The sequence below is a fragment of the Camelus dromedarius genome, unplaced genomic scaffold (assembly GCF_036321535.1).
Source record: "Camelus dromedarius isolate mCamDro1 unplaced genomic scaffold, mCamDro1.pat HAP1_SCAFFOLD_189, whole genome shotgun sequence".
NCBI lineage: Eukaryota > Metazoa > Chordata > Mammalia > Artiodactyla > Camelidae > Camelus > Camelus dromedarius.
Window position 1 is genome coordinate 139,123 of NW_026989847.1, and position 63,928 is coordinate 203,050.

At 41.7% G+C, this 63,928-nt stretch overlaps 1 long non-coding RNA gene across 3 annotated transcripts; it reads right to left on the reverse strand.

Annotated features, from left to right (window-relative positions):
* Positions 1-627: 627 nt before the first annotated feature.
* Positions 628-35,110, reverse strand: LOC135320932 (uncharacterized). 3 transcript variants are annotated; one of them, XR_010380303.1, is made up of 3 exons: positions 33,503-35,110; positions 32,157-32,271; positions 628-1,028 (listed from the first exon to the last, which is right to left on the reverse strand). It is a non-coding gene; the product is annotated as an uncharacterized LOC135320932 (long non-coding RNA). The 3 variants fall into 3 exon arrangements; XR_010380305.1 differs by having other exon boundaries at positions 34,828-35,103; XR_010380304.1 differs by lacking the exon at positions 628-1,028 and adding an exon at positions 5,344-5,412.
* Positions 35,111-63,928: the final 28,818 nt, after the last annotated feature.

Below are 63,928 nucleotides of genomic sequence, written 5' to 3' on the forward strand. Positions count from 1 at the left end.
TCCAACTGTACACACTGTTGTAAGAGTTTCTCCCACTATGAATGCAATATCACACAAGGCAAAAAAAAAAAAAGTCACCCGTTCCTTAAAATTTATAAGCACAACAGTATCCAATGGGCAAGAACTGTCCTCTGTCAGGTGTAAGTTGAAAGAAAGCTACTTCTAAACATCCTGCTAAATGAAATTCTCTTGTCTCCCTGAACAGCAGGAAGGTAGGACTATTGAAGAAAACAAACAAAACACGGGGCAACTTGCTAGAAGCATTTGGGGAACATAAAACATCCTCCTAGTTCAAAATTTGAATTGGTCTTAGTGTTTTCAGAAGATGACCACTGAGCAGACAACTGGGAGAATGACCCAGCCACATGCAGTGTGTGGGAAGCAGTTAACTTGGGCCGCTAAGCTGCTGGCTGGGATACAAGCCAGAGAGAAGAAACATTTGTTATAGAAGCCACAGCTGATGAGAATGGAGCTACACTAACAGGAACAGCATGGGGGGAGGACACAAAACAGTGTGATTACTTGTCCTCTCCGTAACGCACAAGCAAATTTGCCACTGGAACCACGACCCTCTTCCACCTATTTGCAATAGAGAGACTATTTACTTTCAACAATAGGGTACATGATCTAATGTAATTGAAATTATTATTAAGCACTGACATATTTACACAGAGCTTGGACATTCTAAAGCTTTCTTTATCCCTTTTACTAATGCAAAGCTGCAGCTAATTCACTTCTCATATAGGCTAGAGAAAATACGTTTACACTTGAAGTTTTCTAAAGACTGTAATGTACTGGAATTGAAGTGCCTAAAAGATAAAGTCTCTGTTTTGACCTGGTTCTAAAACTGGTGTAGAAATGACCTCAGCTGCAGAAGGAGCTTAACAGACTCAGTCATCTTGATTGCCACTTTCTCATATATGGCGTTCAGGGTCACGATGATGATAAAACTGATGAGGGAAGCAGTGATGGGCGTGGCCCACCTGCACAGTCAGGTACTTCTGGATTGGGTCTCTTCCATTCAGGTTCTAGGGAAGTTCTGCTGAAAATACAATGAACACTGAAAGTCCGTAGACAATGATCCCAATAACTGAAGCAATGGTCAACAAGACCTGACAACCCAAAAACCTAGCAGCATAAGGCTCACTAATGATCGTATTTTTACACAGAAAACTTTCCCCCTAATCCACGCTTAAACATAAAACATGCACGTGCTGTAAACCTCACATAAACGTGAAAAGTGATGTAAATCGCATGTAAATGCCACAAGAGACGTGAATATCAGGCATGTTAAATTTTAGGGGAGGAGGAATGAAGGATGTCAAAAAGAATGTGTGCATCCTCTAATATAACATGCTGACAGCAGGAGCAGCTGTGTGCAGGGCATAAGGAATATATGGGAACTCCACTTTCTGTGAATTTTCTGTAAACCTAAAAGTACACTAAAGAAGGAAGCCTGTTAAGTATATCATTAAATGGCTGAAAATGGAGTAACTGGTGGCATGTTCTTTTGGAGACAATTCTGTGATAGCAGAACCAATGAAAGTATCCCTTCTACATCTATAGAATTACTTAGGTTATGAACTAGTTGTAACCCATGAAGGGGATATGCTTCCTTTCAAGGGAGAACCTATCACTGATTCAGGGGTCAGCAGTTGCTAGCTGTCATCTTCATTCTTAATAGGACAAGTGAAGCTGTGGACATGCCCTGAGGGAAATAGTGGAAGTGACAGCAGGTCTCTGCTGATGAAAGCTTCACATGCTTTTCATACTCCTTGAGATCTTAAAATGGCAGGTATTCCTACTCCCTGCATTTGCACAAGATTCATGTCCCTGATCCATTGTAGTTCTGACTGTGTGGACCCAAGGACAACGGGAGTGTCTGAAGCATAATTTGCAAGTGGCTGGTAGGGCTTCAGTTCCTCACTAGGCAGGTATTTTTCTGCCCACTGAAGAATGCACATTAAAGGTCCCATTTTTAAACTGTTTTCCTTCCATCTACCTTCTTGGTCATAGTCCAGAAGCATGTACTCAGGGTCCCTGGCTGCTCCTGATGGCTGCCCCAGAGAGAAAGCTACAAAGAATGTGAATTTCAAGACTAAGTGAACCACATCATGTTATTTACAGTAACAGCGGGAGGCTGGCTTGCACCTGCAAGGGAGAGCAGATGGAGTGTTTACAAGCCCCTCCTGGAGCCACACTCCTGCATCTAGATCCCAGCTACGATGCTAGCTGTGGGGCCTTGTGCAAATTTCTTATCTTCTAGGGGCTTCAATCTCCTCACCCATATAATGGGGGAATAATAATAGCAATTTATAGGACTATTGTGATGAGTCAATGATTTACTAATTGTGAAAACAATTAGAACATTAACCACAGGCATGTGAAAAACTCTACCTAAGTATTAGCTATGAATATGGTGACCAAAGTCTTAAAAAGGTGTTTTTCTTAGTTTTTAAGCCATCAGTTTGTAGAGAAAGCATTTTATTTTCTCCTCTACTCTCTTTCATCATCCTTTTCTTCACAGAAAGTCTTCATGATTGTGAAAGGAATAACTTTTTGGTGTGTGTGTGATTAAATGTGAAAATTAGTTAAGGCTGAGAAAAATGTATTATAGAAGGTATATAAAGCCTTTCCCACTTGTACAGCACATATAGGCCATTTAAATGCTATGCATTTTTAAAAAGTCTGCATAATAATTTTTTAATTATTTATTAAGTAATCTTAATAGTTAAGACTCTTTAAATGCTTACTATTGCTTCAGCACACGTCTGTTTTTCTAAATCCTCACAATCACCCTGTTGGGAAGGTAATATTATATCTCTTTTACAGATGAGGAAATAGAGCCACGTGGAAATGATGCAATTTCCCCAAATGAAGCAACTATTAAGTGAAAGAATTGAAATACTCAAAGAGCCAAAAGACACACTAACTGTATAGCACTGTCTCCAACATGGTCTGTGAAATTAATTGTAATTCATTTCAGAACTTTTACAAACTTGACACATTTCCATTTTTCTTCCAAGCACTTAATGGGTTCAATATTTCTTATGAAACAGGAAAGCTTTCCATTCTCCTTCCTCAAGTTTCTTCGTATTTATCATATTTTCTGATCATAACTTTAACATTTGCTCATTAAAGAAAATTTGAAAGTACTCAGTAGTGGACAGAACTGTTGTCCTGGATCTGTCCCCAGTCTTAGAAGGGGACCCAGATTTTGCTTTAGGATAAATAACCTCCCTTTTGTTTTTTGTCCTGTGATTTAAGCTCGATTAACCCACTCTTTCTGAAGCACCAGAGGTAGATCTCAGTTGGTTTAAGACAAATAATACCCGTCATTGTATTGGCCTCGCACATGATTGGAGAATTGACAAATAACCCAGTAAGAGCCACTATTATGTGAGGAGATACGTGCTTGTGCCCATGTGAATGATAAGCTTCCTCTATCAAGAGAGGAAGCTTCCAAAAGAGACCTCTCTTGGTTTGGATGGATGATCTGGGATGCTGAGTGCCTAGAAGCAGCATGCTGAGACATCATTGGACACAGAATGAAGACAGGACAAGACCAGCCCTTGACATCATCTGGGCTACAGTATCTCTCCTTGACTGAAGCCAGACCTCAGATCTGAGGTTTTCATTTACAGGAACCAATAAATCCCATGCATCCCCATTTTTTGGGTGTTGTTTAAACACATTGGAAATTGATTTTGTCACCTACAATGAAAAGACTCCAACTCTGAAAATGAATAAAAAATAAATTAAGAAAAATGCTTCTACCTATAGACATAATTCCTTCAGAAGGGTTCATTGTTTGTATATTACAAATCATTTTATATATTAATTTTATTCTCAAGCCTATCGTAAGCATAACATTTTGACATGTCATAAAAAATTTTCATGGACACACTTTTTCATGGCTGGGTATTGTTCTACTTTGTGAAGGGTTGGAAGAATATTTTGGCTGAGATTTTATATATATATATACACATATAAAAGTATGTCTGTGACTTGCATCCATACTGACTTTTCCCTGCCATTTTGAAATACTTCCTGATTAAAAGTTTTTCAAAGCTGAATTAGTGGATTAAAGCATAGGAATATTTTTGACTCTTGATATCAACTGCCAGACTGCTTTCTAAGAAGGCTTGAGGAGTACACTAGAAATTAACACAGCATTGTAAATCAACCATACTTCACAAAAAATATCCAGTAACCTAGGCATGGGATTGGTGATCACTGGCATTTCATCCTCATAAACAGAGCTGTGTCACTTGAGAGGTGGAAAACTACTTCATTTTGATGTGCACTGAATTACCATTGGAATGTGACATCTATTTTTTCTTTGTGAATGTGTGTTCCTTTTCTCTGCCTTCTATGCTCCTGAGATTTTTTGATGTTACCTTTGAAGTGATCTGAACTCTCTATGTATTGAAGGAATTAGCCCCTTGTTGGATTTGTAAACAAATAACATCCTCTGGTGTTTTGTTTAAAATTAGGATGCTTCTGATGCATGGAAATCTTTGTATACTTTCCTCAGAAACTTACTGCTCATCTAGAGTTTGTGTAAACATCCATATTTATTTCTAGTTTTTTTCTAATTGTGTTACTTTTTAAATGTTTCTGGAATTTATCACAATATATGGTTCACTGTATGATTTCAATCTTTTCTTTTCCCCCCAATTAGCTAACGAGTGTTCCATTCACTGAATAACCTTTATTTATCTCCCTGATTTGTAATGCCTTCCATCTCTTATATTAAATTATTATTGATATCAGAGCCCATATCTGGACTTCCTGTCCTATTTTCTAATCTGGCTATTCTTGAACTACTAAAAGTCTCATTATCTTATTAATTATTATATTACTAATATGATTTTATTCACAATAAACCCCAAATCAATTTTATAACTTCTGATATTTTGGAGATATGATATTTTAATCTAGAATCATGTGATTAAAGCTTCTTTTATATCTTTCAGTAGTTTTTACTTTTATTTTATGATAGTTCCTACTATCCTTTTCTTAGATTATTCTTAGATACTTTACCTTGGTTGTTACTCTTGGAAAATTTTAGAAATCTTAATGCCTCCATCTGGTCTCTTAATCAGACCCTGGAGAATCCTAAACCAATGATCTGATTTGAACAAATGAGGTGAAAAGAATTGGGGGAAGCACTGTGAGCAGAAGAGACTGTGGAACCTCAAGAGTGGCGCCCTGCATTGGCTCAGATGTTCTCTGGAAAAACTTTTCTCTATGAGACTTCATAGTTCCAAGCTTGATTTTCAGTTTTCTCAAGATTTCACATTAGATTTTAAAAAGTCTGTGGCAGGTTCTTACCCATAAAAGAGCACTTGCACAAAGGGTTATATGTATACACTTTCCCCAGGTGGTAAATGGAACACGCTCTTCTTCCTAATTAAAAAAACAAGTTAAGTCAATCAAGGGATTACACCTATGAAATGACTTTTCTCCTAACTGGTCAATAAATCCTAAACATAATTTAAAAAAAATAATTTTCAGACATAGAATCATTATTTGTAATTGCATGGGTTTTTTTCCTGTTTTTTTTTTCTTTTCTTTTCTGTTAACGATTTCAAACAAACAACAAAATACGTACAGTGTTCATTTTAATACTATTTTTTGAAAATGCATATGTGAACAGTAAACTGTTTCCCTGCCATTGTCTGAGCTTGGGGATCTGGGTACCTGACGAGGCCAAGCTGTAAAGCTCTACGCCTGAGCTGGCCTTAGGTTTCAGAAGTGACGCTAGTGACAGCAGAGTCCGTGCAGGACAGAATGTTTCACAGGTGTCGGCAGCTAACTGGTCTCCACTGTGTGTTCCTTTGTTGAGCTTTATGTGTTTATTAGCAACAACTATGAAGTTTTAGAGTTTCCATTTTAGAGTTTATATTTATATTTCATTTTTAGAGATGAAATCAGTAAGACTCAAGTTTTACCTGGATAATGAAAGCAGATAAAGTATAATAATAGCTGTCACTAAGTACATGGCCTTTCCTCTGTGCCAGGAAGTCTTCCAAGTAGATTCTGCACATAAATTCAACCCGTCCTTACCATAGTCATGAGGAAGCAACTCTCTTATTCTGATTTTATAGGAAACTATGGTACAGAGAAGTTAAGTTGTCCAAGATCACTCAGGAAGCAAGCTGCTGTGTTCAAATATGAATTTAGGCAACTTCATTTCCAAGCTCTCACTACCACAACGCTGGCCTCTCTAAACAATGGAGCATACTTTCGCAAGTAAAGTAAAATGCTTCAATTAAAAAACTAAACAAAATATTAGGCAATTTTTTAAATAAGGAAGAACAATAAAGTGAAATGAGTTTTCATCTTCAATTTTTCAACAAGCATGTTCTAATGAAAATTTAAACTTATTAACTGGCAATTTTAAATTTAAAATTGGCAGTTTAAATGACCAAAAAACTTTTATTCAGTATTTTTTTGTATACTGCCAATATGATACGTTTTTGTTTTTCAGGACTCAAAAGCATTATGAACATCTAATTTTGTCTAAGTTTCAGCTTTCAACTCTGAATTTACAGTCTTTTACCAACATATGCTTTGACTCACATCTTCAGTTGTAAACAATGGGAAATATTCATAATGGGGATTATTAGAAGCTTATTACATTGTAAAAGACAAATGTCACTTTCTATTTGTAGCTGAACCTCATTTCTTTCCATTTATAAAAAGAAGAGTTTGACCTGCTCCCTCCAGAACTTTTCAGTGCCAACATTCTGTAGATCTGTGATTCAATTTATTAAATCTATAGTTGGAGACATTTTCAGATGCTCCTAGTAAAAGCATTTTCTTTCCAAGAGTTATTCATGCTCACAACCTACTGTCCTGCTGCTGCTGCTGAATGCAAGTACCATTAGCTCTAAATTATCTCAGCTGATGGAAAGAAGCAATAATACAGATGACTCAAAAAATCATCTTTTCATAGCTCTGGAATGTTGATACAAAGATATATAGTTTTATTTTTTTAATTTTGCAGCAGGAGAGGCAGCAATAAATTTACATTTTAAGTTCTGTAACATGCCTAGCTCAAACACTGCTCAAACACTGATGGCACCTCAACAAATGTTTCCCTGCTTGTTCTACCCTTTCTCTGACTTTAGGATGAGAGCCATGCTGCTTTGTGCACATCCCAACCGGAAGGGGGAGCAGTGACCGCGACTTAGTTAAAGACAAATGGGCACCTAGTCTACGATGAAAAGGAGGCGGCAATAATGAAGGCACATGTTAAAAAATGGGAGTCAACTATAAAAACCAATGTGTCTTTCCTCCTACATCTATGTCATAGCAGCTAATTTATATTTTGCATTTATTTATTGGTGTTATGAAAGGATACAAGTCAATGCCTCTTTTCTCATACACTTATACCAGACCTTTTCTTTTCCCCATTTTTACTGTTAATATGAATGAAGGACCTCAGTTCTCTTCTGTGTCCACCATTCCAGGGAGTGCTCCTTCAACTTGGCTGCACATTATAATAACAAGAGGAACTTTAAAAACTTCCCTATGCCAGAATGTACCCCAGGCCACTAAGTACCATCCGAGTTAGCAGTGATGGAATCCAGGCACCAACATTTTTTAAGGTCCCCTGGTGATTCCAACATGCAGCCAAGGCTGACAAGCCCAGAAGTAAACAGACTAAAGTGAATCTAAACAGCGCCCGCTTTTCCTGGGTAATCTCATCTGTCTCCACGTGGGGACACCGCTCCTCCTATTCTGACCGGACTTGTTCTTCCTGCTCAACCGTGTCCCATTTGTACTCAAGTTATGCCTGGTGCCGCTTCCAGAGCTCCAGAAGTAAGGTGACTAACAGAGAGAGAGAACAGCAGAATGTGGATCTTCAGTGATGACTGATGCTTCAGAAATTTGTACTTAATATTTATTACCCTTAACACTTTCGTAAACGGTTAATAAAATCACATTTTATTTATAGGCGATACTAAAGAGAAACATGAGTTAATGCCTTTTTTTTAGAAAAAAGAAAATGTAGATTATTTATTGAACTTTTGGAAACAGACTAGCTCTCTAGCTCATGGGAAAGGTATTAACGTGATGGTCAGACACAGGTGACTGTGTCTGATGCTAAAGTATCTGCTACCAGCACATTATGCCCGCTAAAAACACAAATATCGGGGGAATGGGTATAGCTCAGTGGTAGAGCACGTGCTAAGCATGTACAAGTTCCTGGGTTCAAGCCCCAGTACCTCCATTAAAAAAGAAAATTAAAAAAAGTAAAAGTAACTGTCACAATTTAAAAGCAGTGCACGGTCCACCCGCCAAAGAGGAGGTCCTTTTCCTCACATACCTCTGTCTCTTCTGTCCAATGGACCTGAGGGTGGGGAAGGGGATTAGAATGCTTTAGTAACCCCTCCATTTCTATTTTCCACCACCCCAGTCACACAAAATTAAAATAATATTCTTAAATATGGAAAACTGCCATTTTCCTCAATCTTCGGTAAAGTAATTTTTAGGAATCGTCATTCTGTTTTAAGACTCGTCAATTCAAATAGACAAAAACAACATGAAATATTTATTGAAAAATGTGGCTTCAGGGTAAATCCCCTAAGCCCTTCTTCCAACCAGACTGTTACTCCTAGGCCATAACTCTAGAGAAATTCCAGAATAACCACTGTTCCCTCCACCATTATACCTGAGTCTCTACCATGCTCTGAGAATAAAGAGAAAAAAGACACAGTCCCTGCTTCCGGGAGCTCCTAGGTGCACAGGACTCATCATGAAATGATGGCTGAGGAGGCGTGTTAAGACGGCTTGGATAACAGTCAGCAGTGGGTGCTCGGGGCAGAGAGCCGGAACTGTAGCCAACGCTCTCCCAGAGGAGGGAACCACTGTGGTGAGTTCTGAGATGCCCTAGAAGTGATCAGGTGAAGTTATAATGTTAAGGCCATTTCTCCCTGGGGAGCTGCACATGCAAAGGAGGGAGGCCAAAGAGAGCCAGGTCACTTCTAGGAACTGCAAATAGTCTAGAAGTGAGAACAGGGTGTGGGAGGCAGGTGAGGCAACCAGGTGGAGAGATCACAGGTGCACATCACACAGGACTCTGTGTGCCTCCAAGGTAAAGGAGACATGCAAAGTGATCTGGAAAGAAAAAAGATAGAGGCAGGGAGACCTATTGGCAGGTTCATGTGAAGGCCTGCTGAGGCCCCGCTAGGAGGAGAGAGAAGAAAACATTTCAGCAGGTGGACGGATTGGCCACAGATGTGATGGAAGGGCAGGAAGAGGTCAAAGATGCCGGCCAGCTTTCTGGCTTTGGCAGTGTGCCAAATTATAGTGCCATTTCCTAAAACAAGAAGGGCAGGAAGAGGAGCAAGTCGTGAGAGGAGACAACTGATTCAGTTCTGGCTGGGTGCCTGTGGGCTCCAGGAGAGATGTCCAATAGGCAAATAAAAGTCTAGAAATCGGGAGAAAGTTCTAGGCTGAGCCAAGTAGTTTTCCTGCTTCAAGAGGCTAATGGTTGTGAGTGGACAAGCTCACGAGAAGAGATGTAGAGGGGTAGCTCTCACCGTCCTGCACATGGGAAGCATCTGGGAGACTTTAAAACATAGTGCGCCCCAGCCTGGTGTGGGGCCTTTGTACTGTTTATTGTTTTTTAAATACTTTCCTTTTTTTGGGGGGGTAGTTAGATTTATTTATTTTAATGGAGGTACTTGGAATTGAACCCAGGACCTCTTGCATGCTAAGCAAGTGCTCAGCCACTGAGCCATACCCTCCCCACCATTTTTTTGTTTTTAGACATTAGCTCTACTGAGCAGTCAGGGTTGAGAATCAACCTGTAGAGAGCAGAGAGCCTTGGGGTAGAGATCAAGGAGAAGCTTCCCAGAGCCCTGCAGACCCCAGCAAGGGCAGCCGGAGATGCAGGGAGCCTCGGATGGGCTGTGAGGAACGTGAACTCAACACTCCCCAATGACAAACATGTTTCAAGCACCCACTTCCCAGCAGTGTTTCTTCTGAGTTTACTACTTTTCCAGTAATACTGGGTGAGAATAGAAATAATCTGGACAAAGGGATCAAATTCAAATGCTCGTTCTGACCATTCTTAGCTGCGTGATTACTGATTAAAAGGTTACCGGTCTGCCACGTGTAAACTGGGGGACCTAGAACCGTGCTCGTGGGCTGCTGTGAGCGTAATGAAATGACAACTATAAAGGCACTCCTGACTCTCAGAGGTAATTGCTACTATTGTCCCCATTTGGGACACCAAGAAACAGAGTCACAGAAAGCTTCAAACATTTGCCCAAGATGAAGGTTAGTGTCTGGAATCAAGCCAATGACTTCGTGGATCCAGAGCCCAGGATCTTCTTACGAATAACACGGCACTGCCCAGGCTCCCTGCTCCAAAACCCGCCTCCCTTTGGCTCAGTTCCATGGGCCCTGCGCTGCACAGATGTCGTCACTGCCTGCCTGCCCGCCCGGTGTCTGACCCCGGCACTGCTCCCTCCATCTCACACACCGCTTCCTTGGGCACACCAACCCTCACGAGGCCATTGCTGTGGGTACTCGGATGTTTACACGGAAACGCAGGTGGCAGCCCAGCTTTTTGCTATAGATGCTGCTGTCAGTGGAGGCAAAGAGCTCACAGTTGGTGGCGGAGGCCACTTCTGGTATCCTCCTTGGCTGGAGAGCTGGATGGAATCCAGTTTCCCTCTGCAACTTAGACATCCAGCATGAGAGTTATGTAAGGCCATCTGGCCTCTCAACATAGAAATGATGCCCCCGCAGTCGTACTTAATATTGTAATCTCCTGGCTCCACCAGGGAGCAGAGGCCATGGCCTGTTGTCCAACAAGTTTTGTTTCCTTACACGACAGCTACAATGGGGTGAGTAAACACCGGACCAGAAAATCTACAAAGCCCTCGTGTACTATTTCCTGACACTTGCAGGTCACCCAAATACCCCAGATCCTCCAAGTAAACAACTAGTAAGAGGAACTGAGCTGGCTTGTCTGTCAGATCCCTGATGGCAGGACGGATTTGTCCTCTCCTGCTCTCGGGATCATCCGTTCTCCTTCTGTGTGCCCTTCCCCGATTGAAGGAGACTGTTCTTTGTTTATGGGCTATGGAGTATTTGTGGCTGTCTGACGAGAACCTTCGAAACTAGAGCTCTTGGTGAGAATGGAAGCATGGCACCCACGTCTCATGAGCTCAGCTACCGAACAGCCTCATCTAGCCAAGACTGTGGCCAACACCAGGGGTCCACGCTGTTGAGTGTTGGGTCTGGAGAGCAATGCCTCCACCACTGAGAAGCTGCCCCACCACTTGTGCCCTTGTCCCCATCCAGGGGGAGGTGACGCATCCATGGGGTGAAAGCCTTGAGGGCACTAGGTGACTGTGGACCAAGCTGTGACTGGCTGATCCTGCCCCCCAAGTGACCCATGTTACCCTCACATGCAGAAAATCCCCAAAGAGACCCCTGCTTGAGGGAATGGGTCACCTATAAGCCAACTGTCCTTGGGCCACCTAAGAAGCAACACAGTATACACAGTGAGCCACCCACTCACTACAGTATCCAAGGCTCACAGTTCCCTCATGTGACACCATGTACCCCCAGCAAAAAGAAGACCGTTACTTTGTAATTGACTTGAGAATTCTACTGAAAACACTGCCTTCCACCTTCCACTTATGAAGTTCTTTCCACTGTGTCCCCTGCTCTGCAATTGTGCAATCAGTCCAGAGCTCCCTCATGAGAACGGAAGGAAGGGGCCGGGCAAATCCAATAAAGGAATGGCACAGCCTTTAGCACCAAGATGGTGGAAAATTCAACTCCCAGTAGACCTTGAGCTTCAATACACACTCACCGAAATACAGCAGGATGCTAAATGGCACTCCCACAGGTCCCAGGACAGGTTCAAGGCTGACCATAAAATGTCAAAGGTGAGTGGTGGCCCAATTTCTGGGAATCCCAACACCTTTCCCAAAGCAGTTGGAATATTCCTCCCACTTATTAGCATATGAAGATACTGAGTGCATAAAATCTAACAATCCCACAGCTCGTGGTTGCTCTCTCTGCTGAAATAGACAGCACACACACTGTCTGTGGAGTGTGTATCTACTTTTACTTTAAACTGGAGCACCCAACCCCCATGCCTCATGACCTTTCTGTTGCCTTCTGAAACAGCCCACTCTGTCTATGGTGTATATATCTCTCTGAATAAATCTACTTTTACTGAACTGTGGCTCTCGAATTCGTTGCTGGGCAAACCAAGGACCCACACTTGGTGAGGTGCATCCAAGGGACCCAAATACGACCTGGGATATGGCCATCCTCTCCCCCACATTTTCCTGTATCATACATTCCTTCCCAAAGGATCTCACCTTGTGCACGCCAAAATAGACAGCACTCATGTTTCCTGACCAGGATCTGCTCCTGTGTGTATCATTTCTTATTTCCACTAGAACATCAACTTCAGGAGGACAAGGATTTGGTTCTGTTCACAAAGGAAGCACCAGCACATCACAGGTGCTTGAGAAGTATTAGCTGAATGAATGAGCTGTGGGAAGTCCTGGGATTTCCACCTGGAACTCCTAGCCTCTTGGGTCCCAGCTGACTACAGTTGCTCCCTGCTACTCATGGCTGACCTCTTGCCACCACTATCTGCTCTGCCATCACCTGAGCTGGGATGAGCTGAGATGGGCACACACCCAGGAGAGCATGGCGCATGGTTCATGCCGTTACAACACACTCGCCCCTTGACTGTTAGAGGTTACTTAGGGTGGACAAACTGAAGGCAGCACCATGTGCACTGCCCTACCCCACAACTCACTTGAAGCACCAGGACTGCACACAGGGGAAACGCTGGCCCTTTGCAACCTAAGGAGAGGGACTATGGGTGAGAAGAGGGTCTCCGTCAACTAACAGTCTCTTTACAAGCCCAGTCTTAGGAAAGCTCTTTAAAGATACGTTTTGTATCTTCCTTGTGTTTCTGTAATCCCTCTAGATTTTGTCATTTTAATCTACACATCAGAAATACAGATATTCTTGAAATCTCTATTGATTTTCAATGAAGAAAATCCTCAATTTCCTACACTGCTAAGAAAATTACTGCACTTTATTTAAAAAAAAGCAGCTTCTTTCATGACTTCCTATCTTCAAACACCTAATTTCACAAGAATCAGTGAAGCAGGACATGAAAATCATGCTGTGCTTTATCACCTACAGGTGGGCAGGGATGAAATGAATGAGTACTGATCTCATGAGATGGGAAGGCTGGGTCTGTATTATTCCAGCTACAGATGGAAGGGTCCGTATCTGTGAGGGTGAGGAAGGACCAAGGATGAGAAACCAACATTTTCTAACCCATTTCTCTTTTTCAGAGTCCCAGACAAAACAGTGTGATTGTATCAACTAAAACAAGAACATCTGCACCCTTCTAAATGCACGCTACAACTTTACTACTACACACGGCACTCTGTCACTGACCTAAAGGCTGATGACAGCCAAGAAATTTGCAGGGATCTTATTCTGTGCTCATCCCTTTTTGTCTTTGGAACCTCAGGATATTTGCCTCCTCTCCCTGATTGTCATTTTCCTCATCCTTCAAATGGGAGTGTAACAGTCATTCATTTGCTCAGGGTCTATTCGACAACTGGAGACGGCTTATGAAAACAACAACAACAAAAAAAGCAAAACAGCAATTCTGATCTGTGCTGTCTTCCTCCTCCTCCCTGAACATGAATGGCATCTTTCACTGAATCCCGAACTTAAGGAGAAGTTCTGATGAGGAAGTCACAGGACTGCTGTGTAACAGAGAAATGACCTGGTGAAAAAGAATGAGTTGCCAGCAAATCCTCAAAACCCATAAGGGTGCAAACCCTGGGAGCTACAGGCATGGGTGGGAGTTCCTTGGTTCCCCATTTCACAAGTGGGGAGAACTTTGCAGGGTCCATGAAAGACACAGATAGCCCAGTAAAACCACACCATGTTTTGGAGTACACCAGGGCCACGTCACTGCTGACCTGTACTTCTTTGTGTCCCAGAGCAAGAGCCCTGGGCAGGGGTGACTGTGTTTGAGAATGGACAAGAACTTTCTGTTCTGTCTCTATTGCTCTCTCTCTTCCTGCAATAAAACAACTGGTAGGACTCTGGTGGGGAGCAATATACCCACATTCTCTGGCAAACCACACACCAGGCAGCTCTAGCTGATCTGAGAGAGGACTCTTCAATGAACATATATACACCAAAGTCAGGCAGAAGGCTGCCTGTGACCTTGGGAATCCAAACCAGCTTGTCCTCTTAATCAGGATATTCGACATCTAAAGAAAGTGTGCACCAGATGGAGACAATGACTTAGACAGCGTTGGTGGTTATGGCCAGCAGTATCTAAGGACAAGTCATGCTCTGGCAGATGGGAGCATTTTGGTTGCTTTAAGAGTTTGCTACTGAAGGGCTGGGACATTTCATTTGGCCTTGAAACTCCAGACCTCTTTACTCACAAAGGCAGACAAGTTAGGTGAGCCAGCTCAGCCTTTATTCCAACTTCCTAACCAAAATGCTATGAGGTTGAAAATATATTTCTCAGACTCTTCTGCAGCAAGGGTTCCAGATGTGGCTTTAAAAATGCCCATCAGAGATTGAAATTTGCAAATATTAACTACTATATATAAAAATAGCTAAAAAAACTAAATTTCTTCTGTATAGCACAGGGAACTATATTTAATATCTTGTAATAACTTTTAATGAAAAATAATATGGAAAGGAATTCATACATATATATGTGTATATGAATGACCAGAACATTGTGCTGTACATCAGAAATTGACACATTGTAACTGACTATACTTCAATTGAAATATATATATATATAATGCCCATCAGCAGCATCTGAGTGTCACTGAAAGCAGAAACCCAGATGAGTAGAGGCAGAGGTGGTTGGAGGAGCTACGTTATTTTGTTGGGATGGATGCAGCTGGCATGGCAGAGATCTAGAAGGAATGCTCACAACAGCCACTTACTGATCTGCAAGTGTGTTAGGGTAATAGCTTCCTGAAATCCTCCCCACCCCTCCTGATGAGCCAGGTGTCTGGCGTTTCTCTGGAAATCACTAGGCACAGCCTGGGACTCAAAGGTAAAAATTAAAAACTGCAGTCAGGCAGTGAAAATACTGGCAGGACGTGTTGGACAAAAGTAGGTCAGAATCAACAAAGAATGAGGAGGGGATACAACGTGTGCTGAGGACCCTGACTACAGTGGTGGATTGTCTGTGTTAAGGACTCTGAGTCAGTATGAGTAGATGGAATGGTGTGGACTAAAATGGTGGCCATTGTTCAGATAAATATGTGATTTGGACTATATTTATTAGAGGAGGGCTTTTTTTCCCCCTTCAACGTTGATCATTTCTAGGGAGCAGAAAAATACTCTGCCACACAACATCTAAGTGCAAAAGAGCTGCTACGGGATGGTGGTGGTGTGAAAAATTTCAGTTCTGCAGTTCCATGGTTTCCTTAATGAGGTTCACAGCAGTTGGTACTTAAAATAAAATAAGGCACTTATAATAAAGACATCATCATATGTACATATCCTTAAAGATACACATACGGTGCTATACGTGGGCCTGAAATGTGTTCTGCATTCTAAAATCCGATGAAATAAAATCAGTAGCTCAATATACCTGTTGGCTCTATAAACATGATGTAGCTAATGATCACAGAAAACAAGATCAGCTAGTAAATTTGAAATTTGTCTTTTCCAGTGTCAAAGATAATATTTTTTGCTTTACTTAAAAAGCATTTTTTTAATTAGGACTGTCAGTGTCCATTGGTATATGGGGTTCACTAGATGTGTTCAGATATTCTAGACAGTGAATCAGAGCAAAGACTGAGGTTTAGACAGTAGTTAAATGCCTCACCCTTGTAATCAGCATCCACATATTGCTATACTGAATATCCTTAAAACTGAGAACTTCATTAAAGCAACTAAAAGAAAGGGAAAAATTAGCCACAGACTATTGGAAGATTTGTAACGTGTAAAAATGACAAAGGTATATTCATGAGCATATTCTTAAAAACCCCTACAATTTAATAAGTAAAACAACAAACGGACAACAGGTTGCACACTGATCCCTTTAGGAGAAGCCATGCAGATGAACTCTTATGTGAATGGGGCTGGAGCTGTAGAATTATTTACTCTTGCAAGTAACTCAGTTAAAAACAAATGCAAATGGGATACACTTCTACAATATCTGAGTAAAAATCTTGGAAAACTTACTCCTCTGTTAAGCAATGACAATGGCAAAATTTGTCAAAATTAACCTCTGCAGAACTCTGGAAATTTAACCAAGGCTTCCAGCAATCCGGGGAGTGTTTATTTGAGAAAAAATAACAGCTAAATCTCCATAAAGATAATCAGTTTTGTCATATTGTAACTTGATCTACCACATCCGAGAATCCTCACCTAAATGGTGGACTTTAAAAGCAACAGTCTCACAATCAAGGAAGGGGCAGAAGTGATTTGAAGTTACCCAAAAAATCCGCCCCCAGAGAACTGTCACTATTTCACCTATCTCAAACTCATGCTGTGCAAACAGCCTGTCCCCAGAGTGTTTGTGGAAAACAATCAGCAGTGAGTAACATTACAACTGCCTGATGCAGTGGTACCAGTACAGGCTAACTAGATGCTGACTAGGAAACTTAGAAGGCAAAATTGAGTATTGAGACTTTCTGGGGGTGGAGGTAGGGTTAAATAGCTCCAAAAAATTCTGAGAATTGTAGAAGTGCGTACACATGTGTGGCATATGGCAAGGAAAGATCTGAGAAAATCTTAAGCCTTCAACTCTGGCTGAACTTGAGGTTCTGCATAAGCAAGAACTAAAGGCTACAAAATAGCTGCAGACTGCCTGCCGGTGCTGAGGGCATCCGTCAGCATGCAGGCACACAGCCACCTGGCAACAGCTCAAACGATTGGCTCCAGGCATTGAAAGAAATCACTGTCCAATCATTATTACACTGACGACAACTAGGCTTTCTGCACACATACAGATCTCATGGCCATGCATGATAAAGAATACAGACTTTACAGAATTTGTTCAGGAAAGTAACTACATAAATAGCTGCAGCAGCAATGACAATGGAAGCAACGATAAACCCTGGAGATGAGGAAAATCTGGCTTTCAGTTCTGCCATATTGTAATATTTTAAATGTCCAATTTTCAACAGAAAATTACAAGATGTACAAAGAAACAGAAAAGTTTGGCCATAACACAGGGGAGAAAGTAGTCAATAGAAACTCCCTGAGGAAACCCAGACACTGGACTTACTAGACAAAGACTGAAATAAGGAATTACACATATGATCAAAGAGCTAAACGAAACCATGCCTAAAGAATTTAAGTATGTGAACATCTCATTGTACAGAGAATAACAATAGATAAAATTTATATTAAAAACCAACTGGACATTCTAGAGATACAAACATAATGACTACAATGAAAAATTCAATAAGAGATTTCTCTGTAGATATGAAATTGTTGAAGAAAAAGTCAGTTAACTTAAAAATACTGAGATTATCCAGTCTGTGGAACAGAAAGAAAAAGAATGAAAAAAAATGAACACTGTGTCAGAGATAGGTTGGACACCATCAACAATACCAATACACACATAATTTGAGAGCCAGAAAGGAGAGAAAAGAAGGGGTAGAAAAAATATATAAAGAAATAATGGCTGAAAACTTCCCAAATTTGATGAAAACATTAATTTGTACATCCCAGCAGCTCAACAAACTCCACGTGGTATAAATGTAGAGACATCGAAAATAGGCACATCAGACTCAGTGTGTCAAAAGAGAAGAACAAATAATCTTGACAGCAGAAAGAGAAAAGAGGCTCAACATATTCAAAGGCTCCTCAGTAAGACAGTTGATTTCTCATCAAAAACCATGGAGACCAGAAGGCAGTGGGAAGGTATCGTCAAAGTGATAAAAGGAAAATACTGTCACCAAGTATTTTATAGCCAGCAAAATGATTCTTCAAAAAAATTAAAGGAGAAATTAAGACACTCCTATAAAAACAAAATCTGAAAGAATCCATTGCTAGCAGGCCTGTTTTACAAGAAATATTAAGGATAGTCCAGCAGCTGTAAATGAAAGGACACTCAACTGAAAAATAAAGAGCACTGGTAGAGGTAACTACATGAGTAAAAAAATAAAACACTATAAATACAGTATTACATGTAAGTGTTTACTTCTAATTGATGTAAAGGACAACTGCATAAAACAATAATTATGAAACTGTGTAGATGCACTTATAAATGCATAAAGGTGTAATTTGTATGACAGTGACAGCATGAGGAGGGGGAGGGAAAAGATTGATACCAAAGCAAAGTTTTTGTGTACTATTGAAATTAAGTTGGCATTCATGTGAACTAGATTGCTTTAAAACAAGATGTTAATAGTAATCTCCGGGGCAATGGAGGAGAATGAGTAGGAGGAAGAGGAGGAGGAGAAGAAAAAGATAAAATAAACAACAAATTAAAATGCCACACTTGAAAATGCCTACTTTGTACAAAAAAGTGTAGTAATAGAGCATTGGGGAAATAAAAAGACATATAGAAAGCAGATAGCAGATGTAACTTCAACCTGATAAGAAATTACATTAATGTAAATGAATTAAATATTCCAATCAAAATAGTAAAGGCAGAAATAAATGGAATAGAGAATAGATGAATAACAGAGAATAATCAACAAAAAGAAAAGTTGGTTCTTTGAAAAGATCAAGAAAACTGACAAATTTTTAGCTAGTACTGAAGAAAAAAAGAGAGAAGATTCAAATTACTAAGATGAGAAATGAAAGGAAGGATGTCACTACTGCCCTTACAAAAATAACAAGGAATATAAGGGAATACCATGAATACTTGTATAGCCAATAAATGAGATAATCTAGATGAAATGGATAAATTCCTTGAAGGATATAATTGACTAAATCTAATTCAAGGAGAGATAGAAAACTCAAATAATCCTACAATAAGTAGTGACTGAAACAGTAATCCAAAACATTCCCACAAGGAAATGCTAGGCCAGTATGGCTTTGCTGGTGAATTCCATCAACTACTTAAAGAAAAAACAAAAACAAAAAACAAACAAACAAAAAAATGCTTCACAAACTCGTCTAAAAATAAAGAGGTGGGCACACTTCCCAATTCATTCAATGACACAAGTATCACACTGATACCAAAACCAGACAAAGGCATCACAAGAAAACTAAAGACTATCTCTTATGGATATAAGTGTAAAAGTCCTCAACAGAATACGAGCAAATCCAATCCAGTAACATATAAAATAGACCACAATTCAGTGGAATGTATCCAGGTATGCAAAGGCATTTCAACATACAAAAGTCAATTCATGTAATATGCCATATTAATAGAATAATGGATAAAAACTAGGAATAGAAGAGAACTTCCTCAACTTGACAGAGAACATCTATGAAAAACCTGGAGCAAAGATCATACATAATGGTGAAAGACTGAATTATTTCCTCCCAAAATCAACATTGTACTAGAGGTTCTAGTCAAAGCAAACAGACAAAGAAAATAAAGCCTCTAGATTAGAAAGAAAGAAATAAAACTATTTCAATTCCAGATGACATGATATTATACATTGAATTCACAAGGAATCCACAAAGAAAAAAAAGAGAGAGAGAGAAAAAAAAACTATTAGAATTAACAACATAGTTTGACCAAAATTGTAAGACACAAATCAATATATAAAAAAGTAATTATATTTCTATACAACAGCAGTGAATAATCTAAAAATAAAATGAAGGAAACATTTTCATTTACAATAGCATCAAAAAGAATAAAATACTTAGGAATATTAAGAAAAATATGTGGAATACTGAGAAAAATGTCTGAAAATGGTAAATTGAAAACTAAAATACTACTGATAGAAGTTAAAAATGACCTAAAATAAATGGAAAGCTCTTCTGTGTTCATGGATCAGAAGCCTTATTATTGTTAGGAAGGCATTTGTCCTCAAAATGACCTATAGATTCAGTGCAAACTCTGGCTTTTTGGGAGAAATGAACAAGCTGATCCTAAAACTAATATGGAAATGCAAGATACCCAGAATAGTCAAAACAATCTTGAAAAAGAACAAAGTTTTGAAGTTTCAAAATTCAAAACTCAGTAACAAAATGGTAATCCATACAGTGTGGTACTTGCATAAAGGACAGACAAATAGATTGAGAGAAAAGAACTGAGAGTCCATAAACAAACTCTTACACGTAGCCAGTTAATTTTTCATAAAGGTTCCATGACAATCCAATGGGGAAAAATTAATCTTTACAAAAATGATGCTGGGACACCTGAACATACACCTGGAAAGAAAGAAAACTGAACTTTTACCTTAACACCATTTATTAAATTTAACTCAAAATAAATCACAGACCTGAAACTATAAATCTTTTAGATAATGAACAATGAGAAAATCTTCAGGATTTTGAAGTACAAATACTTCTAAGATATGACAGCAAAAGCACAAACAACAAAAGAAAAAAAATCAAGTAAACTGGACTTCAGTAAAATTAAACACTTCTGTGCTTCAAAGGGCTTCATCAAGAAAGTAAGAAGACAATCCACAGAATGGGTGAAAATATTTCCAATATTTTCCCTGATAAGGGACTTTTTATCCAGAATAGACAAAGGAGACTTAAAACATGACAATACAAAGACAAATACAATTAAAATTGGCAAAGAATTTGAATAGATGTTTCTCCAAAGAAGACATACGAATGGGAAATAAGCACATAAAAAGATGTTCAACATCAGTAGGCATTAGGGAAACAGAAATCAAAAGCACAATGACATGCCACTTCATACCAACTAGGATGACAAATATATATGATATATGATATATAAATATGTATCTATAAACCCGGTAATAAAAAGTGTTGATGAGGATGTGGAGAAACTGGACTCCTCATACATTACTACTGGAAATATAAAATGGAGCAGTCACTTTAAAAACTACTTTAGCAATTCCTCAAAATGTTAAAAGTAGAATACATCCCAGCAATTCCATTTTTTGATATATCCTGAGGAGAACTGAAAATATGTGTTCACACAAAAACTTGTCCATGAGCATTTACAGCAGAATTATTCATCATCAACTGATGGATGGATAAGCAAAGTGGTGTATTTATAACAATGGCATATTATTTGAACACAAAAAGGACTTTGGGTACTGATATATGCTACACCATGGATGAGTCTTGACAACGTCACACTAAATGAAAGACGGCAATCAAAAAAGGCAGCATACTGTATGGTTCTACTTATATGAAATGCCCAGAACAGGCAAATCCGTAGAGACAGAAAGTAGAGTGGTGGCTGCTGGGGTCTAAGGGAAAGGAAGTTTAGGGAGTGACTTTCTAAAGAGTACTGGTTCCTTTTGGGAGTGATGGCTACAAAACCCTGAAATGTACTTAAAATCTAATGCACAATTTCAAAGGCTGCATTTTATGGTATGTGAATTATATCTCCATAAAGCTGTTACTCTTGAAGCTGAGCCCACATATGGAGCAACTGGCCCAGCACTGACTGCAGCATCTGGAGGGGGAGTGAACCACCCACCCACCACAAAGGAAAGGATCACCTGACCCAGTGTTGGAGGGGTGCAATCTTCTTGCCGACAGACACTGTGAGCAGCACAGACAAGGGGGCCAACAGAGCAAGGTGAGTTCGTGAAACAGGGCGAAGACACAAAGGCCTCTCAATAAAACCATTAAGAGCACACAGTCTCTAGGAGAACACATCTTTGTTTTTAAAATCTTTTTATATCTGTTTTATACCTATTACATATTTAATCTTTATTTTTAAACAGTTCTATATGTTTACAATTCTCGTTTCATTTTTAATTCTCTTGGTTTTGATCTGTTATTTATTAGTCACAGGTTTCAAATATTGTATTTTGAATTTTCTCTTCTTTTTATTAAGATTCTTAAAAGATATCTCAACTCGATTCCTATTCTGCTTCAAATTGCTATTCTATTATTGATTATACACTGTTTTCAAACCTTCTTTTCCTCCATTCTTTTAAAATTCTCTCTCTCTCTCTTTTAAGTTTTATTCCCACATAGGCTTTATATAGATAAATAAATAAACTCCTTTAAGGACCACAATAGATAACTGATACTCCTTAAGCCACAGTGCCAGAGAGATATGAGCAGAATGAAGAAGCAGAGGAAGTCCTGCCAATTAAAAGAGCAAGAGAAATCCCCTCAAAGAACGATCAATAAAATAGACATTGATGGCCTACTAGATCAAGATTTCAAAAAAGAAGTGATCAAATTACTGAAGGAACTAAAAGAGATAGTCTTTAGAGACATAAAATATATCAAAAACAAAATAGAAGCTATAAAGAAGAGCCAAGTAGAATTGGTAAATTCATTGGTTGAAATGAGATCTGACCTAAAGGCTGTACAAAGCAGGCTAGATAATGCAGCAGAACGAATAAGTGACCTAGAAGACAGGACAACAGAAAGCACCCAATCAGAACAGCTGAGAGAAAAACAAATATAAAACAATGAAAACAATATAAGGAACCTATGGGATAATATAAAGCATGCCAATCTATGCATAATAGGGGTTCCAGAAGGGGAAGAAAGAACAAAGGGGATGGAAAAGGTAATTAAAGAAATCATGACTGAAAACTTCCCAAACTTAAAGAAGGAATCAGACACCCAAGCACAGGAGGATCAGAGGGTCCCAAACAGGAAGAGCCCAAAGAGAAACATGCCAAGATATATCATAAATCAAGATGGCTAGACTGAAGGATAAAGAAATGATCCTAAAGGCAGCAAGAGGAAAACAAAGAGTGAGTTACAAGAGAAGGCTCTCAGCTGATTTCTCTACAGAAACACTACAGGCCAGAAGGGAGTGGCAAGATATATTCAAAGTCCTGAATGAAAAAAAAAGATGCAGCCTAGGATACTCTCTCCAGCAAGGCTATCCTTTAGAATAGAAGGAGAGATAAAGAATTTTACAGAGAAGCAAAACTAAAAGAATTTAGCAACACTAAACCCATGCTAAAAGAAATATTGAAAGGTCTACTCTAAATAGAAAAGAAGCAGGATGCTACAGAAATGAGAATTCATGAATGTGAGAGTATTTTTTCTTTCTTCTTTTGTTTTTAAATCTTTTCTTCTCAGTAGGATGGGTTTGAGATTACATTAATATCTCTTTAGTATACACAGTTACAGTAATTGGTTAACAGACTTACAAAAAAAGTGTAATCACAAGCCAAAAACTTACAAGTGAGTCACAAAAACTAAATACAATACAAAGGAAAATTACCATACAACAAAAGGAAGAAGAAAGGAACCAAGAAGAAATACCAAATCAACTGCAAAAATAAGTTCAAAATAGCAATAAACTCTCATCTATCATTAATTACTGTAAATGTTAATGGTCTAAATGCTCCAGTGAAAAGACAGAGTAGCAGACTGGATAATAAAGCAAGAAACTTCAATACACTGCATATAAGAGACACATTTTAGGGAGAAGGACACATAGATTGAGAGTGAATGGACGGAAAAGGATATTCCATGCAAATGGAAATGCCAAAAAAGCAGGTGTAGCAGTACTGATTTCAGACAAAATAGACTTTAAAACAAGGGCCATAAAGAAAGATAAATAAAGACATTTTATAATGATTAAAGGAGTGATACAAGATGAAGATATTACAATCATTAATATATAAGCACCCAACATGAGCACCTAAGTACATTAAACAACTACTAACAGAGATAAAGGGGGAAATTGATGGGAATACAATCATTGTCAGAAATTTTAACACCACATTAACATCACTAGACAGATCTTCCAGACAGAAAATAAATAAGGCAACAGAGAAATTAAATGATACAAGAGAATAATTGGATTTAGTGCATATTTTCAGAGCATTACAATCCTCCATAATAGAATACACATTCTTTTCAAATGTGTGTGGAACACTTTCTAGGATTGATCATGTACTTAGTCACAAAAGAAGCCTCAACAATTTTAAGAAGATAGAAATTATCTCAAGCATCTTTACTGACCACAATGCCATTGAAACTAGAAATCAACTTCAGAGAAACAAAGGAGAAAGAAAGGAAAGCATTGAGATTAAACAACATGCTATTAGAAAACAAATGGGTCGATGATGTAATCAAAGTTGAAATTAAAGAATACCTTGAGACAAATGAAAATGAAAACACAACCACACAAAACATACGGTACACAGCAAAAGCAGTACTAAGAGGAAAGTTTAGGGTAATGCAGGCCTTCCTCAAAAAAGAAGAACAATACCAAATAAACAATCTAGCCCACCAGCTGAAAGAACTAGAAACAGAAGAGCAAAAACACACAAAAGTCAGCAGAAGGAAGGAAATAATAAAGATCATGGAGGAAATAAATAAAATAAAGATTAAAAAAATAGAGAAAATAATCAATCAAACCAAAAGCTAGTTTTTTGAAAGAGTAAATAAAATCGACAAACCTCTGGCCAAACTCACAAAGAAGAAGAAAGAGAGAGCACAAATTTGCAAAATAAGAAAGGAAAATGGAGAAATTACAACAAATAACATAGAAATACAGAATATCATATGAGAATATCATGAAAAACTACATGGAAAAGTGGATAACCTAGAGGAGATGGACAAGTTTCTGGAAACATACAGTCCACTAAGACTGAATCAAGAAGAAACTATCCACTTGAACAAATGGATCACTAGGAATGAAATTGAATTAACAATAAAAAACTTCCCTACAAATAAAAGTCCAGGACTGGACAGCTTCACCAGGGAGTTCTACCACACATACAAAGAAGAACTCATACCAGTCCTTCTCAAACTCTTCCAGAAGATTGAAAAGAAGGAATATTCCCAAACTCATTCTATGAAGCCACCATTACCCTGATACCAAAACCAGGCAAAGACACCACCAAAAAAGAGAATTACAGACCAATATCACTGATGAACACAGATGAAAAAATCCTTACCAAAATACTAGTAAATAAAATCCAACAGCACATAAAAAAATAATACATCATGCTCAAGTGGGGTTCATCTCAGGGACACAAGGGTGGTTCAACATATGAAAATCAATCAATGTAATACTTCACATCAACAAGAGAAAGGACAAAAACCACATGATCATCTCAATAGATGCAGAAAACTTTTGATAAAATTCAACACCCACTTATGATAAAAATTCTCACCAAAGTGGGTATTGAGGGAACATATCTCAACATCATAAAAGCTATATATGACAAACCTACAGCCAGCATAGCACTCAACGGTGAAAACCTCAAAAGATTCCCACTAAAATCTGGGACAAGTCAAAGATGCCCACTATCACCACTCCTATTCAACATAGACTTGGAAGTCCTGGCCACAGCAATCAGGCAAGTAACAGAAGTAAAAGGGGTCTAAATTGGAAAAGAAGAGGTAAAAGTGTCACTATATGCAGATGACATGACAATATATATAGAAAACCCTAAAAGGTCCACACAAAAACTACCAGAGCTGATCGAAGAATATAGCAAAGTAGCAGGTTACAAGATTAATGTTCAAAAATCAGTTGCATTTCTTTACACAAATGATGAATCAACAGAAAAAGAAAGTAAAGAAACAATCCCCTTTAAAATAGCACCCAAAGTAATAAAATATCTAGGAATAAATCTAACCACAGACGTGACAGAATTATACACAGAAAACTATAAAGCACTGGTGAAGGAAATTAAAGAAGACTTTAAAAAATGGAAAGGTATCCCATGCTCTTTGATTGCAAGAAGCAATATTGTTAAAATGGTCACACTGCCCAAGGCAATCTACAGATTTAATGCAATCCCTACCAAATTAACCTGGACATATTCCATAGAACTAGAACAAATCACAATAAAATTTATATGGAACCATCAAAGACATAGAATTTCCAGGGCATTACTGAAGAAAAAAAGAAAGAGGCTGGAAGAGTAACTCTCACAGACTTGAGACAATACTATAGACTTACAGTCGTCAAGACAGCATGGTATTAGTACAAAAACAGACATATAGCCAAATGGAACAGAATAGAGAGCCCAGAAATGAACCCAAATATTAAGGTCAACTAATCTTCAACAAAGGAGGCAAGAATATACAATGGAATAAAGACAGTCTCTTCAGCAAGATAAACATAAGACAAGATACAATAAAATTCCTAGGAGAAAATACAGGCAAAATATCTGACATACATCTCAGAAATCTTCCCCTAGGGAAGTCTACCCAAGCAATAGAAATAAAAGCAAGAATAAACAAATGGGACCTAATGAAACTTACAAGCTTCTGCACAGCAAAGGACACCTTAAGTAAAACAAAAAGACAACCTACAGAATGGGAGAACATTTTTGCAAATGAAACTAACAAAGGCTTGATCTCCAGAATATATAAGCAGCTCATATGACTTACTGAGAAACAACCAAATAACCCAATCCAAACATGGGCAGAAGACCAAAACAAGCAATTCTCCAAGGAAGATATACAAATGATCAATGGGCACATGAAAAATGCTCAATATCACTAATTATCAGAGAAATGCAAATCAAAAGTACAATGAGGTATCACCTCAAACCAGTCAGAATGGCCATCATTCAAAAATCCACAAATGACATATGCTAGAGAGGCTGTGGACAAAGGGAAACCTCCGACACTTCTGGTGGGAATGCAGTTTGGTGCAGCCACTGTGGAATAGGTATTGAGTTTCCTCAAAAGACTAGGAATAGAATTGTCATATGACACAGGAATCCCACTCCTGTGCATATATCCTGAAGGAACCCTACTTCAGGATGACAGCTGCACCCCAATATACATAGCAGCACTATTTACAATAGCCAAGACATGGAGATAGCCTAAATGTCCATCAACGGATGACTGGCTAAAGAAGTATATTTATACAATGGAAAACTACTCGGCTATAAAAACTGACAATATAGGGCCATTTGCAGCAACGTGGATGCTCCTGGAGAATGTTATTCTAAGTTAAGTAAGCACCGTAACAAGGAATAAAGAGAAGTTACCTCTAAGTACAGTTATTTTGATTAAAATATACATACAGAAAGCAAGTCACCCCCACGACTGCTGCCAGGAGGAGCATCTGAATGTAATAGCCCAGCCCAAGCAAAGCAGATTCCGACCTTCTCCCCGTAGAATTTCCTGCAGAAAGACAGAAGGTAGTTTCAGAAGAAACACATATTCACTCTGTAGCTTCATCCTCATGTTAATTTCTTTTTTCTTTGTTTTTTGGTGGGGCATAATTAGGTTTATTTATTTGTTTTTTAAATGGAGGCATTGGGGATTGAGCCCAGTACCTCATGCATGCTAGGCATTCACTCTACCACTGAGTTATACCCTCCTTCCATCATACTAATTTCTGATTCTAAATCAAGGGGGCTTTAAGTTTAAACCTCTGACTCAATTCACACTTAAAACATATGCGTTTTCACAGCAGCCCCCAAATTCTACCGTGAAATAAGAAGTATTTTACGTATCATAGAAATACAGATCACTGGTTCACCTGCTGAAGAGAGATAAATGAGAACAGAGCAAAGGAGGGGACGAGGCCGACTCCGGAGCAGATGCAGGGGATCATCACCACTCACTGGACAGTCTGGCACATTCAACAAATCCCACCAAAGATCATTCTTAACAGGCTTGACACAAGTGGACTTCAACTACTGGCTCAGTCATCTGCGTCTGCCTTATCTCGGGAACTTCCCTGGAGCAAATGCAACGTAAACCACAGATAATAAGGAAATGGCTGATAATGATAACAACTGGGAGTGCAATGTCTCTCTGACAAAATATTTATAAAACTCATGTGGGAATGGGAGAGGGCAGGAGGGATGTGGCTGAGTAAGGAACTGCCCTGTATTCTTTGTATCTATCTCGTCGTCTGTTCCTAGGTTTCAAAAACCCTTCAATGTTACTCAGTTAATCTGGAGTAGACGGAACAGGCCAGGGAGGCAAGATTAGAAGAAAGGAGGCAGGGCACGAAGCGGTGCCAGGCTGGTCCTGAAAGGGAGACAGACACAGGCAGGCAGACACAGAGGGCTTAGGGATGAGGCGGAAAAATGAGGCGGCGGCTCAGGTGTGTTTGCTGCTGCTGATACTTCCCTCAGCTGGAGCACTGCTGACGCGGCAGTGCTGGGTAAAACCTGTGACTTTCCTCAGCTCTGAGTTCTCTCGGAAGCTTCCGGCTCAGTCTGGAGCTGAGATGAGCTCCGAGGGCCTAGCCTAGGGGGGACTCAGCTCTGAGAACAGCCTGGAGTCCTGAGAAACTTCACGCAGGAACCCCTAGGGCTGGACCAGCGCTCACAGGGCTGCTGTGAGACCAGCTCCATCGTCAGAGACCTGGGCGTGGACCATTCCATGGGGAAAATGGCTGAGCCCGATGCCAAATCAGATAGGAGGGACAAAGTGTGTTCATTCTCATGTGACTGGTCTTTGTGGCCTGGCTCACAGATGGCAGGCTCAGGATGGTGTCTGGCAGAGAAAACCCTGGCAATGGGTTTGAGATGTCTTGGACTCTTTCTTGTTAAACTTTTTGTAATATATTCTTATCAACTCTCCATCCTGAAAATGCCACATTCAAAACTGAAAGAATGTTAGAAGTTGCTTGCTCCAACTGGCCAATGGTAAACACACCCTGCTACAGTTAGAGAGCTGGTCAGGCAGCCTCTGCCTGCATATTTACAATGAAGGAGAGTTCATTACTTCCAAAGGTTACATGTCGGCAAGAATGTCAGAAAGAATTTTTGAACCTTAAACAGATGTCTGCCCCCTAGTCCTTGCTGAAAGGCTAGAAATAATGAGGATCCCTTCAAATGTAGTTTTGTCTGATTGTTATCTCTCTCTGTCAAAAACACCCCAATTCTTAACATCAATTTTTCAAAATTCAGCTTTGATTTCTTTTTATCAAACTTATACCATACATTCATTAAAGAGTCAAACAGTTCTCGAACACCGATTGTAAAAAGGAGCAGTTCCCAACAACCACCCCATTTCCTGGTCAGAAGCAACAATGTTCAGCTCCTACTGCTGACTCTTGGAATAAAAACTCCCTATTTCTGACTAATATCCTTGTAACACAGCCTACTGACTTTTTCAGCTTTATGTATCACCTATTTAACTTTCTATTTTGGAAAATGAATATTAAGCTCTCTTTCAAACCACATCTCCTCTACACACCCAAACCTTCATTCTTCCAACCTTTTGATACAAATACATTATAATTTTGATCAGCTCAGTATCCTTGCTTTACATTATTAGGACTCTCTACAGACTGTTCACAGCTGTAGCAAGTTGTCTGCTAGGCTTACTTTTTTATTCCCTACTTTGTTTTTCCTGGAGTTAATAATTGTCTTGGTGGTTCATAGCTTAGATTTCTCTGCGCTTAACAATTCAACCCCATACCTTCTCCTAATGAATAACTTTCTCAATACTTTCCAATTCATTGTCTACAAATTTCATCTCCTTGAATAAATCTCTTCAGATCTCCTTCAACCTGGATTAACGACATGCTAGTCTTGTCACAGAGCTCAAGGGGCCACTAGTGGGAAGCAACAAGGGAATACATGGACCAGGAGAAGGGAACAGATCAACATAATTTCCTTCACAAAACATACGTAAAATAGTGGGAAAATTGTTTTCTTTACAAACACAAACACACACACCAACCCCAAAATCCCATAAAGAATGATTAAATAGCCATCAAACCCATTGCCCTGCCATCAAATTCTGTATAACATAAAACAAAAATAACAGAAGGAATATATCATATAAATATGAATCTCAAGGGGGATGGGGTACACTCAGTGGCAGAGTGTGTGCTCAGCAAGCATAAGGTCCTAGATTCAATCTTCAGTACCTCCATTAGAAAAAAACATTAGAAACAATAGAAAAATGTATCAACTTTAAATATTTACAAATATATAAACTTCCTCTTTTAAAACTGTTCTACAGGATAATCCGGGTTAATGAGAAAGTGCCTCTTCATGACTGTGATCCTGCTGATAATTGTGGGAGGAAATTAGAGTATGACCACATGAAATAAAATCCCTTATGTAATAATGATCCCGGGTGACAATCATTATTGGCTGCTGTCATCACAAAAAAGAGAGTCAACTGGGCATTATGTACCTTATGACAGGAGTACAAAACTTCATATAACAAATATTCTTGTACAAATTTGAACCTCGTTCAGATCAAGCTTTTAGGGGAGGATCAAATCACTTAGCTAAAGCCAATAAATAGGATGGAGAAATAAGTCTAATCACAGGGGAGAATGAAATCAACCAAACAGGAAATAGAGAAATCCCTCAGCAATTTCAAGGAAAATGAGAAACAGGAAAATTATAGATTAGAACCCACTTGAGAGATATGCTAGCTGCAATGTGTGAACTTATTCTGGATCCTGATTTCAACCCCAAAACTGCTTAAAAGTGTATTTTTGTGACAATCAGGGAATTATTTTGTAACCCTAAAAAAAAATGAATATTCCAATTGTATTTGAAAGAGACCTTGTCATTTCATTAATGAAAGGTTAAGCTACGTAGGATTGCCTTCAAAATGATCCCGAAGTGGGGGAGGGGAAGAGGTGGAGATGAAAGTTGCAACAACAGTGACTCTGAGTTGATAATTCTGGAGATGGGTGACTGATACAGACAGGCTGGCTGTGCTGTTCTCTCTACTTCTGTACGTGTTTGTATCTTTCCATAAAATGTGAAACAAACAAAAAGACTTCAGTGATTTAAAACCCTCACTTGGAAGGTTAAGAGGTTTGCCCAAGTAGGTGGGCATCTGAATGGGGCACTGAGATTAGGAAGATCAGGCACCTGGCTCCAGGCCGACCTGGGGCTACCTTGACCCTTCTCTTCTCCTCACCATCCACAGCCAGCCCATAACTGCATCCTGTCAGCTCCACTCCCCAAACGCATTCTCCCTGGCTCCCACCATCTCTCATCTGGCCCACTCCAAGAGCCTCCGACCAGGCCTCCCTGCTTCCTGGGTCCCTGCAATTCATTCTCCACATTATCTTTGCAAATTGTGAGAGAAAATTACCTTAGTGCTTAAACTATCATGACTGCTTCTCACTGCACTTAGAGTCTACACTACTTTCCGTGCTCCTGATGCCCTTCTAAACCTCGCGTCTCATCACTCTCACCAGCGTTGGCTCCAGTATCTCCTCAAACCTGCTGAGCACATTTGTGCCTCGGGGCAATGGACAAGCTGCCTCTATTCCTGGGGTGACTTATCCCAGATCCTCAAAGACCAGCCTCCTTATCACCGTCTCAGCTCACATGTAACCTTCTCAAAGATAGCTTTCTTGACTCCATTTCCCCCAAGTCTCCCATCTCAACACTGTATTATTTCCTTCATTTCAATCTGAAATTGTTTCCTTATTAGCCCGATTATTTTTGTTTGCTCAGTTGTCCTTGGCCTCCCTCCTCCCAGCAGCCTTGCACAAACAGCATAAGCTCCCGGGGAGCAGCCGGCGCTGATGCTCTGAGAATACACATGCTGAGCGCGACATTACAGTCACGTGGTGTAGTGAAACGGTGTCGAACAGCAGATAGAGCTAAGCAGTGAGAATACTTCTCTTATTTTATAATTTAAGTGAAACCTAACATTTACTCCTGTGTAATGAAGAATTTGGTAGGTCTTTGTTCCCAGTTCCTGGACGGCAACCCCTAAAGCCTTGAAATTTCCCAAGATAGGAGTGTCTTTACTATTCATGGTGGACCCTTGGATGGCTTGTGTTCATGAGATAACTCAGGATGGGGACTGGCCAGCCAGAGACACCAACCATGTGATTAGAGGAGTGGGGCTTTGAGCTTTGTGACAAGTGACTGACCATCAGGAGAGGTAGGGGCTCAAATGTTAGGGCTTTGACTTACAGTTATTGTGTGGGGTAGCCATGTCAGTAGTGACCCAATAAACCATGTCTTTGTAATAAAGTCTCCAGTAAAAACTTGGGGCAACAAAGCTCAGAGCTCCTGTGAGCTTCCTGGTTGGTAACACTCTCGGAGGACTGTCACACTCAGAAGCCATGAGGGCAACCCTGAGCCCTTCCCACTGGAGTGCCCTCCACAACAGCTCACCTGATGAGATCTAAGGGCTGCTTCTTGTCTATGCTTCGAGGAGGAGCACATTCCCTGTACAGAAGGCCCTGTTCGCTGGGGCAGCTGAGGTCCTCTGATGGAGGCTGAAGTTGCACTGGGAAGCAGAAGCAAACAGGTGAGCGTCACTGTCACCACGTGTTCACATGTTCTGCTAATAAAATGTGGTGCTAACACTTTGTGGTCATTTGTAAATAAGGGGCCCTCCTTTGCCAGAAGGGATGGAGGTACCATATAATTTTTCATAATTCTCACCGAGGATTAATACTAACCCCTTGAGGGTCATTTGCAAACGTGGCTGGAAAGGAACACTTGGATGTTACACTCCTGGGACCACCGTGGGTACCTGGTGAGGGCCTTGCAGATGCTTAATGTCCTACAACCGGGCCAGTCTTCCACAGCAAAAAAAACTACGCCACCCAAGTGCCCAAACTGCTTCAGTGGAGGCAGCAGCCCCCTCCTTGGACACCCAGAGGAACCTGGACTCTGGCTGTTTAGGGGCAGGGTCAATTCTAAAACCCAGGCTATTTTGTCCCCACAATTCAGTAGTTATTCGGTGACAGCACATGGAATATAAACAATAAAGAAACTTGACATGATGTTATATATTTAGCTTACTCAAGAAACAAAATTTAAATCCAGTCATTCTCCTTCCCACCTGACCTACTTTCCTTTCTCCTGTACTAGAACCAGATTATTACCCACCCAGCCTTAGCATGGGTCCTGACTCCACTTACCTCCCTCCCAAACAACACATGAGATGATTCCTCAGCCTGGATGTGGAACCAGCAATTACAACAGGCTTTAGTGGAAAAGAAATGGTTGTGTGCAGATGCCAACTAAACACTGTAGAATCCTGGTGTCCCACATTAGTAATCATGACAGCTGTTTGCAAGTGTCCCCAAAGTTCATTTCAGACTCTCACTGCTAATTTTGCTCGGATATAAATATAAAACATGTGGACTGCTGGGCTGGACTGCTATGCTGAGTCTCTGATCCAGGAAGCTCAGTGTCTGCTCCCTGCAACCAGCTCCCTGTTCTGTTCATGCATGTGCATCAAGCAGCTGTTTAGTGTCCATTTTAGTATCTTAGACAGTGTATTTCAGTATGGTCTTCATCCACAAATACGTGTACCACACAGTAGTAATGATCAATCTCAGTCTTTGCTTTCTTTTGTCTTAGAGAGTCAGATAAACGGATAGCAAGGTAACAAAGTCATAGAGAGCTATAATATAGTATTTCCTTTATTTCAATGACAGGATTTATTTAAAGAGCTTAGATATAACATCTTTGCATTTATGGCATCATTTAGCGTCTGAAGCTCTTACATTTTACAAACTTCATTTCATGCGAGATGTTGTCAGTTAGAGAAGTGCTTCTGAATTTGAGGGGTTGCTGTCATCTCAGATGGAGTCCCTAAAAAATGTCAAAACTCTGCAGTATTGTCATCATGACAAGAACTCAGACAGATGAAATTTGGAAAGCCCTGTGATTTACTAGTGCACAGACAGAAAATGGTATTTCAGAGGGAAAAAGCCTGAATTACAGAAAATGATAAATGAAATGGTCTAACATGCATTTCCCTTACAAAGAACTAATACTTCTTTGGTTGATAATAACATCTGTCAGTAATTATGAAAAGAGCTGGCAAATGCATAGTACTTACTATTAGCCAGGGCTGTTCTAAAATTCAAGCAGATTCATTAATCCCCATAGCATCTCTACGAGGTGGGTACTATTATTATCCCCATTTTATTGATGAGGAACTTGATAAACACAGAGGCTAAATGACTTTTACAAGGTAGACAGCGAGAAACCAGCACAAGTGTTCCAGCCTGAGTCTATGCTCTTGGCCACTTCTACCTTTTTTTTTTTTTTTTTTGGTGGCAGGGAGATAATAAGGTAATTCTGGTGGGGGGTGGGGAGGTAATTAGGGTTATTTGTCTATTTTAGAGGAGGTGTTGGGGGCTGAACCCAGGACTTTATGCGTGCTAAGCATGCGCCCCATCACTTGAGCTGTACCCTCACCTCTCGTGTCTATGTTCTTAGATGCTAATCCACACTGCCCCACATGGTAACTCTGGGGGAAATACAGTTCATTCATTCACCCACTTGTTAAACTCAGCCTTCCTGGTGCCTGGGATTCAGCAGTGAACAAGACAACATGGTTCCTGCCCTAAATGGGCTTGTCGACTCCTGACATATTATCTTCATTTTACCCAGGAAGTAACAAGGTCAAGAAGACTCACCTTTTCCTGTTAACACCGGAGGATACATGAAGTGCTTTATTTCATTTCTGCCATTTGACTTACACCATGGGAAGGGAAAGCTGCCTTGCAGATCCCGGAGCTCACAATCCAGTTAATCCTGAATTTTTTTTTAAAACTGTCCCTTACTTGATACTTGATCTGAGAAAGGATGAAGTAAACCTAAATAGATTCTAAGAAAGCGTGTGGTTTATACAGGGTAAATAACCAGCCACTGTTTACTATCCTAACAGGAATCTGTAGGCATATTTCTTTTCTTTCTCTTTTTTCATTTTTATGGGCAGCTTTTAAAAACCAAACCAAACCAACAAAACCAAATCACTTATAATTCAACAGCAGGTTCTAAATCACCCCCAAGACAGCAGCTAAACTCGGTTTAGACTTACAGTGCGGCTCCTGGTGGTTGGATTGATGAATGTATCTCTATCCTGAATATAAAAGTCGTTCACGCAGCTCTTCTCAAATAGGGCAATGAAAAACTCTTGTTCCGGTTGTTGATACTTTCATCCACTTGGAGGACTTTCATAAAACAGCTGAAGGTATCAAAGGCTGAGGACACGGTTTTCAGATGATTGGGATTCAGAGGCAATTTTATGTACAGTATCTCAGCGTATGTACAGATCACCTCCCACAGGGTGTGTACATTTGCAAATACAAGCTTGTCATCCAAAACCTATATTGGGAGAATGAAAACACAAACCAGGAAACTATTTTCACATTTTTAGTACACAGATTTTTCTTACATTGCTGGTAGTTAAAGCACTTGTGCAAACACACACAGATATGACACTGGTAAAAGTGAAGATATAATGAAAATAGATTTGCAAACCATCATACATTTTTGCATTAAAGTTAATTTCTTTGTTGAAATTACTGAAAAGTTATTTAAAATCCTTACAATTCATTCATAAAATAACCAATGTTTTAGATGAAGAAAAGTAAACTTGTTAACTTTTAGTCTAAATTAGTAACTAAGAATAGAAACACGAAAAAATTCTTTGCAGGGGCACTGTAATGACAATTTTTTAAATTTCTTAAACCTAGGACTATTTACATATCTGTTCAATATAATGTTAAACAGCCATTAAAAGGGATTTAAAAGAATTATATTTATTAATATGGAATATATAATAAAAGGAAAAAGAAAAAAATGTGAAATAATAATTTTCATTTTTGGAAGGGAAAAATATCTACATTTGAACAAAAAAATGTTTAGAAGGATTTTAAGATTCTTTATGTATAACTAAGGTACAGATGATTTTTAATTCCACTGTTTTTAATTCCATTGGATTTTAATTCCAATGTTCTTTCATTTTCAATTTTGGGGGAAATTTTTATAATAAAAAAACTTTAAAATTGTTCTTGCATAAATACATTAATAGATATATTTATGACTACATTCTCTGGCTATTAAAAAAGATCTCGTAGCTTTGGATCTGAAAAATACATTCCATAATGCAGATTCTGACTGACTCGCCTCCCAGTCCAGAGCGAAGGCACGGCTAGGGTGACATGTTTCAAATATCAGTCCAGGGAACATGCAGGCTCCCAGCCAACGGCTGCAAAGGGACTGACACTGATCTGCTTGCTCCCAGCTGCAGACCGTCACAGATGAGTTTAGATTCATAGGCTCAAGTTTTCTCTGTCAAAAGAAATCAGAAAATGTTAGGCTTTTACTTTCACCAAGGGAACAAGAAGTTGTTTGATTTTCTTTTATTAAAAAAAAAACAACAAACCAATTTGAACCTGAAGAAAAGACATTTGCTCAAAATACCACAGTAGCAATGAAGGTGCTCTGGCTGGCAGGGACTTGTTGGATTCCTGTGAGTGCTGGACTCCTCACATGGAATTCCCTTGGCACTCCAGAAGGCCTGTGGTTGTCCCCATGGGTTTGTGGCCATATGTGGTGCACAAAAGTCTCTGGCTTTGCCACAATTTCAAAGCCTTTTTTGGCTTATGAAAGGCTTTGCACTCAAATGGAGTTTTCTTGAGTCCACTCACTGATGTCATTCACCAGAGTTATAGTCCAGATCTGACATTCTAGACTCTTAAAATCTTGCAGACATTCAAATGGTTCAGGTTTGGATGTGTATTCACCTCTGCAGGCCTGGACCAAATTCCATAAAGCCACCCGGACAAGTTCAGCAAAATGCAAAGACATTTTTCTTTCTGCAAGACTGAAATGTCTGTGAAGCTATAAAAACTTCTGCATCTACAAAAATAGGGAACCAACTCATGAATAACATATCTATCCATAATGCATGGACATTTGAAAAAATACTGTATTTACTCCTATTAAATTCTATCTGGCTTTTGCCAAATTGTGTCCTAAACTGTAAGGAAAGTATATAAATGTAGAGAATTTTTGAACTTTTAAGAGAAAAAGGAACCCTCCTACTCGGTTGGTGGGAATGTAAATGTTGCAGCCACCATGGAGGACAGTATAGAGTTTCCTTAAAAAACTGAAAATATACTTCCGTGTGATCCAGCAATCCCATTCATGGGTATATGTCTGGAGAAAAATATAATTCAAAAAGACACATGCACCCCAGTGTTCACAGCAGCACTATTTACAATAGCCAACACACTGAAACAACCCAAATGTTCACTGGCAGATGATTGGATAAAGAAGTTGTGGTATATTATATATATATGTATATTTACATATATACACGCATATACACACACATATATACACATGAACACACACACACACAATGGAATACTGCTCAGCCATTAAAAAATTAAATAATGTCTTTTGCAATAACATGGATGGACCTACAGGGTATTATGCTAAGTGAAATATGTCAGAGAAAGAAAAACAAATATTCTATTTATTAACTTATATGTATATCTAAAAAATAAAACAAATTAATTACTATAATAAAACAGAAATAGACTCACAGGTACACAGAACAGACTGGTGGTTACCAATGGGGAGAAGGAGGAGAGGGAGGCAGGAAGGGGGTAAGGGATTGAGAGGTAAAAAGTACTATGTATAAAATGGATAGGTTATAGGGCTGTATCATACAGCACAGGGAAATATAGCCATTATTTTATGGTGACATTAAATGGAATATAATATATAAAGATGTTGAGCCTCTGTGTTGTACACCTGAAAATAATATGATGGAAATCAACTACTCAATTATAAAATACTTAATCAAAGTTTTTTTCATATTATTTGCAATAAGTTAGAAGCCAGCACTGTCAATAGAAACATAGTGCAAGTCACAATTTTCCAGTAATCCCATTTAGACAATAAAAAGGAACAAGTGTACTTAATTCCAGGAATAATTATATTTATCCCAAAATATCCAATATACTATCATTTCAAAAGTGTGATTAACACTTTGAAAACTTTTAATAAATATTTTACATTATTATTGTTGTACGAAGTCTTGAAAATCTATTATGTATTTTCCACTTATAGAACATCTCAATTCACAATAGCCACATGTGGCTGGTGGCTACCATACTAGACAGAGCAGATTACACCATTCACACTTCTGATAAATTACCTGCTCTTATTTATTTAAAAAACTTCCAGAAAAGGCTTTAGATATTCCCTATATCTAACAAAGCAACCTTGACGGGTGAGGAATATCTTCATTATAAAGTGAAAAATAAAGGTAAGAGAGCCATGGTTACATGTAAGTTAATGTAACAATTCCTTCTTAATTCATTCAGGACTTTACAATCTTTCTTCATATTCCAAGGATTCACTGTCACTGTGCAATGTTTTTCACTATAATCATCTTTGGAATTGAGAGGCTTCTGATGACCCTGCTTTGTGCATCTGTACATAAAAGAAAATAACAAAACAGAGAAAAAGACCTTATTAAAGATAATTTAGGGGAGTATAGCTCAAGTGAAAGATCATATTCTTAGCATGCACAAGGGCCTGGGTTCAATCCCCAGAACTTCTTATAAAAATAAAATAAATAAAAACCTAATTACCACCCCCTGCAAAAAATTAATTAATTACTTTAATTAAAATTTAAAAAAAGATAATTTAGAGAAGCCTTATCAGGCTACAAGAGCTACAATGAATGCCCCTCCTCCATTAATTTAGAAGAAGTTTCACAATATTTCCCAACATAAAGGCTAAAATATAATTCGGAACACTTCCTGATGGTCAGCATCATTTTAACAAAAATGTAGATAATTACCTCCCTGGTGTCAAAGCTCTGTCAGAGATGGGCACAGAAAATTTAGTAAAAATTATTTTGCAACTACCTTTGAAAGAAATGCTGAGAAATGATCTTTTCTGTTGGAAATTAGCCTGCTTTTACATTCTGCAGTAGGCATACGTGTTTACAAACCAGGCAGGAACTGGATCATATTTTACACATACTTTAGAAACTGATTTGAATTTTGCTCTCTACCTGCAAGGCTATTTCTTAGGTAATAACATAAGCTGGCCACTATACTAAATTTTGTTTCCCTGTTTGCTTAATCCTCACAACTCTGTAAGCTGCTATTATTACACCCATATAACAGACATAGAGCTTGAGACAGAAAATAATTTGGGTAACTTGGTAAATGGTGGAGCTGGGTAATATCGCAGCCAGTCTGACACTCAAGTCCATTCTTCTCACCGATGTCTGATACTGCTGCCTACATTCAGCAATGACTCCTGATTTCATATTTAAGTGTGTCATTTCTAAAAGTGCAAAGCTATATTAGTACTGCTGTGTAAATTATTCTTTTCAGATGTGATTGCCAAAAAAACAAAAACAAATAAAATCAGGGTGCCACTGAGGGGAGGGCGAACTGCATATGGATGGACACAAGGGGACTTTATGAGGACACAGTTGCACAACTCTAGAAATAGTTAAAATGGCTGAATTGTACAATTATAATATGTGAATTGTATGGCCTGTAAATTACACCTTAATACAGCTATTAAATTAAGAAACTGAGATACCAAATTAAGACTAAAACACATATATATATATCATACATAGTACAACAGGCAAATATCATTATTTACTGCACCATTTTCCTTCATGCAGCTTCCTTTCCTCACCTGTTAATGAAAGGATGATTCATTTTTAAAATAGCCTTTTAATTTATTCAGCAAATAATTTTTGACGGCCTACAATGTACCCAGGACTACTCTAGGCACTTGGAATAGATCAATAACAAAACAAAAGTCCTGTCCTCACGGAGCTTGGTTGGAGTCTAGCTGGGGTGGGGGGTGGAGATGACAATACACACAACAGAGCAGCAGAGGAGGTGGCATGCTAGGAAAGAGGAACCATGGAAAAAAGTAAAAAGGGCAAAGTAAAGAGAGTTGAGGGTATAGGATGAGGGTGATGTTGTATTAAATACCAGAGCAGGGCACACTGTGAACTGAGGTTAGAATTAAGACTAGGAGGTGAGAAGTCCCAGGAGGACGGAATAACCATCACCAAGGCCAGCGTGACCTCGCATGTTCCAGAATGGGGGCACGGATGGAGCTGCGGAGAAGGGTCAGTGCAGATCCTGTATGGCCTTGGAGGAGATTGTAAGGACTGTGGCTTTTACCCGGAGTGAAATGGGGAGGCACTGCAGAAGGACGACACAATCTAACTTAGGTTTTCAAGGCTCACTTGACTGCGGGGTGAGAATAGTGCAAACGGGTCAGAGATGAAAGGTGGGAAGCTACTGAGAAGGGCTATGCAGGAGGAGAGGACAGTGGCTCAGGGCAGGGAAGCAGCAGTGGAAGCAGGAGCCATGGTGAGAAGTGGCTGGGCTCTGGATATGTTTTAAAGGCAGTGTTAAACCAGATCTATTGACAGAATTCATGTGGTATGTCAGTGAAAGTCAGAATAACTCCAAGTTTTTTGACCCAAGCAGCTGGAAGGATTAAGTTTCCACTAACTGAATGGGGGAGGCTGCATAAAGAACCAGTTTGGGGGGTAGGAGGACCAAAAGCTCAGTTTTTACACACGTTGGTTTTAAGATATCAGAGTTCCAAGTGAAGATGTCAAATCAGCAGAATATTATAAGAGTCCAGAGTTGGAGAGAAAAAGTGTAACGGGAGACAGAACTGTGCGAAACATGGGTCACACAGGTGGTAAAGGAAGCCATGAAACCCAGGTACTCAAACATTAAGATAACCTTGCATTAACCATAGGAGTTATCCTTGAGGGCCTGCCTAATAGGTGAGGATATCAGTCCTATTTCCCGACCACTCGAGTTTTAAAAAGGAAGTTACAAATGAATTCGTGCAAGACACTGCCTCCAGTGTGTGGGATCAGAGCTGGAGTCGGAGAATGGGATGGTGCACGCTACTCCCTACGGCAGATTGTGTGTGTGTGTGTGTACGCATGTTTGTGTGAGAAGGGGGAAGAGTTACACCTGTCTTAAGAAAAAGAGCTAGAAATTCTAGAAGCCGAAAGGTGAAAGAACATCCAGATCTGGTAGAGGGAACAGGGGAAACACTGTACTGTAAGACATATCCCCATAATGCCATTTCCCACCATCCTTTCATCAGGAACACAGTTGGAAACTGGGGAATTATGTAGATACGTGTGATGTACACAAACTTTGTGACTATGTAACACTAAATATCTACATATGTAGCAAGTTAATGATATTTATATCTGCTTCAAGTTTAATAACAAGTTCACAACAGAGGGAAAATAAAATATTGAGGACTGGTAGAATTATCCTTGAAGGCCTTTCAATGCTCAGAATGGAAGTAAAAGCGGCTTCACCCCACAAAGAATGTCATTATGAGTCAAGAATGTTTATATTTGCTTAAGAAATTGAGAGTTACAACTTCCTGCTTTAAAGAGTTAACTTTAAGACAGATACCATACTATAAGCAACATCTATACTGGTGCTTTCTTAAAGCTATTTTTAGTTCCTGCTTGTTCTGATGTACTCCAGAAACTCTGCAAAGAAAACCTTCTATTCAAAGGCTTAAAGGAATAAAAAAAGAAATAACACTGCATTCTTTTAAGTGTTCTCTGTACTGAAAGTCATTTGCAAATGCAGCACCCTGCCACATATCTACATTTTTAACAATAAAGACTTTTGTGCAATTTTTCAATTGCTATGTGACTTTGCGTCAGTCTCTCACTCAGAAGCAGAATAGAGTACCAGAAAATGACACATCATGTCTAAAACTACAGATGTGGAATATGAACGTACACCAGGAAACAGCTAAGTGGGAGGGTAAGGTTTACCTTTTAAGTTACCGTAAGTGCAGTTACATCTTCTCCCTGCTTCCCCTGTGAAGTGAAGAACTACTCTTTTCCAGGAAAGCTCTCAATCTGAGTACTGTTTTCTTTAAAATATTTGGAGATTCTTTTTTAAGGTTCTTTCACTTTTAAGTCTTTCCCCAACTCTACATCCCATAACAAGTGTTAAAATTATCCAATAGCCTATTGTTACAGAACATACTCTACAAAACTGAGGTTTCCCAGGGCTTGGATCCCACAACTCTGCTACCAGATAATCCTAAAGCCTTCCTTCCATAACTGACTCTTCTGCCAATTCCCAGCTGAGGGCAAATTTGGCTTCTCAGCACAGTTAAATTTCTAACTCTGCCTACAAACACTCTACTGCCAGTAAGGGAACTCTAAGGGAGCCAACAAAGCCCCTAGTGAGTGTTGCCTCCTTCAAACAATCAAGATGCCATCACCAAGCAAATATTTAAACCTACTGCAAAACTTCTGAAGACATCTTACAAACAATATAGTTTATATAGATTCATACTATTTGCTCTGGAATAGTGATTTCCAATGGAGGGAACAAAGGACCACATGACCCAAGCAATTATTTAAAATTTCACATAACTATCCCTATTCACCTGAGGATTCAGGCAAGCCCGTCTTATAGGTCTAGGTGTAACAGAATGGCAGCACCTCTTCAGTAGGGTGAAAAACAGCGAGGTAGACTTTTAGTGAAAGGGAGTGATGTAATAGGACCCACCGCCCACTTACCTCCCACCACAGGACAATCATCTCAGATCGAGAACAAACACTTTGGGAAACAGAGGTTGTTTATGTTTTTATGGTTTTCTGGTGGAAATAATACCCTGAGTCACGTGAAGTTGTGGCTGCAAAATTGAACAGGAGACCAGACATTTTCACATTCAGGACACAAATAATCAGCCCCCGAGTGGTCACAATAACTGTTCTCCCCTTTGCCTGTTCACCCCAAAAGCTGCAGGACTCTCCTGCTTGCAGTGACACCCACCATTTCTCACAAATTCCTGCCAAGTTCACGTCAGCAGCTGGTGGTGTCAAAGTCAACATTTGTACTGCTCTGAAGTCTCTCCATTACTTTATATCCTTCTATTTTCTCTGTTGTCTTCCTAGCTACCCTTGCATTCAGAAGCTGGTTAACGCACTAACATTGACTCTGTAATCAGTCCAGGATATAGGAAGCAGAGATTCAACTGTAACCAGTCCCAGAATACTTGTCATGCCACTCTAGTGTCCCAACAAAATACTCTGGCATCCCTCATCTCACCCAAAGAACCACCGCATTACTTAGAGGTTGTAAAATTAGAGGGTTTCTCTACTGGGAAACACTGGCTTGTGGTAGAGTCTTGATTTCAGTTTTTGCAACTAGTTACAGGCAAAAAGACATGGTCCACAAATTTTCTTCAAGCGTTTGGAATTTAAACTTTTATTAGATACAGAGCCGGCGGACTAAACGTAATCTATGAACATATGGTCATATTATAAAATAATGTCCATGTCTGCCTTACAGCCATGTAAGAACTTGAATTACACCTGCATCCTGTAGGCCTTTAGAATTGGATGTGAAGCATCCTGTGTTAAAAACCTCCTATCCAGTCCCAGAACACCTTAAAGACAACATCACATTAATGCCACTGAATACATTAGTATAGAACTTGTATGGTTAAGTTACATCTCCAATTTCCCAGAGCTGGAAAGCAGATGCCTAGAAAGGCTGGAAAAGCCCAACTACCAAAACAGCTCAAAAGTTGAAGCAGACTCCTGCACCTCCCAGGGCGGAAGGCGGAGGGTGGAGGGGGCATTGCCAACCACACTGTCCTCCCCCAGGACGTGTCATGTGGGGAAGCAGGCAGAAGTGGGTGGCTGGGACTCAGAGGTGGAGAGGTGATGAAAGCAGGAGTGGAACTGCTCTGGTCCTAGAACAACAGAGCTGTAAAAAGCTCGGCTTCAGTTCAACCCGCTTACTCTCCCACTTCCCCTCCCACCTACGTGACAAACAGAGCACAGTCAGGCACTTTCTGCCCATGACGGTGACTACTAGCAGGAAAGGGACCAGGATAAAAGCATGTCCTACAAAAGATCAGCCTGATTTTAAAGACTGTGTTATAATCAATGAACAGCAGTGTCAGAGAGGGACACTTGTGAGGTGCTCAAATAGGGAGGAAGAGGCTGAGGATCCATTTCCAGCACTTCCATGTCTTTAATCACTCCTATTTCTGACCTTTCCTTTGCCACGTTTTGTAGCACTGTCATCACTGTCAGGTAAAGGGGCAGCAAGGAGACTTGGCCGTTTGGCTGATGGGGCTACATTTCCCAGCACTGGAATGAAAAGGCACTGGAAGAGGAGCAGCTGGAAGATGTGAACCGCGGTCCTGGCCTGTGCCAAACACTAAACAGGTGACCCTGGGTTAGGCTGTTAGTCTCTCTGGGCTTCCGGCTGTTTACTTATAAAAGAAGGTTTTGTCATTGCACAAATATATCCAATATGAAATGTAACGTGAAAGTCAAACATAATGACATCTCACCTGGTTGCCTCAGGGAACTGTACAAGCACTGAACACTATGTGAATGTAAACACAGAGTTAAGAAAACTGTTGAGGTAAAGCGCTAAACTGAACATGGAGATAAAGTTTTTCTCCATGGATTTTCTTGGCTTTCTTTTTTAATTGCAACACTGAATTAATAGTTATTAGCTATACTCCACACCACCACCCCTGCGAATAACTAAAGTAGTTTAGCACTGCCTGGATGCCTGCTATTGCCCGATGCTAAGCAGGGTGAGGGTATAAAGGAGGCTGAACAATGGAGTCTTCTCCAGTTACCAGCTCAGTGGGGAGACACATTGGAAACCACCCAGGAATGGTACCAAGTCAGTACTCAAAGCCAAGATAACAGGCTACCGATCATAAACAGTGCAGGAATACAAAGAGGAGCTAGAAGTATTTGGAGTAAATAGGGAAGATTCTATGAAGGGGATAGGGATTCAACTAGTTCTCAGGGCAATTCTAAGCTGTTTTAACTGAGGACTGGAGAGGAAAAGACTGGTGACTCCTGGTTTTTAATAAGGCACAGGTTACCCTCGGAGGCTAAGTCACATAATGATTGGAACACATAAGGTAAGGCCAAAGTGATGAAGGTTCAAGCCTACCTGTATGAGAACTGGTTGTGGTAAGTCTTTGACTTGACTCTAGATGTTGGAAGGTCAAAATGGTAGGTTGACTGAAAAGGGGAGGTGAGAGAATATCCAAGAATTCTACAGAAGGAAAAATTCATGTATCAGGGATGAAAGCTCATCAGAGTATCAGCAATCAGAATAGACACTTGAAACCAAAAACATACAGTTCCAGAAGCTGACAAATTGTGGAGGGTGGTGAGAGAAAGATGAATCAAAGTCCATTCCAAGCCTTTGGCTATTCAAGACCAGAAGAATGATGATCCCACTGAATAAGTGGAGACGCTGCAAGAAAAAAGATTATGAAATCAGCTTTAGACATGTTGAATCTGACATATGAGCTAAGAGTAGGTGTTCTCTAAGAAGCTCAAAATTCAAAATTGAAGCACAGATCTAGAGTACAGGCTTAAGTTGCAGATGGACAAGACTTGATAAATCTCCTAAAAGAAAACATAGGCAAAACATTATCTGACATAAATCTTAGCAACGTTCTCCTAGGGCAATCTACCCAGGCAATGGAAATAAGAGAAAAAAATAAACAAATGGGACGTAATTAAACTTATAATTTCCTTCACAGCAAAGGCAACCATAAGTAAAAGAAAACATAAACCTATGAATGGGAGAAAATATTTGCAAATGATACGACTAACAAAGGCTTAATTTTCAGAATATATAAACAGCTCATACAACTTAACAACAACAACAACAAAAAAAACTCAATCCAAAAATAGGCAGAAGACCTAAACCAGCATTTCTCCAATGAAGACACAAATGTCCAATAGATACATGAAAAAATGCTCAGTATCACTAATAAACTGAGAAATGCAAATCAAAACTACAATGAGGTATCAGCCCACACCAGTCAGAATGGCCATCACTCAGAATTTCATGAATGATAAATGCTAGAGAGGCAGAAGAGTGTAGGGTACCCTCTTACACTGCTGGTGGGAATCCAGTTTGGTGTACTCATTATGGAAAGCATGGAAATCCCTCAAAAAACTAAAAGTAGACTTACCCTATGACCCAGCAATCCCACTTCTGGGTATATAACTGGAAGGAACTCCAATGTGAAAAGATACCTGCACCCCAGTATTCATAGCACCACTGTATACAATAGCTGAGACATGGAGGCAAGCTAAATGTAGCAACAGATGACTGGATAAAGAAGTTGTGGTATATTTATATACTGGAATACTACTCTACCATGAAAAGGACAAAATAAAACCATTTGCAGCAACATGGATGTATCTAGAGATCGTCATTCTAAGTGAAAGCAACCAGAAACAGAAAAATACCAAATGATACCACTCAGATGTGCAATCTAAAAAAAGAGAGAAAAAGACACTGTGAACACATTTACAAAACAGAAACAGACTTGCAGGCTTAGTAAACAATCTTAAGGTTACCAGGGAAAGGGGATGGGAAGGGATAAATCTGGGAGATTTACAAATGTTAGCCACTATATATAAAAATAGATTTTAAATAAAGTTTCTTCTGTATAGCACAGAAAACTATGTTCATTATCCAGCAATAACCTATAATGAAAAAGCCGATACAGCCACCAACTGAGGAAACAAGAGAAGAAAGGATTTAGTTATGCTGGGCTAGAGCCCACTTCTAAAATCCTTCTCAGCCACAGAGGCTGCCCCGAGTAACCTGAACCCTCCTCCCAGGGACAGGCTGACATGACATATGTCCTGCAAACCTGAGGCAGCAGAGGCCGTATCCAGGTCTGGCCCTGGGGGAGATGGGAGCAAGTCCACCTGCTCCCCCTCGGGCAGCACCCCTCCCCGCAGACCCTGCCTCCTGACTGCACCGCTCCTGTATCTCAGGAACCCACTGACTTGAAAACAAGTGGTCCACGAACCTGGGGTAGCGGCAGGGAGATGGGCAGCGACCTGGCAAGCTGGTCGATTTGCCCCCATCTCCCCCACGTCCTGTCCAGGGCTCGGCCTCTGCTGCTCCAGGCACGGACCCCAGGTCAGCCTGCTCCCAGGAGGAGGGCGCGGTGTGGTCAAAGGCAGTGGCTGGTTATGGGGTCAGCCCATGTGTGCCAGTGGATTTGCTTCAAACTCCCCAGCACATGGCCTGAGCTTGGCCTCTGCTGCCCCAGGTTCGTGGAACTCAGGTTACAGGTCAGCCTGCTGCTGGAAGGCGGGTGCTGTGCTGTCAGGGAAAGGCGGCGGCTGTGATGGCGGGATTGGGGCTGCCTTGTGAGAGCGCAGGGGTTGCAACCACTTCCCGCTGCTGCTGCAGCCATTCCAGCACACTGATCGCACCGCGCCCACCTCCCAGGAGCAGCCTGACCTGTAACCTGAGTCACAAGATCCTGGGGATTTAGAGGCCGCCCCCAAGGTCAGGCCACGGGGAAGATGGGAGCAAATCCAGGGGCTCTCATGGGGCAGACCCCATTCCATCCGAGGCCCCGCGACCACACCGCACCCGCCTTCCAGGAGCAGGCCATTGTCTGAGGGCCAGTCGGAGATGCTCCAGAGCCATCCTGTGCCCTCCCACCTCCCGGGGCTGTGCCTGCTCTCCTAAACCCGGACATAAGCGGCGGCAAAAACGCGGGGTTCAGGAACTACTAATAGCGGGATTACCACGAATTACAGCGGCGGCTGGGACCCGCCTCAGGGTCCTAACGGGACGCGCGGCCTGGACTTCACCTCCGCACCCCTCCCTGTACGCCTCCCCAGCCGCACAGCCCAGGTGTCACCCACCGGCTCCCCGAGCAGCGCGCCCCCAACAGAGCCCCCTTAACTGCCCAGCAGCGGCAGCCGAACCGAGGGCAAGCGGCGGCCCAGACCCCAGGCCGTGTTCCTCTTCCAGGAGCTGGTCCAGGAACAACCGGCTCCCGCCAGCTTCCACGCGTTCTGGGCGGGTTCCAGCGTCCGCGCATCTGTGCGTCTGCGCGTGCGCGCGCCTCCTCCTCCCGCCTGCAACGCAAACTGCTCGGGTGGGTCTCCTGCTTTAACGGACCAGGCCACTGGGGCCGGGAGGAGCCAGGTGGGGCCCCTCCTGCTCGTCCCGCCGGGTCTCCATCCCCAGAGCCTTCACCCCACCACCGACTGGGTCCTGGCACTGAAATAGAACCACGACTGCCCTGAGCCAGGCCACACCCCGCCAGCCCCACTTCCCCTGCTCACCTTCCCCTCCCTGTTACTACCCTCCCACCCCTGGCCAGGCCCAGTCTCCCACCAGAACTTGAAGACAGGGCTCCTTCTCCTCACACCGAGGTCCCTGCCCTGACACTCCAACCTGCTAGGTCCTAACCTATGGCCCCTACACCCACAAGCTTACCCCTCATGCCTCACCACAGGAGGCCCAACATCCTGAAATTGTCACCCTCACCTCTCAGCCAGGTCAGTTCCATTCTAAGTGGGCCCCACACCCCACAACCTGTACCCCCTCACCATGGGATCCCCTTCACTCTGAGCGCACCCCTAACCTGAGCTCATTCCCTCACCCCTCACCCTGTGGTTGGGGTGGGGAAATCCGGGCTCCAGGAATGATGATTACTGCCACCAGTGGGGGATCCAGCCTAGTGTGCACCTTCATATTTAATGTCAGAGGCTACAGGGCGAGGCAGGCTGGGCTGAAGGCGGTTCCAATTCCTGCCCTGGCACCCTGATCCCCGCACTCTGTGTCTCATCTGACCCGATGGGTCAAGGTGATCCCAGGCTGCCAGCCACTGGCCTGTGGGCCTTGGATGGTTGATGGTCCTGATGGTGGTCTGGACCCCTAGGGCGGAGGCACTGGGCAGGCGGACCTTTGGGGTGGGGGAGTTCAGAGGGTGCACTTGAGCCCAGGGGTAGACAGCAGATGGTGGGCTGTGTGCATGGGGCTGTGTGTGTGGCCTGGCCTCAGCCCAGGTGGGTGCAGAGATATTGTTCATTCACACCAGGCCAGAGGGAAGAGGGACGGGAGATTTTAAAGCATCAAAGTTAGGAAGCTAAGGCTGGAGAGAAAAGTAGGAAGGTGCACTTGCCTGGCCACCATGGAGCCCGCCGGCGACGCTGGTCCCTTGCATCAGGGGAGACTGGCAGTTGACTGGCCAATGGGACATCCCCTGCTGTGGTACAGTTTACAGGCAATTGAAGGGATTTTGACAGGTAATTTTAATCCAATAATTGTCACTTTCTCTGCGGGAGATCAGGTCCAAAGTCATGGTGAATCTGGCAGGGTTCCTGCCTGAACTCCATCCTGGGACAATAGAGGACCCACCCAGGAATCATACTCTTAGCTCTCACCCAAAGGCACTGTAATAAAGAAGAACAAATCTGACTCCATATTGGATCTGTGCCTTTTCCTTTAACCCTCTGCCGTGTTTTCTAGGCTTACTCTTGCTAGCTCTGCACCTTTTGTAAAACAATGTTGCCTTTAGCCTGAAATAAACAGAAGATCCTATTCTCAAAACTCTGACCTTTAAGGATATTAACACTTTTGCACTCCTATAAAGATAACAAGTTGCAGAATAGAAAAAGTTTGTTTTGTTGCAGGTTTTACAGGAACACCATGATCTGACCCACGTGGACAGCTGCAAAGGATTCCAAAAAACAAAGTAATCCTACACGAACAAGTTTGCAACAACCAACCACAGCCTCTCCCCTATTTACTAGAAAAGGAGCCTAAAGTCTGACTTGGGGAAGATGGTTCTCCAAGATATTAGTCTGCCATTATCTTGGTCTGAAGCTGTCTACGTAGACCAGGTCATAGTGCCTCTGTAAAACCTCTAATAAAACAAAAGTTATTTCCTATTCTGCAACTTGTCATCTTTATATAAGTGCAAAAGTGTTAATATCCTTAAAGATCAGAGCCTTGAAAACAGGCTCTCCTGTATATTTCAGGCTAAAGGCAACATTGTTTTACAAAAGGTGCAGAGCTAATAAGATTAAGCCTAGAAAAGAGGGCACAGGGTTAAAGCCAAAATGACCGATCTTCTATGGAGTCAGATTTTTTCTTTTTTATTATACTATATTCTATTTTTGTTTTAAGTTTATAAGAATAAAGTTTAGCCTTTCCCATTTTAAATTGTGCAATTTTAAGGAGCATTAAGTGCATTCACAATGCTGTGAGAACAATACCACTGGTTTAGACAATTGCCTTCTCAAACTAAAAGCTTGTATACAAAGCGCACCCCACATCCTACCTCCCCCAGCCCATGAGAAGCAATAATCCCCTTTCTCTCTCTATTTCTTTACCTATCCTGGAGGTTCCCTATCAATGAAATCATATAAAATGTGGCTTTTTTTTTCTCGCTGCCCATATATCTTAAGTAGGGACGGGTGAATTTTTTGTTTATTTGTTTTCATGTTAATTAGCATTTTTGTATTTTGAGAGGAAAATCTAGATGGATTAAAGATGAGACGTACCAAATGACGCCCTTTTGGTAACTCTGTGCATAATCTCGTGGTAGGCACTGCTGTTCTAAGTGTGAAACCAGAGCCAGAAGGGAGATGCTTAGCTCTTCTTGTGGCAAAATAAAACCAAACTAAAGCAGAAAACAAAGGCCAAGAAAGACAGCTGGAAAGAAAAAACACAACCTGGAAAAAGCTTTCCTCAAGACCTAAGGTCGGAGTAAAGCTTCACATCGCTGTGGTGCAAAAACCTCTTGAAGCCCAGTGTTCTGAAAAGAAACAAAACACACACAGGCAGTTCCAACGAGAGGCAGTGCAGGTGGCCAGTGTGTGCTAGAGATGCTCGACCTGTAAGTTGAGGACATAAGCAGATGGACAGACTGCAGAGATAGCATTGGCCACCATCACACTGGCAGGTCTTTAGCCCGGTGACAACCATCCCTGGTGACAACGTGAGCAGGCAGAGGCCCCAGGAGGTCCCCTGGAGGGAAGAGCAAATGGACGCTCCTCTCCAGCAGAACAAGGTACAGGATACATCAAAGTGCCACAGGAACATCCCTTCCCTAGCAGTGCTGGTCCTTAGATAAGATCCCACCAAAGTGCACAATTTTCAAAGATAATTTTTCTTTAGTAACATGAATTCAAAATAATCAATATGTCATCAAGGGATTTTCAGAAGTGACCTGCCCTGAGCCCGAAAAATACACAAACATAAATACACACATATACACATAAATATATACACACATACATACAGGAAAAGAGACAGACAGACTGAAACACAGAGAAGCAGGGGGACAGAGAAACAGAGAGAGAGACAAAACAGAGAGAGAGGCACTGAGAAACAGAGACAGAGAGAAGGAACACTGGAGCTGTGAAGGAGTGGAACTCACGCACATTTTCACAAGTCAGTCTGCATGTCAGAACCTGGTCTCAAAGTCCATCCACCCTCCAGAGGAGGGTGTGGGGATCACACAAGGGCGTGGGAACAGAAGGCAAAAAATATGAAGCCATTGTGGGGCAGCCCACCACAGAGGCCGAGATGGGACACTGGGCCTGTATGTCAACATGACAGAATGACCTAGGAGGTTGTATGCCAGAGCGGACGATGTCAGAGTTGTATTTAAATTTAGTCGCACGACTGAGAGCTGGGAAGCAAGCAATAAGGAAAGAGACTTTCTCCAGACCTCAGGGCAGACCCAGGCCTGTGTGGCATTTGCTCTGCACTCCGCCAGCCCTCTGTGGGGTCCTTCATTTGCTGAGTCTGTTCATGAGCTCCCTGTGATGCCAGCCCGTGTGGGTGACAGATGCAGTAGGTGTTTCTAGGTCTAGAGACAGGATGGCTTCTCTAGGAAACAGGGGCCAGAATGATCCCCAGTGTGCTGATGGGAGATTGGGGAGACCCTGAGAGGAACATGGCTTTTCCATGTTGATAGCACTGCTGAGTGGGGGGAGCCATGTCTGAACCCAGCTGTGTCTTCAGAGCTGCAGCCTTGGCTGCATCCTGGCCTCTCCAGGGCTATGAGTGGGGCTGAGTTGGTGTCACTGTGTGTGGACATGGCATGGAGTGAGAAATGAGAGATTGGCAGCCCAGAAAGGCCCTTGGGGAGCTATGTGTCAGGAGGAAGCTTGGGTAAGTGGATCCCAGGAAGTGACCTCACTTCCCTGGCAATAGAGCCCAACAGAACTTGGAACCAAAGTCACCAGGCACCCACTCTGTAGAGAAGTCCCTACTCAGCTCACTTGATTGGAGACAGAGGCATGTTCTGCTGCATCCCATTATCCCGAGGCCGCAGCTCCCGGAAAGCCCGCAGCGAGGGGCTGTACCAACGCTGCCGGGGCTGGGTCATGTCTCACCCAAGATTCCTCTGGACTTTTGGCCAGAGAGACCCAAAGGTAACACAGGGAGGCCCAGAGCAGGCCCGCCCAGGCCGGGCCACCACTCAGATCCCACCCAGGTATCCCCACGGCCCCGTCCTGGCTGGTGGAGGTGGAGCAGTCATGCTGGGGATGGGTTTCTGCCTCAAACAAGAGCAGTTCAGAGGCCTGGTGGGCCGGTCACATCCACAGCCCAGGGCAAAGCTGGCTGGCTGGGATGTGGAGAGCCAGGGAAGTGTCCTGCTTCCCAAGGTGGAGCCCATGCATTCTGGGTATGTCTTTTCCCTCCCGGGTGTCTGAGCTGAACAAAGTCTCGGTCTGATCTGGCAGCAGAGGGTCGAGTGGACAGAAGCAGGAGTGTTCCTGGCCGGGCAGGGCTCTGAGACTTCCAGGCCGGGTCAGCTGCTGGTCACTGTCATTGCAGAACTAGATACCATATATTGAACAGCAGCTGATGAATAAGAATACCAACGCCCCCTCCCCAAATGAAGGGCTGATGTGCCACTCTTCTGAGGGCCAGCGCAGTATCCAGGTGGGTCTGAATAATGAGGGGTCCCCACCACCATGGCCCAGGAATCAGTGGGGCAGGCCTCCGACCCAGACAACACCCAGGGCTCCCCCCAGGGACCTGTCCGGGGCAGACGGTTTACTCAGCACACCCGGCTCTGACCTGGAGCACCGTGCCCACCTCGCTGCAAGTAAGGTGGAGGACCAGGAGCCCCCGAAGCAGAGCCCGAAGGTCAGAAAGGCAGGGCTGGTGCATGTGTGCAGGTGGGGGAGGGGAGAGGGCTGGGCCACACAGGGAGGTGTCCCCAGAGGCTACCATTGGGACCAGAGCAGAAAATGGCCTCAGACCACCTGTCTGGAAGAATTCAGTCACAGAACACATCGTGTGGGCACTTTCTGGGTGGGAGCTGTCTGGAAAGCTCTGGGAAGGTTTCTGTCTTTAAAGAGGCATATGGAAAAGGAGTCAGGTGGATAAATTTTTCCTCTCACAGCATAAGCTCTTCCACAAGACTTAAAACACTCTCCACATCCAATAGTTACAGAGGAGGCAGGGGCAGGGGAAGATGTCAGAGACCAAAGAAAGGACGATCTGGATCCAGCAGGAGACCCCGAGCTCCCTCCTGCCACTCCTGCAGCTCATCCTGAACTTGCATCTGCACCTGGACTGCTGGGCAACGGAGAACCAGTTCAGACATCACCACCCCCTGGGGCAGAGCCCCCTCTGCACCCACCCACACCTTCTTCTCCAAAATGTACTCCAAAATCCCACCGTCAGTCCCCCCCCCAAACTTGCTGTTCCTTCCACTGGAGATGTTTCTGTTTGGTTTTCTTTAGTTTCCTTTCTTTGTTTCACATCATTTATGGCATCCTTTATTTTTCTTTTTAGAGTTTCATGTAATAAAATATAGACTTTTCCCCTTTTAAATTGTGCAATTCATGAGCATTATGGGCATTGACAATGTTGTGAGACCATCACTAACATCTAGTTTCACACTATTTCTTTCCTCAAAGTGAAACCATGGATCCAGAGAGCGCACTACCCTCCCTCCTCGCCCAGCCCCTAACAACCCCAAGTCCTCTTTCCTTCTGCGTGTCTTTACCTCTGCTGGGTGTTCCCTTTCAAAGAAACTTTATGATAGTTGGCTTTTTGTGCCTTCCCACATGTTTTAAGCAGGGGCTGCTGGTTTTTCAGTTTTCACTTGAAACAGCATTTTTATTATTTTAAGGGGATATACAGGGGGATTAAAGATGTGATGTACAAAATGAAGCCCTTTTAGTAACTCTGTGCATAATCTCAGGGTAGACACTGCTGTTCCCCCTGTGACACCACAGCCAGAAGACATAAGGGAGATGCTTAGCTCTTCCTGTGGCAAAAACAAAATGAAACAAATCAAAAAAATTAGCAAAAGCCCAGAAAAACTGCTTGAAAGACAAACCACAACCTGGAAAATGCATTGCTCATAACTCAAGTTTGGAGAAAGTTTTCCCATCCCTGTAGTCCAAAAATCTTTCAAAACGCAGTGTTCTAAACAGAAACAGAACAGACATGGTCAGTTCCAATGAGAGGCAATGCAGGTGGCCAGTGTGTGTTAGAGATGCTTGACCTCTCAGGTGAGAACACAGGCAGACGGAAACACTGCAGAGACAACACCGGTCACCATAACACTGGCGGGTCTTTAGTCAGGTGACAACCAGCCCTGGTGACAATGTAAGCAGGCAGAGGCTCCAGCAGATCCCCTGGAGGGAAGAGTGAAGGGACGCTCCTCTTCAGGAGAACAGGGTGCAGGACGCATCAAAGGTCCACAGACGCATCTCTTCCCCAGAAGTTCTGATCCTTACAGTTCATCCCACTAAAATCCTTACACACCTATTCAAAGATGCCTTTTCAAGGGTGTTCATCACAGCACTGGTTGCAACAGTCGGAATTAAAGCAACACTAATGTTGATGGGGAGGGGATTGGATCCACTCGTTCTGGTTCATGTGGATGAATGAATGCTGTGCAGTTGGAAAAGTGGGTGTCTGGTCTCAACCCAATGTCAAGGGAGGCCTCAGGGTGGAAGTATGCAGACCCACTGTCTGCATCCAGGGTCCCATCTGCATGACCACATATGTGTGAAATCAGTATAGATGTAAACTGATCTGATTGTGAGTGTGCGAGAGACAGAGATGGAGAAAGACATACTGAGAGACACAGAGACTGAGACATAAGCACCAAATCATTCATGACAGTCACCTCTGTGGGTGGGAATTACAAATCTCTTCTCTTTTAGGCAGTATTTCAATTTTTCATACTGTGTCTTTATTACTCTACTAATCCTAAAAGGATTAAAATCCTATGTTAATGTGACCCATTCATTGCTCATCTATGGAGTAATTAAAGTACATTAATCCTATTTTTAAAAGAATATAAAGCCTTCTCAGGACTCAGTTCCATGTCAGCTCCGTGGCAGTAGAGGTTCTCCAGGAGGTCATGTCTCTTCTGAATCAGCATCCAATAGAGGTGAGGAAGAAGGACCAGACATGGACACTGAAGATTACAATAGATGAGAGATTCTGTCAAGAGAAATTAAGACCTACATTCACAGAGAATAATCCCATATTCATGGAGCAGAAGGCTTCATTCTACTAAGATGACAGTAGTCCATGAATAGATGTAAGGATTCAAAGTATGCCTACCCAAATCCCAGTTGGTGTTTTCCAGGAATTGACAATCAATATAAAATTCACGTGGAAAAGCCAGGAGCTCAGAATTCATGAGTGAATCTTAAAAAAGAAGAACAAAGTTCGAGGAATGGAAAGTCAGATGGAACCCACGGTTAATACAAAAGCACTTTAGCTGAAGATACCTGAGATTCAATAGATGTAGAAGAAAACCTTTCATGGAAACCAATTTTCTCCTCTCCCTTTGCCCTATTAAGTTAGTTTGACAAAAAAAGCCTTCAAATTTCACCATTTAACATGGTAGTTACTTTTCTGGTTGGCTCCTACATGTCTATAAATAAACCGTTTCTCTCGTTCATCTCCTCTTTACTTCTGTGGGCTCTTTGGGAGGGACCCTGGATGTTGGGGACCTGCTCTTTTCTAACCTTCTTTAGTGATATCTTTTGTCCATGGTGAAGTGATTAAAAAAAAAAGAAATCTCATTGCTTTTGGGCCAGATTTGGAACATGTATACCTTTGGAGACCCCCTGGAGGAACAATGGGGTTCAATACTGCTGGGAGAATTTACTGGTTGTCTTGTCCAAATGCCTAACAAGACGCTATTTGCAAGGTTTTTTTTTTTTTTAAAGATTCTTACCCTAAAACAAATACCCTATCTAAACCTCTTGGATGATCAAATAGAAAGAAAAAAGGAGAATCATGTCTGGCCTAAGAACACTTCCTTAATAAAATGGAAGGACAGAATCAGATTCAGAGCAAAAATTAAAATCCATTTATACCATCAACCCTCCCACTCTTTTGTACACTGTCCTCATGTAATCTGCCAGATGGCGCCCTGGAGAAGGCCCTTTGCCCGGAACTCGTGCTCATTTTCAGAGCTCGGCCAAGCGGGAGGTTGGTCCCCAGGGCCTGAGAGGGGCTACTTGTGAAATCTTCTCTGCTGAGACCCCGTGGACTGAAGGGAACTGTGTGCTCTGAGTGAGAGACAGCACACCGAGCCTCTGTGTAGGCATCTCTGAGATCATTCCAAAGGCACACAGCTCTAACTGTGGACACGGGAATTTTTGATAGGCATCTTAGTTGGAAATCTCCTCCTGGATAGAAAGAAGCAGATTCAAGATGTTGCAATTGGATGGGCAGGTCGGCCTCTCGAATTTGTCGATGAGGGAGACACGCAATTCTCTGCAGAAGTAGGAACACCCATCCCTGCTCTGCTGACTTCATCTACAGAGAAACAGAGACGCGGCTCTAGGGGGAATTAAACACCCACCAACCCTTCTTACCAACGTCAACGTCCCCACTTTATTCTCCTGTCAGGTCTCTGTACAAAAACTGTGGCTCAGCCCCAAATATCACATACCCATCACCCTGAACCACTCTGTGTCTGTGTCCAACTCGAGCATTAAGGCCTGTGACCGTTACTGTCAAATCGTGTCCCCATTTCAGCCCTTCTCCCACCATCATCCCAGCCCAACCTCGGTGTCTCTCTCCAGGTCAGCAGCACTCTTCCCAGTGCCTTCCCATCAGCTTACCTTGCCCTGCTTCCATTGCTTATTCCCCATATGTTACCCACAGCGGTCTTATTAAAGTATGAATCAGATCAAGTTGTTCTGCTTTGCAAAATACTCTCGTGATTTTCTGTTGTATTCAGAAGGATATCCGGAGTCCCTACCAAGGCCCTGTGTGATCCGGTCCCTCACCCGTCTCTGCAGCCTCAGGTCTCACCGTTCTGCTCCAGCCCATCTTCACCGCCCAGATGGTCCCCACTGGGACAGCTGTGTTTGTAACTCCAAGTCTCGTACCTACACTTCTCCCGGCCTGGGAGGCTTTTCTTGTCTGTTACATACGTGGCTTATTCTTTTGCTTCATTCAGGACTTTGTTCAAATTATTTTACCCACAGAAAGGACTTATCTGACCACATTATTTAAAATAGCACACACATATTTCTTATTCAATCATTTTCTCTCCTAATAAGTTTTATGTTTCTTTGTGGCAATTATAAGCACCTGGCAGTTCATAATATATTTATTTGCTTACTGGCTTATTGTCTATCTTTCTTACTAGACTTATATTCATGGAACCACAAATAACTGTTTTAACCAGTAACTTTCATGCCACCTTTAAATGAATTCTTTATAAGGTGAGAATTTCAGAGGTTTCCACGGGTTGCTTAGGGGAAAAAAGAGAAAGAATTCAGGTTGAACTAGGTTATTAAGGACGTGGGAGTTGGTTATTTATTTTATTCATTGTAGTGTGTATCTGTTAATCCCAAACTCCTAATCTAGCAAAAGACTGAGCTGATTACTATGTAAAAAATGATTTTTTCTTTTAAAGTTGGATTGTTTGAGATCTCTTTTCTTCTTTGTTCTTTTTCTTTTGTTAAAACAGAATTTTCCTTATTATTTTTTTACATTGAGGTACTGGGAATTGAACCCAGCACGTACTCTACCCCTTGAACTATACCCTCCCCTCCAAAGACAATTATTTTTATACTTTGACAATACCATACTGAATTAAGAATTTTTTACTCCATTTTCCCTTCAGAGAGTTTATAACTGAGGGAGAGAGTCAGAGGAAGCCCTGGGCCATCCCTTCATTCTCAGTGGGGTACTACACAGCACAGAAGCTAGGCTGTCGCCAGGCCCAGCTCACCTTTCTGCTCTGAGGGTAGACTCAGGCCACTTCTCTAAACAGAGACGTGTTAGAAGCTGCAGAAAGCCAACTAGCGAGCAACAATGACAAAACTGACCCACCTGCAGTTGGACATCATCTGATCTGAAATGACCCTCTTAAAGCTCTTCTTCCTATTAGTGGATGGTTTTCAAAAATATTCCCAAGGAGATGACTCTCACTCTATTTTTCTGGATTTCTTGGGCATTCTATGACTTTGACTGCAGGCTTGATTTTCTGCACAACTTCTGCAGGGAAGCCAGGCAGAAAACGTGAACAGACCCTGCAGGCCACAGCTGAGGCCTCCGGTCAAAGCATCCTTGTTGTGCAGAGCCTACGTTCATGGGACCATTTTCATTACTGCTGTAATTAGTTCTCATCCAATTGTCCCACTGAAAATGTTTATAGATGGAAGGTGGTCTGACGCAGGTGAGCAGTGGGGATGTGGGATGAAGATGGCAGACAGACTGGAAGGAGATACGGGAAGTATTTCCTCAGGCTTCAGTTTGGAAGATTTCTGATTTTCATATGGACATTAAACTGGGTCAGGATGAAGGGCCGTTTACTCTATGACGGGGTGATGTACACGTATCCCTACAACTTCTAAAAAATATGTTGAAGTTGGACGTGACAGCCTAGGGGACAGACAACTTAGAGTGACACCTCCGTTCCAGGCTGCCTATGATCTTGGGCTCACAGAGAGAAAAAGAATACACATATTTTTCCTGTGTAGCTCTATGTGAAATTATTTTGACCCTTGCCGAATGGTGTAAGATCAGAGATCATGTAGTCTGTCTTACGTCGCAAAGGCAACAATTCTTCTTGATGAGTCAGCAGACTGTTTCCGATGGCCCGGGGTCTGTGCCAGACATTAGCTGTCTAGACAAATACCACACAGCCCCCACCCCTCAAGGAGATCACAGTGTGTCATGGAAGAGACAAATTTAAATAGGTTTTCAAAACAATGTGTTAAGATTCACTTGGCATCATGTTTACTGTATGTTCAGAGGGGCTTTTGCACTGCCTGGGGCAGGGTTCTAGAAGGTAGGGAAGGTGTCAGAGAGGAAATGCTTTCTGCACTGACATCTGAAGGATTCCAGCAAATCTGTAGACCAGGAGAGTGCGTGGTGGGGACGGGATTCTCAGCAGCTTGCGTGTCTCGTGCAGAGGTCTGGTCGTGTCTAACAGCACTTTGCAATTAGGGAAGGAAGGTCAGTGAGGCTAGAGGCTGTGAGGAACTAACGGAAGCTGAGGCTGAAAAAAAGCAGCAACTAGGTTATGAGAAGGTGTGACGTTAAATCAGGGAGCTTGGTCTTCCTCACTTATGCAGCGGGGAATTCTTTGGGGTTTTAAGGAGGAGAGTGACACAGATTAGCCATTAAAAGTGAGCAAAGTGGATTGTTCACTCTAAAGAACAGCACTGGGGAGACTAGCAAGGGGTGGGAATTAATGCACTGGGGAGTGAGGGGCGTGGACTTAGTTGGGGGATATTAAGGAATAGAATTGTAGTACTGACGGGGGTGAGGGAGTGGAAAAGTAAAGGAAAACTCCCAGATGTATGGCACGGAAAACAGATGGGATAGTGATGCCATTGTTTGAAGAAGTAAACCTACTAATGAGCGAGTGTAAATTCAAACACACAGAGCTTGAGATTTTTATGGGCTGATCAATTGGGAATGTCTACTTGTCAATTATAAGTATATTTCTGGGACTGAACTGAGATGTCCTTGCTGGAAAAGATTTGACAGTTAATCAGTGGACAGAGAGCAGTTGAAGCCACGGGAATAAATGCCACCCACTGACATTTTATCAAAGAAAAGGGAAGGTGGGCACTTCTGGTTCAGAAAATATGGCAGACCGGAAACTTGAAGACCCACTCACTAAAGACACATAAAAACGTAGGACACAATGCCGCCAATCTTTTATTTATTTATTTATATTTTTACAGGCACCTTTATTGTGGTATGATTCCTGTAAAGTAAATTACACATATTTCACATGTACTATTTGATGAATTTGGTAGATGTCTACACCCAGAAAACCATCACCACAATCAAGATAGCTAACATTTCCGTAACTCCCCAAGAGGGACACTATTCCAATTCCCATAATTATCCCTTCCCATCCACTTCTCTCCCTGGTAACCGTAAGTTTGTTTCTCTATGTCTGTGGGTCTGTTTCTCTTTTGTAGTTAAGTTCATTTGTGTCTTTTTTGATTCCACATATAATTGAAATCATATGGCATTTTTCTCTTTTTCTGGCTTACTTCACTTAGAATGACTATCTCTACGTCCATCCATGTTGCTGCAAATGGCATTATTTTGTTCTTTTTAATGGCTGAGCAGTATACCTTTGTATAAATATACTACTATATCTTTATCCAGTCAGCTGTCGATGGACATTTGGGTTGTTGCCATGTCCTGGCTATTATAAATAGTGCTGCAGTAAGCATTGAGGTGCATGTGACTTTTTGAATTAGAGTTTTCTTCTGACATATGCCCGGGAGTGGGAAGGCTGGATCATGAGTTAAGTCTATTTTCAGCTTTTAAAGGAAATTCCACACTGTCTTCTCTAGTGAAAATGCAGCCCATTTTGTGAAAGCAGACCATGCTCAGAAAGTAACTGGTATTTCTAGGGGCCAGACATGAAGCGCAGTGAGTGTGGCCTGTTCAAGAATAAGAGGGCAGTCTGCCAGGTCTGGAGGAGAGTGACAAGGGAAGTGTGGTACAGGTAGGATTCAGACCACGTGGGGACATGACAGGCTGGGATAAGGAGCCTGGACTTCCAGTCATCCCTTGGTAATCATGGGGCACTGTTTCCAGGACTCCCCCGATGTCAACATCCATGGATGCTGACGCCTCTTGAATAAAATGGCATAGGACTTGCATGGAACTTATGTGCACCCTCCCATGTACATATATATATAACATTTAACAATTTTGCATCAAATTCCAGCTTAGAGTACAATTTTTCAGTTATACATGAATATACACGTAAATTCGTTGTCACATTATCTTTTGCTGTGTCCTCCTGTGCACTTTAAATCATCTCTAGATTACTCACGGTATCTAATACAACATGAAAGCTATGTAAGTCGTTGTCAGTGTATGGCAAATTCAAGTGATGCTATTGAAACTTTCTGTTTTTCCACGAATATTTTCAAACCACTGTTAATTGAATCTGCTGGATAGGGAGCCCCTAGATATGGAGAACCCCCAAGCTCTTCCTTTCCACCCCCTAAATTTCCACTGCAAGCACTTAAGTGGTCCAAACATAGAAGAGCACCATCTACCTGCTGGAAACCCTGAGGAATTCCTTCAGCTTATGTAGCACAGGAGAGAATGTATAGGGACAACTAGTCGGAAAGGACGGCCTGCCTGGAGAGGAAGGAGGAAAGACCGCAGTGGAAGCCAGCTCGCACCCTTACTGGAGCTAGCTGATAGCAGTGAGGGACGCCGAGGAACTGGAGGCACGTCACATGGGGGGCGATCCTGGCCACCATGTGCAGGGTTCGCATAGCTGGGACCCAGTTTGCAAGATTAAAATAACAAGGGGGGAGAGGGGCTGCCTCAGCCCCGGGATCCTGACAACGGCCACAGCGCCGTGACCCCAGCTAATGCAGCTCCCCTAGTAAGCCAGAAAAAGGAAACTCTGAGCCAAGATATTGCAGATTCCACCGCAGCCACACGGATAACTAGATCTCTAAGCTGACAAAATGTAACCAATGGAAACAGGAATCTTTCCTTTTCTCTTCATTTGGACCTTTGGACAGGGAGCCACAAATCTCGGATGGGAACCATCTTTAATCCAATAGAGAGCTCACTTTTTCAGGAATAAGCATGGAGAAAAAGAGTGGGGTGATGGTTTAAAGCGGAAGTCAAAGTGGAAGCCCATCTGAGAAATGGTAAAAACATGCATCTCAATGAATCCGAGTTATGGCGAAAAGAAGGAGGAAGGTTAAGGAAATCTCTATCCAGCAGACAAGACTAGCCAGTCATAAAAAGACAGCACTTTAAATCAAGAAAACTGTTTTTGTTTTTTGGTGATGAAAAACAATGCCATAATTTAAAACAAGGCTTGGGCCATCAACAACACCCTGAGAGTTGTTGAGGAGGAGAACATAAAGCTGCATATAGACATGAATGTTTTCCAAGTCCACCGCTCGGAAAAACTTAGCCAATCATGTGTCCAGTTGATTTGAAAATCCCGATAAGTAAATAACTCAAAAGTGGGAAAGACATGGTATTAAATAGTGATAGTGAGCAATGAAATCCAAGAAGTTTATACCTATATTTTCATTGTTAATATAACAAACTGAAAGCAACTCTCAAAAAGTAGTAACTGGAGGACACTTACACACACACACACACACACAAACGCACACACACACAATCTGGAACAGCAGAGAGGTAAAATATGCTAAATTTATCATTATTGTGGAACAGGATCTAATAATTATTTCATTTTTGATAGTGTTATAGGAATACTGGTCCAATTACATAGAAAGTTATGAACTTAGAGATATTTATAAAAATTTAGAGAGAATTTTCATTAAAAGGCAATATAGCTTCCAAATCATTGAAGAGAAAATTAACAATAAAAAAATTAATCAATCCAGCTAATATGGAGTAACAGAGACCATATTTACCATCCTAAATTAAACCACAAAATGGATACAATATATGAAACAATGATTTTTAAGAGAGGTGAAACGATCATCCACTAGGACCCTGTCCTGCCACCCCCATAACAAGGCTGCTAGGCCTCCTACTGCCATCACCAATAATGTCCACCAAGAAACGGCATTTCCTTCCTCTGCTCCTACTGCAGAGCCAGTCCTGAGCAGTCCTTTTCCAGATTTTGGCAGACAGCTCCCAGAAGTGCTCTCTTGGGTCTTGGTCCCTTTTGGCCACCAGCAAAGGGATCAAGGATGAGCAGTAAGCCTCCTTACTCATCCAAGACCTAGGAACCTATCTGATTTCTGAGCAGGGCTTCACTCTTGTCTGCTGTCTGGTACTCTCTGCCCGGCTTCCCGAGTCCCCGGATTGGGCAGCCTGCACGCTGGCCACAGCCCATCAAAATCTGTTCCCCCGCCATGAGGCCACGCGTGATCGTGAGCAGGGCTCCAGGCCTCTGGAGCAGCGTGGCTTGGACTGCGTCCTGGCCCTTGGCGCGCGAGTTCCATGCCCTTGGTTGAGTCAGTTAACATCTCTAAGCTAAGTTTCCTCATCAGTAAAATGAAGACATATCAATATGGTAAAAAAAAAAAATCAGAATCGGGGCGGAATAAGTTTCTGATGACTGAAGATTTTTTAAATTTTGAATTATACAGCAAAAGACATCATACAAATTTTACTACTTCAGAATTCTAAAGGACAGCTTCTACTGTTAAAACTAATGCATGAACGTACACACAAACACACGTGCAGACACACTGACTCTGATCCACATACATCCCTACACACACACGTACATGGACTCATGTACCACACACACACATAGCATGCACACAACCACATATATCCCCAGGGGCGCCTGTGCACAGCCACACACACACTCACAGTCATGTACCACAAAATTCCCCAGGTGCGTTCGTGCGCACACACACGTCATAACCACCTTTGGCATTATTCTAAATCAATTTACAATTGAGGGTCTCAGTGTCCATTGTTTTATCCTCTCAGAAGATCCTGACTTCGGAGCGTGAAGCAGGAGCCCTTCGTCGCTGGAGACGGTCTTTGAAACTTACAGTCTCAGTAGAGCCAACATAACTGCTCTGGACCTTTGGAAGTGCAGTTCCAGAGCATACCTGGGAGCTCACATCCTACATATCTAAACATTTTAAGTGCAGTAGGTTCTAAAGTCCTGCCTTTACAAATATATATTTATTATAAGCAGGAAGGCCAGGTTCAAAATTAGAATTCCCAGACACAGGGGAGTCCTGCAAAGAAAGTGAGCGTGTGGGGAGAGCTGATTCCCAGACTCTGATCACTAGCCTGACCCTTTTCTTCCCAATGCTGGGTCCATCCCTTGCC